This window comes from Lissotriton vulgaris, chromosome 3_1, assembly GCF_964263255.1.
Source record: "Lissotriton vulgaris chromosome 3_1, aLisVul1.2, whole genome shotgun sequence".
NCBI lineage: Eukaryota > Metazoa > Chordata > Amphibia > Caudata > Salamandridae > Lissotriton > Lissotriton vulgaris.
Window position 1 is genome coordinate 1997963172 of NC_141689.1, and position 72089 is coordinate 1998035260.

The window sequence follows — 72089 nt, forward strand, 5'->3', positions numbered from 1 at the left end:
ATATTTTCTTACAGAAATATTGTTTCAATTAAGACCAGGATATCGAGATTATCACAGGCTGATGACTTGTCATGAAGCACCAAAATATAAGGATCATAATTGTCAGTAATTTGTAGCATGTTGTCTGCTCTCTAGATTATGCAAATCTCTATGCTATTGGCCAGGGCACTGGTTAGTAGAGTTGGAGGAGATTAATGAGATTTGCATGCTTTATATTCAGTTAATTACTGCTGTTTCAAAATTTTTTTCCAAGGAATGGAAAGCCAGTAGCAGGTTTATAGTTGTGGCGCTGACCTTGGTCAGGGTCAGGTGATTTGGGAGGGGACTGGGGATTCTCCCGTCTTTGAGGATAATAGAAAGAGAAGTGAGGATAGAAGTTTATGAGTAGGCTGTTTTCTGGCAGTAGAGCTGCAGTTACGTCTAAGGGATCGCTTTCTCCCCCCATTCATCAGATTCATCTGGTTTTGGGAATAGAGGAAGGAGGTGTATTTATCTAGGTTCCAATGTCCTAGGTGGTCATTGGCACCCAGGCACATAGGACTCCACCATCTGGGGCAGTGTGCACATGTGGAGTCCAATAGACAACAGTGATGTGGGCCTGAACAATATATTACACAGGTAAGCCTACTTGTTGATCTGCCATAGGGATAAAAGTGAAAGGCCTTTCAACTGGTAAACTGGTTAGTAAAGTTATGAGTGCAGTGTCTCCACACTCGTGGTGGAATCCCTGCGCTCGGGCTGAATCGACACACGGTACACTGCAGAGAGTACACTGTGTGGAGATTTGTATTTGTATTTGTATTTGTATGTGGATTTGTAGAGCGCGATTGCTGCCCTGGGGCGTCCAAGCGCTAGGAACCAGCAGAGGTGATTGGCGGAAGCAGGAGGACTAGCTGAGAATTACTGTGGGGAGTTGAAGAGAAATGTTTTGAGCTGTTTTGAGATTCTCCCCCGAGTTCAGAGGTTTCGTTATGAGTGCGGAGATTCCTCTTTCGTAACTTTACTACACTTAAGTACCTTTGTGAATTGGGCCTTTTGAGGTTATCAACTCATAAAGATGCCAATTTTGAATTGCGAATTGAAAAGAAGAAATTAACCCTACTTTGAGTTGGATGCAATATATGCTTGTATTAGTATGTTCATTCACAGGGTTCTACATGGTTTAGTTGGAAATATTAGGAATTCCAAATTTACAAAAACAAAAATATGAGGTCACATAAATTAGTCAAACTCCAATTATAACTACTTTATAAAAACTGGTCAAATATATTCGAGGTTCGCTCAAATGCCTATAGGCAGTGATATGGCATGATTAAATGAATTTCTGCATTTGATCACAGTAACACTCTATTAAAATTAATCTCATTTTTGTACTGGCCTGACAGCACAGTTGTAATAGGCCTAATTCTGTAAAACATACATTAAGTGGGCTTTGCTCCTGCCCCATAGAACTATATATTCTTACATCATTCTATTGACTGGTATATGATTCCACCTCCTATGAAGTGCTTACATTGCAATGCAAGAGGGACTAAATTGAGATCTCAAAAGAGTACTAAATTATTAAAGATTACATTCTTTATTTCATGGATACATTCTATACAGAGAGCAATCGATTTGTGTCTTTTTTTCAGAGTAACAGAAGTTTAGATAATTTAGTCAGGACTCAAAATGCAAGCCAGATCTACTGGTATGACAAAGCTGATCTAAGTTATATTCATGAATGGCGTAAACGGTTACGTGATTTGACCTAACACGTTGTACTCATGTATTGTGCAAAACCATTGCCAATTGTTAACAGCTTAAATTAATTTGTTTACAAATGTCTTAAAGTCACTCAGCATAACTATAGCAGCAAATTATAAAGAAAATCTATGTCAGGTTGCTATGACAACTGTGTAGAAACAAGTCCAAGCATTGATACGTTGTAATTAATGGAAAAAAGCACACAAGTAAAATTACAACCTTCTCAAATTGTGCATTTTGACAACACGACTACAATTGCAACATTATTGTTGAAAAAAAGGATGTATGTGTTAGTTATAAGAATGACATTTGCCACAGCATCGTTTATGCACCTATTGTACTAGGACGATAATAATAACGTCAATCTGAATTATTTAATATTCATAATATTGGTGTTCAATTTAGAGCCAACCATTTTCGAAAATATCAACAGTGCTATTTAAAAGTCACCTCTGGGAGAGAAAGCAGTTTGTAATTTATGGGAGAAAGATGCTGTTTTGTACGGATTTATTTGCCTTTATGCAATTTAGAGCTAAACTCCTGACACAGCTGTGTACAAAGGGGTTTAAATCCAATGTCTCTGGAGGGCTGCTGACATCACACACCGAAGTTAATGGCGATTGGTATCTCAACACACCGCTTACACTTCTTTTGATAAGACTTTTTCTCCAAGAGGGCAGATCAGAAAGCGCCACATTAATTAAGGTCAAATCCCCCTGAAATAAGCAATTGCATTCTGTGAGCGAACGAGCGCCGAACTCGCTGCGTACTATTTACATACGGTACACAGTAAAAGTTATTTCAACATTTAATTAAGTTCAAAGACTAATTTCCGCCTTGTTTAAACATATCAAAACATTTAGCATTTTAAGGTTTATTCAAGCCTGCTGACGCATTCCTGGCATTTATCACTTAGTGAGCTGGTGTAATATCCAATCTCGATGAGCGGTCCCAGAAGGCCCCACAATCTGAGCAGACAATTCTGACATGAAAAAAACTGGCCTGATTCTTTAAAAATGTGTATTCTAACTAAGGGGCATATGTAACAAAAGTCAAGCAGTCCAGCGGAGCAAGCTACATAGCTTAGCTGCGTGACAGGGATAGGGTGAGAATGCGCAGTATTTAATATAATAAGGTGCATTCCTCTCTTTTCCCAGAGCTTGCGCATAATGTGCTGGATAGTGCCAATGCAGATACCCTTGCACCATGGTGCAAGGGTGTATGCGTTGTAAGCAGAATTGTTTTTGTGCAGGAAGGGACACCATCCTGCACAAAAGTAATCCTGAGAGACATTTTCCTCTTTCTTTGTGTGGTGGAGAATGCAGCCAAATAGAAAGTGGAAAAAACAAGAAGAAATAAAGATATTTCTCCTTGCCGCTGGCGATATTTATTTTTATAACTGTCAAATCAACAGTAAAAGCCAGCCCATTAAATCACAAAACAGGCCCGCACGCAGTCCAAAAAAATGGCCCCCACACTGAGATGTCAGACCAGCCTGTTGGGCACTGTCTGATGGCCTTATTGGCCAGAGCCTGGCGGTGGGATGAATTTGGGTCTTTCATTTGACTAACAGATGATGAAATTGAAGAACGTTTTTTTTAAACTATTTCTTCTAACACAGAGACAAGCAGAAAATGAAAGAGAAGTGACTCGTTCAAGGTGGGAAACAAGAGGTAAACTTTGTGATTAATACAAAAGGAGATAAAAAGCACTAAAGAAAACTCACCAGAGATTTAAGGATACAAAGTGTACACCCAGGAGTGATCTTTCTGGTGTCTATTATCTGAATTGTGAGCTTACTAGTGCTGGGTGAAATGTTATCGGCGTACCTTAAAATTGCTGCACTTAAAAAACAAGAGATATGTCATGAATAAACGTAACTACATCGATAATCATTTAAAAAACTATATTTAAAAAGTATTGCTATGTTTGATAATGTTCATGCCTTATAGATTTATATCTTGAAGGTATGTGTACCACCTACTAATGTAGCATTTTAAAACATGTCTCAGGCTGGCCCTGCAGCCTGTAGTGCAGTTTATGACTGCCATTTCAACCTGACAAAAGAAACCTTTTGCCAGGCTTAATCCTTCCTTTTTTGATTTTTATAAGTCACTCCTAAGGTAGGCCCTAAAAGCTCTTAAGGCAGGGTTCATATTATTTAAAAAGTAGGACCTATGTCCTTAAGTTTAACTGTCCTAAAAGTGGAAACCCCCTAATGTCGTGTTTTACTGTTTTAAGGCTATCTCTCCCACAGACTAACATTGGGTTACCTTATTACACTTAATATGTGCTAAATTCATATTGAGAGCATACAGAGAATTGGTTCTACATAGAGTAACATGCTATTACTGTGGAAATACATTTTGGTGCATTGTTAGGAGTGTGAACCACTGTTTAAATACAACTATAATTCAATGCAACAGACTCTAACCTTAAAACACCAGGAGGCCATAATAATTGCAAGACAGAGCTAGGCAAATCTTTAGTGACATACCTTATCCATGCCACCTATAAATTTACAGACTTTACTTAGACCACATTTTAAAGATCTGTTTGAAATTTTTACCCATGTACAAATGGATGTTTTCACACATATCAGAATTCTGAGTTGTGCACCAATTACCACACTTTGCAAATATCTCCTGGCAGATTTCGCCAAAAAAGGCTGAGAAAATATATCTGGATAAAATGCTAAGACATAAATGTCAAATATGGAGAATTGGTGTGGTAAACATTGATTCCTATTGTTGGGCTTCATTCTGAGGTGGGGATCTCAGGTGAATCCCACACCAGGGTAACAGTAATTACTGTGTACACAAACTATCACCTGAAATGTTCATAAATTGGAAGCTTGGTCTAGGTCTACTCTCCACATCAGTCTTTGAACTTCTATAAAGATGTTATCCTACTATGTACATTGCCTATAATGTATCAGTCTCAGTTTGGGGTCACCACAACCACTTAGTTTGCCCATTTCTGTCCCTGCTGTATTCCTATAGCCTGTAATAAATCTTCAACTCTGTCTTTGCCCTGACAATAAAATTACACATCATAAACAGAGGAGGGAGGATTTGAGAATGAGGTATGGGATGTTGTTGTATGAGTGTGGGCGTATATCTGTATGTGGGGGGACAGTGATAGGGCCCATCTATTCATTGAATTTTCCTGCAGTCGCCTGCGTTGTCTTTGCTTTTGCACTATGTCAAAGAGGATAGCTTATTAGATAAACAGGATCAGATATTGATGATACAAAAGGCCATCAGGATCACCTGATACCAAATTTCCTGCCTACAACAATCTTGTAGATCATGCTGACTGACATTTAGAACCTGCTGGACAGAGAGCAAATATGCCCCTGTCCACCACCACCCAGACAGAGGACTGTCTGCCACATTTAGAGATCCCCATCTGCCTGGCTGAGATTTCTGTACTGTTGTTGGAAATGGCCCTTTTTGCAGGGTTATCCCCAAACTTTTTGCTTCTTCCTCCTATTTTTTCCTGACCTGTTTGTGTTGGTTTTAAGACTCTGGGCACGTTATCACTGCTAATCAGTGCTAAACCAGAGCCTGTAAATCAAATGCTACTACGGGGCCTGCAGCACTGATTGTGCCACCCACGTGAGTAGCCCCAAAAAGGTAATTCAGATCTGCCATTGCAGAGTCTGCGCGTAGTTTGTAACTGCCATGTCGACTTGACCAGCGCACACACTTGCCAGTCCCTAACCTTCCTTTTTCTTACATGTCAGGCACCCCTAAGGAAGGCCCAAGGAACCCCTGTGGGCAGGGTGCAGTGTATGTGAAAGGCAGGACATGCCTTGATGTGTGTGGCATGTCCTGATAGTGAATTACAGCCCATTTCGTTTTTCACTATTGCAAGGCTACCTGTTCCCCATAGGACAGAATGGGAAATGTGTTTATAACATCTTATAAACATAACGGGCCCTGGTAACTAGGTAGGAAAATAAAGTTTAGTATGCCTGAACTCAAAATCTAAAGATGCATCTTTTAGTGAAGGTGATTTTTACATTCTGCATTTGAAAATACCACTTTTAGAAAGTAGGTATTTTTCTGCTCAGTCATCCTGTGTGCCTCTACTGGAATGTGGATTGCCTGTCTGGGTTTTGGATGACAGAAGGTGGGGGAGCAGGAGTGGCTCCAGATAGTCTAGGTAGGGTCAGAAAAGGGCTAAATAGACCTGGGCTGCAATGGGGAACTGGGAGATTTCCTTGCAACTCAAAGGGTCTGGTCTGCCTCTGACAATGCTGTCTCCATCTCCTGCCAGGAATTCACACCAGAGAAGGCAGAACTGGTTCTGGCTGTTCACAGACACTCTCTGCCTAAGAGATCAAAGGATATTGGGATATAAATATTGGGGCCCAGACCCCTGAAGTTTACAGCTCTTTTGGATCAAGAAGTCTGAACTTTCTGCAATCTACTTTTGTGTTTTTCTCCAAGGGCTTGAGGTAGAGTTTGCCTTCTGTTCAAAAAGTCTCAGGAACAGCAAAGACTTCAAGCTCTTCTGCCGATTCCGTGTCCTGAAGGCACTGCAGAGGGTACCACCGCAATGCCATACAGCGAAACTGGTCTCACCGACGATGCCTGCTGACGCCATCACTGAGCCTCTGCTCACACCGCCACCTGTGGGCACAGCACTCCGCACCGCCTCGCTTCACAACTATGTCTTGTCACCGTAGGTGGCACCGCCGCAATACCGTACTGTGACCCTGGTCTCACTGACGACGCCTGCTGATGCCGCCACTGAGCCGCTGCTCACACCGCAACCTGAGGGCACCGCACTTCGTACCGCCTCGCTTCACGACTACACCTTGGCCTCCCCGATGACTACACTCCACGCCAAAATCGACTCCCCTGCTTGCACCATGGTTCGAGGGCACCGCTCGTAAAGTTATATGACACACCGCCCTCATCCCGCACAGCAGCATTGGCCTACCGACGCCGGTGCCATCGACTCCAGTTCGTCAGCCGACAGCAGCGCTTCAGCTGCTTGCACCGTGACCTGCCAGCACCATGACAACTACAGCCATCATCTCGCCCCGCGACCCTGGTCTCACCGACAACACCATCTGACGCCGCCACGGAGCCGCTGCTCACAACGCAACCTGAGGGCACCGCACGCCACACTGCTGCAATTCGCAACGCAGTACATGACGCCTGCCGACACCAGCACTCCTGACTCCAACAGGGAAGAGATCGACCTGCAACGCGTGTGACTTTGTGGGCCCCGACTACTCCTGCACCGACCAATGGAACCGGCACCTGCGTTCGCCGTGTTTTTGGAAGCTCAATGAGAGGTCACCGACGACCTGCATTTCTAAAAGGTACCGTTTGCAGGTCTTCCCTACACCGTAGCTGGCCCGCGACGCAGTGGTCAGCCAGAACTGCTTGGATTTGTTTGCTCACGAAGCCGTGATAGCCCCAGACTGAGCTATCAACATCAAGGAACTAAACTGGTGTGGTGTCCTTTTGTATAGCTTACACTGCATTACTGTTCGCTATGTGCAAATGCTTTACACACTGCCTCTAAGATAAGCCTGACTGCTCCTGCCAAGCTACCAAGGGGGTGAGCCGGGGTTATTATAGGAGTGTAACTCCCTTATCCTGACTAGAGTGGTAGTTTCTGCCTTGCTTGGGCACATGCCCTAGCCTGCCAAAAATCCCATTTCTAACCTGTGTGATGGCAGCTGCCACTGTCAAACCCTTTAAGAGCATTGCAGGCGTGCTGAGCAGGCCCCATTTTGAATGAGCCCACTCAGCAAACTTATTTGTATCAAGAAAATGAACACTCAAAACGTTTGGTATGTTTTCTCAATGCAAAAATGATATGATGCACAGGAGAGCGTTCTTCCTGTGTGTGTGGGTCATTCTGATTGTCCCAGCTTGTATCCACTATACATTGCTTCCATTAGGTTGCTACTCTTTTTTTACTCATTCTATTTGAAAGCACTCTATCCTGGCCTCTGCAGATTAGAGGACCATCACATGTTTAGGAAGGCTCTTAAAATTCAATATTGTTATTAACTTATATCTTTTTGATGTTCTTAGTCAGTTCAATACCAAGAGGCCTTAGGGTGTACGTTGCACTTTCTAAATAACAAAACAGCCCAACTTATATCTTGCTTGTGTAGGATTTCAATATATTTACTTGGCTCCCTCAGTTATTAAAGGCAACAGTGGTGGCAATTTTAGAAATATTCAAACAGAAATAAAGGGTTGTGGCTTGTCCTTTGGTGATAAAGCATTGTCATCTGAGGGATTGCTCAGGTGTCTGATGTCTGTCCCATGGGAAGACAAGGTATAATAGGTTATCAATGCAAAAGCATTGCTCAATGAATACACTACTTTGTGCATTACTTGTTCTAGTGGTACAGTGACAAACTGGAACCATGTTGTCTGCCTACTGTGTCTTTTGAGCCCCCTTAAATGTTGTCCTGTTGCATAAACTGAGTGTCTGGCTCATCTCTACAAGGTTTGCTTTCCCACCCACAGGAGACATAAGAGAACATAATTCAATGTAACAATGCTTGAATGTGAAAGACAGGGACACCGTAGTGATCATAAACAATCTTTTTTCATTCTCTCTAATCACACACACATAAGATGGGCTACCGAAACTGCACTTTAATTATAATGCATATTTATTTCAATAGGTACACCTTTTTGTTCAACACATCAAACATCAAACATAACCACACAGAATATGATTAGAACAGCACAAATACATGTTGTGAACAACGAGAATAAAATTAACATTTCTAACATGGTTAAAAAGTCACCAAATACCTAGCACACTAAAACCTATTTTCATATGCTATGAGAATAAAATAAACATCTCTAACAAGAATAAAACGTCTATTAAAATAAACCCAAACCCCATTTCTGGCCAGGGATGCGTCGGAGGAAGAGCTTGGAGTGTCCCCGGAAGATGTGCAATGGGTCAGGTCCTGTTCTATGGTAAGGACTGCATTCTGGAATGCACAATTTAAACTGATCCATTTCAATTTCATACACCATAAGTATGTCACTGCTGTGCTGCTTCACAGAATAGACACAAGTACGCCTAGTGGTAGCCAAGAATATGTCTCATTACATCGCAATGCATTACATTGCGCGCTTCAAAAACGCAGACATTACAATGACCACCCTGTTAGTACGCAATGCATTTACATCGCAAGTCATTACAATGACTTGCACTAGGGGGTCGCAGGACTTAGGAATAGTATTAATTACTATTCCTACTTCAGTTTGCGCAACAGTAGGGAAGGTGTTGGAATTCATTTCTAATACCTCAACGCCCCCTAGTGCAAGTCATTGTAATGACTTGCAATATAAATGCATTGCGTACTAACAACGTGGTCGTTGTAAAGACTGTGTTGTAATAGTAGCGCAATGTAATGACAGTGTTGTAAACGCTCTTTCCCAGTAGCCACCAGTATCAGTCTCAGATAGGGTCTTTCTTGCACCTTGCCTGGTGCTGTCCCTGGGTCAGCTTCTTTTTTGGGAATCTGTAGTGAGACAGGTGAACACGGTCTTTGGAGCTGCAGTAGTGCTAGACCTGGTTGTTTGCCCATTGGAAGATGTCAAAAAGCGTAAAGGCAAAAAAGAATGATTTTAATTCTTGCACTTTATCTTGCTGCTGGCAAAGTGGAGAGCCACAATAACCTGAATGAGGTGGATTGAGACTAGTGTGGATGCTTGGGTTAGGGAAGTGAGAAATTGGGCAGTGGCTGAAGAAGTACGCTCCCGGAAATGCAAGCATACATATAAAGTCGAGGACGACCTGCAGTCTTGGAGGGCCCTGCTGAATAAACTTGTGGGACCTGGGCGCAGAACGTGTCGTCTGAGGATGAGGTGCAGGCTCCTCCTGTCACAGATGTTGTGATGCTTGTGGTACCATGAGAGAAATGCGCTGGGACAAAATGCATATGATTTCTTCCTTCTATTGGCTTCTAGCTAAGATAACCTAGTACTGCATGTCAAATGTTTCAGAATGGCTGCAGTTTATGTGTCTTTTTCATTTGTGTTGCTCTTTGAGCTGTAAACAATAAAAGATGTCTTTAAAAATCATCTAAAAGCCTAGCACCCTAAAACCTACTTCTATACTAGGAGAGTATGGAAAGTAGAATAACTTGCAGGTAGATTTTCTTAAGGAGGATGAGTGCATTGCATACCTTATTTACAGCAAAACGCTGTAACTATCAGGAGCCAAGGAGATTGTGTGTCCCTGCAAAATGCAAACATGCATTCACTATCAGCATCAACTCCTCCTGGCCTCAGGCTTGATATCCGAGTTCACTTGAAAGTGTGATACGGTGGCAGCATGTCTGGCAGGAAGGGTCATCTTCTGGTCTGGCAGTATCTTACTTGTGAATAATGTGGGGCGAAGGACCGCTCATAACAGGTTGCGGTAGTATATTATGTTGTATCTTATCTGAAATGGAATTTGCAATGCCAATTTAGGAATATTTGATTTATCCAAAAAGCATCAAGATGCTAGTCTAAGATGCATTCCTTTAAACATATCTGGTAAAAGTACAACAATTCAGACTACACTATTTTGTCTACTATTCTTTCTTTGACCTTGAAATTACAATAACAAGGCACATGTTGGAAACTGATGCCACGTCAGGTGTTTTGTTTATCTGAATTGCTTGATACTTTCACAGTTCCTGGAAAGATAAGGACATATGACATCTGTGTCAAAGGCAAACATGTTGATGATTCTGCATCCTACTTATAATGAAGTCGGGTCATATGTCTTTATGTCACTCCCTTTCTCAACCTGGGTGAGGCTAATTGCTATAAAAAGTATACCCATTCAGGTGCAATCAATGAATGAATCAATTAGGATTTGTTAAGTGTGGCTAATCACCCATGAGGGTATCCAGGCTCTAGGTGGGGGAAGGAAAGTTGCTACTGAGATGAATATGTTGAAGAGCCCGATCTTCAGGTCCTTCTTAAACTTCTGCAGGGTGGGGGATGTGTGGAGGTAGAGGGGAGGCGTTCCAGCAGCTGGCTGCCAGGTGTGAGAAGGCACAGCCACTGCTCCTGCTTCTGTAGATGCTGGTGTGTGGGCCAAGGAGAGGGCTGAGGAGCAAAGTATGCAGGTTGATTGTTGGAAGTTCACCCATTGGTTGTGGTAGGCTGATTCCTTGTTGTGAAGGGCTTTCTAGGTAAGCAGCTTGAACTGGTGTCATTTGCTGACAGGAAACAAGAGTAGAGAGTAGAGCTTTGAGGTGGGGGAGATGTGGGTCTGCCTCAGTATGTTACGATTGGGTCTGCTGCTGAATTTTGGATGGTATCGAGTCTATTAAGTAGTGACTTAGTGATTACCATGTTGGGGTAGTTTAGGCGACTGGTGACTGGTGACTGGCTGATGAGGTCCTGGCGGTATGTCAGACTTTGAAGATCTGAAGATTTCTTTAAGCAAACGAAGGGTGAAGAATAAGGAGAATGAGACCGAGATTATCTGCTTCCTCATCAAGAACTTGCTGTGGAGTATTATTCTGAGGTTACTTGCGTCCTTTCTAATTATGCGTGTGGGACTAAGCTACCAGGAGTTGTCCCACAGGGAGGTGCAGCATGCTCTAACAGCGGAGGGGCCAAAACCCCCACCTTTTTGAAAGCATGAAGAGTGTTTGTCAGGCTGAGCAAAGGTCAGCCTGACAGACACTCTTCATGCTCATATGCTAAATGTGCAGGAGCCTGGCTAATGAGCTACACTTTGCCTGATTTATGATTTCACAGCCCGTGTGTGTGACCTCTTCTACCTGGCAAAGCGATTCGAGGTCCTGCCCCTCAAGACGGGGGGGAGCATCACTGATAGACTCTAATCTTTAGTAATCTTTAGTTTTAAGTCCTGAAATGCCCAGGGCTGACTGTCCATCAGTGACACTCATCACAGAGTGGGTGGGGTCAGCAGTCTAACTGATCAAGGACAGAATACGGTACTGCCACTTCCAAGGTCAGCAAATGAGGAGGCCGCAGTACGGAACCTCGAGGACCATCAAGACTTCGCTCCCGCCACATGAGATCACTGCTGTTGCCCAGAAGGCTGATTATTTGTTTAATGTTTGGTGCATGCATAGGTGTGTGCATGTATGAATTAGTGTGTGCTGTGAAAGAGTGTATTTGTGTACGAGCTTGTGGGAAAGAGTCCGAACTCCTCAACCTCAGGTATGTGTGTTCCACATCGCTAGCGTAACCACGCTTGCCTTAACAACACATATACCTTAACCACGCATATGCTTGACTAAGGCAGTGCGTGGTCTAGCTGTTGGCTGCTGCAAGGACGGAAGCAGGAAGCCCTCACCAGGAAGAGAGCCGCTGTGAGGTAAGTGGGGCTTGTGAGGGTGATTTCTTGGATGGGGGTGTTCTGGGGTAATTTTCTAGGCTGGGTTCAGGGGTAGTTTTCTGGGCTGGGGGTCGGGTTAGTTTTCTGGGCTGGGGGTTTGGGAGTAGTTTGCAGGGCTGGAAGTTCAGTTTGTGTTCAGAACTGGAGGGTCGGGGTAGTTTACAGTGGCAGGGTCAGGGTAGTTTTTTTAAATTGGAGGGTAAGGTATTAGGCATAAGGGCAGTGGAAATGGTTGGGGTTGTTTTGGGACAGTGCGGAGGGTGAGAGGGGGTCGGAGTTGTGCATGCTAAGGGACAGGGTTTTAGGCCTCAGGGTAGGGGAGGGGAGGGGAATGGGTAGTGGGGTCGTTTTTAGGGCTTAGGAGAGAGCGGGTCATTTTTTGGGCTACGTGGGGGCAGGGTAGTTTTAAAAAATAGAGGTTTGGCTTTTAGGCCTAAGGGCTGTGGAAGGGGTTGTGGTAGTTTTAGGGGCAGCGCAGGGGGGGGGGTGTTGGGGTAGTGTTTGTTGAGGGTAAATGACAGCCTACAGGTGGGGAGGGGGTCAGGTGTTTGGACCTCTGGGGAAGGTAGGGGGCTTGTAGCTTAGGGTGGAGGAGGATAGCCACAACATAAGCCAAGCATACCTCATTACCATTCATAACTTAACAACAAAATTATGTGTTAAAGGCATACGTGGTAAAGGAATGTGCGGTTAAGATGCAGTTGTGGTTTAGGTTGCGTGGAAGAGGCACACATGGTTTAGCCATGTGTGCCTGTATCATACAACCTGTGCTTGTGCATGGTGAGTGTATGTGGGCATGCCAGTGAACGCATAGGTGTGAGTGTGTGTGCATGTAGATGGGTATGTGTTTGTGTGTGTGTGTGTATGTGGGTGTGTGTGTGTGTGGGTGTGTGTGTGCATGCATGGGTGTGAGTGTGTGAAGCCTTCCAATCCCGCCTGCTCAAATTACCGGCCACCACTCCAACCATTATAGAGAATGTAATAATTTTTTTTAAACAAATTTCAGAGAAATTCTTAGTAAATTTTGCATTTTATAATGTACAGTGCCCCTGCAGGATTTTATTACATACATTACTATTTTTGTGAATTTTACTCTTTATGTACAGAATGCATCAGAAGAGAATTGCTACTAAAAGGCCCAATTTCTTTTTCAGTTAGAGTGCCCTCTTTGCAGCATTCTTTTCATCACCCACACAATCTAGGTGTTCTGGAGCTTGATGAAATACTTGTATACTCTGCATGCTAGGACTCATTTTTTGAAAAGTTATTTCAAGGAATCTAGGTTTTTTTCCAGTGCTTTAGCCTTGGTGGTCTCCTGCATGGATGTTGCTTGGTTGCTTCATATAACAAGCATTGGCATAGCCAATAGGTCTCGCCTTTGGGACCTTATGAGTGTTTAGCCATGCAACACTTGGTGTTGTTGCACCAAGGATATTGTGCTGGGTAACTAAACACTTATAAGGTCCAAAAGGCGAGACTTATTGGCTATGCCAATGCTTGTTATATATTGAAATAAGAATGTGTACATATATTTTTTAGTACGTTTAATTAATTCCACAATTATTGTTGACATTGTGACAGGAAACAGATCTATAGCACAGTGTCAGGTTGTTTAATAGGGAATAGGATCACAAAAGTGTAAACATCATGTATTTTTGTTCATGGAGGGCATCAATTTCTCAGTATGTACCTTTTAAATTGTACAGACATTTAATGAATATAAAATATTAAGAAATAAAAAATATTTTTGTCTACATTGAAGTTGACAGGGTGTATTTATATTATATTGTGTATGTTGTTTTAGGTCCAGAACTCATTTGCCAATGTTTGTTTCATCATCCTTTGCTCCCACTAGCCTAAATTGCTTTAACCTTCTTCCCTCACCTCAACAACTGATGTAACGTTTGATATCACTTTGTCCTGTACCTGCGTCTAACAGATGATGTCAGATGAGGCCATTGACATCACTGATGGGTTTGGAAGAGGGTGACAACACAGTTAAGTGTTCAAATGTTGAAATACGAACATGTTAAAAAAAATCAAAAGCAGTTGTTCCGGTGAAGTTGTATGCCAATTATCAACAAGGAAAGAGTGACTATAGTAGAACTAGGGGATTCCCGGTTAAACAAGACAAAACTTAACAGCCAAGGACAAAAAAAACAGTGTTTGTGAAAGAACCCTCAATCACCGGCCTGGTCGGTGACATGCTTCCTCATAGGGTTCCACCAGAGGGGCCTAATGCCTCCCTGGTGTGCTTCCATGCCTGGTTTACAGCGGAGCAGGAAAAATCACGTAAGTATGTGCGTGAAGTGAAGATGGAATGTGAAGTTAAAAGGTAACTGGGTCTAGCCGATCAACTAGTTTATTCAAGGCTGTCCAATAACCATTCAAAAAGGGGTGGAACGGACGTGTGCTGGTTCTATAAAGTAGCCAGTGACATCCGATTTAAATGTAAAAACTTGGTCGACATGTTTCAGCTTATATATGCAATTGGCTAAGCATTCTTCAGGACCTAGTGTCGGTTCCATGACGGTATGTGCACCCTATGGCGCACCCTAACCTGAGGAACATTTAGTGTAGTATAACTCACGGTTATACCAGTGTGGTCTCTCGTAGATTCGTAGACCATTAGCGCCTGCAATTAAAAAGTCAGAAAAACAATTGATCAACATAATTTAAATGCAAACCAAAAAGCAGGCAAGTCGTTAACAGAAATACAGATAATAGCGTCCTGAGCTCTAATTATGCAAAAAAAACTATGATGCGTTGGTAAGGCACAAATAATTAAGTGTCTCAAAAGGGTATCACAAACCGCTTAAAACAGCGCGTTTCATTTGGGCTTGTTTCAAAAGTTTTGAGCCTATATTTGGCTTGCTAGTACAGTAAAATGTATGTATAGCACAATGGGTCAAACATCCCATTGGGATATGCAGGTCATTCTCACAAAAGCTCAAACTTTAAAAAGCGACAAAACACTTTCCGAAATGCTCGTTTTTTAAGTAAAGAATCACTATAACCCCATTTTGTAAATAGGGTTCAAAAACGTGCATAAACAAGCACAACACTATGTGGGAAAAAAAGGCTGACATTGAGTTGTGGAGTTGGTTACTTCATGGGTCCAACAGGGAGGGGAAAGCAGACACCCGGGTATCTAAGAGACAAGAAACATCAGATTTAGAAACCCGTCAGGGTCCCAATAACGGAGGCAAAAGAAAATGCCCTCCTTTGAAGTACTTACTTCCCAACTAATGCGCTCCCGTAGTGGACCTGCGTCGGTCCTCCCTGATCCGAATATTAGTGATTGTAGTTGCTTCCTGTCACTAATACAAAAGCGCTGTCACATGGTTGCATAAAAAAACGTGTGACACGCTCCCTCCAGATCAGGAGTTGCTAAAAAAAGACATTGTGGTCTCAGGAGATTCCACTTACCTTGTAAACTAGATATAGAGAGTCTCTATACCTGTATCCCTCAGGACTCTAATTGGAAAGAAGTATCGAACTAAACGACACTTGTCCGAAATGGCACTCCTGATGAGACAAAGTCTCCTTAAAGGTCCATCTGATGGGAGTATCCAAAGTAAATAGCAAAAACAAGTTTCTTCAGGGTTCAGTGAGATAGATTAATCATAAATCTCAATCATAGCAATTCCATCCAATGGAAATGTACTTTTCTTCATTACAACTTCCAAATCGTCCAATTGCCATAAATGTGTCCCTATGCATTTCGGGACTCATGCCCTTCTTGAGGGGACTTAATCGCAATCTGTGAAATAAGGATATGTACATTCAGGAAGGGGGTTCAACCTCACAAGCGTATGAAACAAAAATGCAAATTCCTAAGGGGGTGCACATAAACCAGTAAAGGTCCTCATGCTTCACCATGATATCAATAATGACTATGTAGTCTGGCCATTATAGTGATCTCAAAAACGGTGCATTTTAAACCATAAATGTGGCTGAATGTTAATAATTTGGCAGAAAAAGACGTAATGTAAAGTGAACCGGTGAGTGTAACGTGCCAGTCAAATCATAAACCGGGGTATGGGCGTGCTGAATTAGAGCCGCTACATGGATAACTAACCAGAACTGTGAGTGTGCGAAGATCGTGAGAATTATGTGAAACGAAAACCGGGCAGTCTAATCACGGGTGAAAGTAAATGACAAGGCGTAAACGAACCTTATAAGTGGTACAAAGTGTGCCAAGGCTTAGCGGAAAGTTGTGTAGCCGAGCAAGGCTCTTAGTCGCAGTCGTGCACAGGCAATGGAGAGTGAATGCGGAAGTAAATAGATGGCGTGGGGACGTATGAATCACAAAAAATAAAAAACGGACTGGAGAAAAGCCGGTGATAAAGTTAGTCCTAGTCGTGCGAAAAAAATAAATGAAAGGTGGTGTATGTATAAGGGATCGGGAACGTGTAAAAAAATGTGATGAAAAAATTTATTAACAACATATAAACAGGATGACCTGGGGACGTGAGGGTAAAGGTGGTAGAGAACAACAAGCTCACCGGGGCGGCCATATTAGAGAAGGTTAAACGCGATAAAACTCACAGCTGTCTGGGAGTAAACAAGGAGCAAAGATGTACGAAATGAGGTGAAAAATGTAAGAAATGATGAAGATAATGAACGTGATGTCGAATAGTTAACTATAAATGCCAAACGTGTATCTTAAAACATGATATCATTAAACCACGGTAGACAGGAATCGAGTGTACACAGAATTCCTTAGGGGTAATGAAAGGAAGGGAAAAAAGGGAAGAAAACAGTAGAAAAGAAGTATGGATGTAGAAAGAGTAAGAACGAGAGTGGAAAGTGGAGGAAAAGATTCAAGAGGGGAGTTTAAAGATAACAACTGTATTCAATCCAGTTGTTAAGTCCTTTCGGTTGACAGGCGTCGAGTCTCTTTAATCAAACGATTTCACGCTGTAGGAGTCTTTTTCTATTGTCAATACCCTGTCTCACAGGAACAGTTTCCAAGACAAGGAACCTCAATTGACTGACGTTGTGGTGGTGTGAAGTGAAATGTGCAGCAAGGGGTGACTTCAGTGTTTTGTTCCTGATGGTGCTTTTATGCTCAGTTAAACAAACTTTTATTTACCTCTCAGTTTTCCCACGTAGGGTAGACCACATGGGCATTTCAGCAGGTACACCACATTCATGGAGTCGCACGTTGCATTCGTCATGAGTTTAATGATTCTTCCAGACGTGGGGTGGTTCACAGTATTGCCCTTAATGATGTTATGACAATGGCTGCAGTTAAGGCAGGGTCTGGTGCCTGTGAAATTGATGGTTGGTGATGTTGGTTGGGTTTCCAAAACATTCTTGATGTTTTTAGATCTTTGATATGCAAACAATGGTGTGTGATTGAAAATTCCACAAAAGTCGGGTTCATATTGAATCATTTGTCAATTTTTCAAGATGATATTCTTAATGGTCGGACTCCTGGTCGAGTATTTGGACACGGACACGAGTCTTTGAGTGCTGGCTTGATCGGTCCGTGGAACTAATAGTTCATCTCGATTCTTCAATGTAATACGCTCCTTGGCTGTTTGCAAGACTGATTCCGGATATTTTCTGTCTCTATACTTTTGTAGGGTAATGGTTTCAGTATGCTGATAGGTCTCAGGTTCCGAGCAAATTCTTTTGGCCCTCAACAACTGAGAGTAAGGTAAATGTTTTTTCAGGGATGTGGGGTAACAGCTGGTAAAGTATAGAGCGTTATTCCTGTCGGTAGGTTTGACGAACAGTTCCATGACTATTTTATTGTTCTTTATGGTAACCATGACGTCCAGGAAAGGCAAACCCTGGGTGCTGACTGTATGTTTAAACTGTATGCGATCATCAACGTTGTTAATGTGAGTGATGAATTGCGATATTTGTTCAGGTGGACCAGCCCAAATGAGGAAGATGTCGTCAATATAACGCCAAAAGGTTTGAATCCTCTTTGACCATTTTTGATTGTTCAAAATGTGGTCCAATTCTAACCGGTGCATGAAAAGGTTCGCATAGCTGGGAGCTGCACAATTTCCCATGGATGTACCAACTAGTTGCATGCAATGTTCATTGTTCCACGAAAAGTAGCTGTGATAGAGCGTGAATTGTATAAGCTCTAGTAATAAAAGTAAGGAAAGTAGAAATGATTCAACAGCTTCAATACCTCTGTTGTGAGGTATGGAGGTATACAAAGCGCAAACGTCAATCGTAACCAGAGTGTTAGTAATGTCTGGATCCAGGATCACTTGTTGTAGTCTATTTAAGAAATCAGTGGTGTCGCGTAGGTAAGTTGACATGCCCTTCACGATGGGCTGAAGGTACATGTCAATGTATTTGCCCGTGGGTTCATGGATGGAGTTCTTAGTCAATACAATTGGGAGGAAAGGCGGTTGGTACAAATTCTTATGTATCTTACGCAGCATGTGTATGCTAGGACATTTAGGGTTGGGGTGAATGAGATATTTTCTGTCTTTCTCGGTGATGGTTCCCACCAGGAACAAAACACTGAAGTCATCCCTTGCTGCACATTTCACTTCACACCACCACAACGTCAGTCAATTGAGGTTCCTTGTCATGGAGACTGTTCCTGTGAGACACGTTTGGAATTTATAGTTAACTATTGGACAGCACATTCATTACCTTTGTCATTTAATATCAGGACTTCTTCATCATTTCTTACATTTTTCACCTCATTTCGTACATCTTTGCTCCTTGTTTACTCCCAGACAGCTGTGCGTTTTATCGTGTGTAACCTTGTCTCATATATCCACCCCGGTGAGCTTGTTGTTCTCTACCACCTTTACCCTCACGTCCCACGGTCATCCTGTTTATATGTTGCTTATACATTTTTTTCATCACATTTTTTTACACGTTCCCGATCACTTATACATACACCACCTTCCATTTATTTTTCACACGACTAGGACTAACTTTAGCACCGGCTTTTTTCCAGTCCGTTTTTTATTTTTTGTGATTCATACGTCCCCACGCCATCTATTTACTTACGCATTCACTCTCCATTGCCTGTGCACGACTGCGACTAAGAGCCTTGCGCGGCTACACGACTCTCCGGTAAGCCTTGGCACACTTTGTACCACTTATAAGGTTCGTTTACGCCTTTTCATTTACTTTCACCCGTGATTAGACTGCCCAGTTTTCGTTTCACATAATTCTCACGATCTTCGCACACTCACAGTTCTGGTTAGTTACCCACGTAGCGGCTCTAATTCACCACGCCCATACCCCAGTTTATGATTTGACTGGCCACGTTACACTCACCGGTTCACACCATTTACATTACGTCTTTTTCTGCCAAATTATTAACATTCCGCCACCTTTATGGTTTAAAATGCACCGTTTTTGAGATCACTATAACGGCCAGACTACACAGTCATTATTGATATCATGGTGAAGCATGAGGACCTTTACTGGTTTATGTGCACCCCCTTAGGTATTTGCATTTTTGTTTCATACGCTTGTGAGGTTGAACCCCCTTCCTGAATGTACATATCATTATTTCACAGATTGCTTTTAAGGACCCTGAAGAAGGGCACGAGTCCCGAAATGTATAGGGACACATTTATTGCAATTGGATGATTTGGAAGTTGTAATGAAGAAAAGTACATTTCCATTGGATGAAATTGCAATGATTGAGATTTATGATTAATCCAATAAATCTATATCACTGAACCCTGAAGAAACTTTTTTTGGCTATTTACTTTGGATACTCCCATCAGATGGACCTTTAAGGAGACTTTGTCTCATCAGGAGTGCCATTTCGGACAAGTGTCGTTTAGTTCAATACTTCTTTCCAATTTTTGGTCAAATGCCAAGTCTCCTGAGGCCAGGAGGGACTTTTCCTGTGGCACCCAGAAGTTGAATACCCTACATGACCCAAGATTACCGTTTATACACGTACAAAAAAGGTGTGCCGCATACTATCCTCATTGCTCCCTCAGGACTCTACCATCAGAGTGATTGAGGCCACTCTGGAGAACAGCACTTGGTAGTATACTACGCCCAGAAAGTTTGTCGGTGATAGTGCCACCCTGGCACTCAAAAAAAACTTTTTGGAATATCGAGGTGCCCTGTACCTTCAATCAACTGGCACTTCAATGGGCAGTACTTTTGCCACTAGTGTGGCCGGGTTATATGTATATGACTTCAAATGCAGGCACATACTATCTGACCTTAACCCTTTTCTTCCCTATATATCCTTCTGGCGAAGATACATAGATGACGGTGTTAATCATGTGGCAAGGCCCTGAAAATATTCTCCTTGATTTTTTCACCTGGATTAATACATGTGATGCCAATTTGAAATTCATCCATTCTTATCACCAGAATAATATGGTGTTTCTTGATGTAGTGACCTCTAAAGTTGGCAATAGACTTCAAACTAGAACACATCACAAACCAACAGCCAAGAACAATCTGCTACATTTCTCGAGCTACCACCCTCGCCCTTTCAGGGAAAATCTCCCTTTTGGTCAGTTTTTATGACTAAGAAGAAATTGTAGCGAGGTCTCAGTCTTTAAAAGTCAAGCAGACGAACTAACCAAAAAACTTCAGAATCTAGGCTATCCCGATAGGATTCTCAAGAAAAGTTGCAAAAGAGCTCGCAATCAAAACAGAGAAGCTCTCTTGGATGAGAATAGCAGCAGAGGTTCAGAACCCCCGCCATTAACGTGTGTGACCACCTACAATGCTGTGTCAAACGCCATCAGCAATCAATCTGCAAACATTGGAGGATTCTAGAGAGTAATAATCACCATTGTGAAAAACCTCTCTTTTCATACAAACGGGCTCAGAGCCTAAAGGACACTCTGTTCCATACGCGGCCCAGGAGTGAAACCACTGACCAACAATCAACTGTTCTGAATGCATGGAGTCTGCCACCAGTGGTGGGTCAGTTTCCTTGCGGTTCATAGAGCGTGTGCCATTTGACAACTACATCAAAACATCTAGACCTGGAACAAGGAAAGCAATGGCTGCAAAAATCCCACACAAACTGTAACTCCACCAATGTGGTTTACTTAATTCCCTGCCCGTGCAGGTTAAGATATGTGGGTATGACCTCGAGAAAAATTAAGCAAAGGATTTGTGAGCATCGTAGCTACATTTGTTGCAAGAAAAACAGCAAGAAATTGACAGAACATTTTCTCCAACTGAATCACACTACTAATGATCTGCATTGGACAGTGATAGAGCATTTACCATCTGGAGCAACCCCGCAGCAGTCTCTATTTGAAAAAGAGCAGAGGTGGATTTATCGTTTATCCACCCACCAAATGGGACTAAATGACAATATCCCCTGGGGCTCTGTTCTGAAACGTTGATACCTCCTAAGTTAGCAGACAGTATTTGTGGTTCTTTAAATGTGCGCTCTGAATATTTGTAATAGGAAATGGGCGTGTCTTCTGAATACTCCAGGTACGCATCAGTCTCCCCCTTTTTACAAATATGAAGGTGGGTGATCGCTTTCCAGCTGACTACTTTCACGCAACTATATAAAAAATGCTGTCCCAGTCACCTTTGGCAGGCACGTTTCCGCTCTTTTACAAAGCACTAAGCTGGATCTTTTTCCATTAAGACACCAAAACTGGTTTCTGGGTTATACTATCCCAGTTATCGTTTTTGCTTTGTTACTGTTTTGATTCCTAAGCAAACAGCAATACTGGTCCGCCTTTTAGTCACATTAAATAACGTTAAAAATCGTTCCACTTTAAGCGAAGATGTTACTTTAGATTATGGCTAACTTGGTTTTCTCGTTATCTGAGCACAATGTTAATTAAACATATATCCAGACATACAGCTTTATTAAAAACTTCCAATGCTTTGAAATAGCTTGTGTGCATGATATTAATAAAGTTTTCAACTGTTGCTACGAGCGGCACAGCGTTCTAGTTTTTTTAGCAACTCCTGTTCTGGAGGGACCGCGTCACACGTTGTTTTACGCAACCACTTGACAGCGCTTTTGTATTAGTAGCAGGTTGTAACTACCATCGCTAATTTTCGGGCCAGGGAGGACCGACGCAGGTCCACTACGGGAGCTCACTAGTTGGGAAGTAAGTACTTCAAAGGAGGGCATTTTCTTTTGCCTCCATTATTGGGACCCTGACGTGTTTCTAAATCGGATGTGTCTTGTCTCTTAGATACCCGGGTGTCCGCTTTCCCCTCCCTGTTGGACCCATGAAGTAACTAACTCCACAATTCAATGTAAGCCTTTTTCTCCCACATAGTGTTGTGTTTGTTTCTGCACGTTTTTGATCCCTATTTACAGAATGGGGTTATAGTGATATTTTACTTAAAAAACAAGCATTTTGGAAAGTGTTTTGTCGCTTTGTAAAGTTTGAGCTTTTGTGAGAATGGCCTGCATATCCCAATGGAATGTTTGACCCATTGTGCTATACATACATTTTACTGTACTGGAAAGCCAAATATAGGCTCAAAACTTCTGAAACAAGCCCAAATGAAATGCGCTGTTTTAAGAGGTTTGTGATACCCTTTTGAGACACTTAATTGTTTGTGCCTGACCAATGCATCATGTTTTTTTTTTTTTGCATAATTAGAGCTCAGGACGCTATTATCTGTATTTCTGTTAACGACTTGCCTGCTTTTTGGTTTGCATTTAAATTATGTTGATCAATTGTTTTTCTGACTTTTTATTTGCAGGTGCTAATGGTCTACGAATCTACGAGAGACCACACTGGTATAACCGTGAGTTGTACTACACTAAATGTTAGAGGGGTAGAAATAACAAGAATTTGCAAAATGTGACACACGATAGCGTGTAAAGTCAGAAAAGAATTAAACAGGAATGTAAAACCAGCCCTCATGAAACAGGTGCGAGCTGTAGTGTGCTACCGGAGTGATGGACTTATGCTAATGTCGTTCACTTCTGCAGCTTCTGATATCCCTGGCCCTGTGGGCCACAGCCTTTCTGTTACTTCGCACAGCTTTCTGTTACTTCTGGGGCTATTTGATCGATGTGCAGAGACTGGATGAGATCCCAGTGTTTCCCATGTTAGCGGGAAACGACCTCCAGTTCTGTTTTCTTTTAATTCTGGGACTTCAAGTTTTTCACTTGTTTGAGATAAACTAGCACTATAAGTACGAAAATACAAGTGTGGTAGGTGTGTGATCCCCTCTACCTAGCATAGAACCTTCTGTGTCAGGTTGTCGCCAGCGTGGCTGGTTGTTGCGGTGTAGTTAGGATGTGTTTTATTTCTGACATTCTGTGTGTCTGGACTGTTGAAGAAAACAATGTTTCAGGCTGTGGGGTTAGGATGTGTTTAATTTCCGACATTCTGTGTGCCTGGACTGTTGAAGAAAACAATGTTTCAGGTTTTGGGAGAGAGGCGTAATGACAACACCACCCAGCACCTCGGCATTCCACTTTACAAGGGAACAGGTAGGCCCATCGCGATATGCTCAAAATAATCTAGAAGGAGTGGAGTTGATGTTGGCAGGAGAGGGAGACCCTTCCAGGGGGTGCCCAATTCACTTTCCCAGCATGTTCCTAAAGTGATCCAAGTGAAGTGACGCAGCGTGGGATGCGCCACGGTTACTGCAGTGTCACGGAACAGGTGGTGGTCAATTTAACTCCTGTGGATTTGAGGCATAAGTCCACAGATTGGCAATAGACAGAAGGGGAATCTTTATGATAAGAATTTGTCTGAGTGATCCCCTGAATAGTCCAATAATAAGACTTCATGCAAGTTTACTTTTTATGGGCACTCCACGATACACTGACTCAGAAGTTACATTATTGTCTTTGAAGATAGTCGGGTGGTGACTAAAGCTCACCCTGTTCCCACAAGTATTTCAAGCTTCAAAAGCATCACGTTCTCTACACTCAGCAAGAGGGGTCAGTTGCGCAGACTTTGCTCAGTGAGACGGAGAAGGACGGATGACGAAATAGATAGCGCCGAAGACTTGCCCGCAAGCTGGTCCCTTCGTCTTATTGCCTGAGTAGACTTAACTCCCCCCACTGTTATTTTGTTTTACTTTGAGGCTCGTGCACAGCAAGCGAGCGACTGAATGCCCTGAGCTGCGCCTGTGGCTCGGAGCTCGAGATAGCTGTAAACTCGACCGAATGTCCTGAGTTGCGCCTGTGGCTTGGAGCTCGGGATGGCTGTAAACTCTTAAAACAACAAGCAAGAGATAAAAAAGGCAGATGGCAGCTGTGCAGCGATGCAGAGGAAGAGATAAAAAAAGGCAGATGGTGGCTGCTCGCATGCACGCAAGCATAAGGCAAGGAAAAGCTTGTGACTAGCACTTTGAAAACCCCCTTACTAAAAGTCGAGCAAGCAGCGCATGGGCTGCTCTAGGCTCGATCTAAATAAAAAACTGTTCAATGTTGGGGCTAACAGCAGCCATTTTATTTTGATTTAGGATTACAGATGCTCCTGGCAGAGTATGATAATATTGCCAATTGTTGGGCCTGCACTTATTCAATCTGTCAAGTGCTTGAGTGTTTTTTACTTGTCAAATCACCTATTCCCCTTTTTAAAGATCTCTGTCAGTAGCATATAAACATTGCCAAATCCAGTAACAAATGTTTGTTGTAATCATGCGTGGTTTGCCCATTCGTATAGAATGCACAATTCATCACAGCATGTTTTTGTATTGACTCTGAGGATCGCTCCACCTCATTATTTAAAGTGCTAACACTGCCTTTGTTAGTTTAACCTGTTATTCCCCGTAACCCCTATCCCTGTACCCACTCCCGCTGTTTCTAGTTGCACCTCAGGATCTGTATGAATCGAAAATAACTATACTTTGATTAAACCTCCGTACATATTGGAGTGTTGCATCTCATTAACGTGAAACTTGTTAGAAGATTATTTCTAATTGCTCAATCATCATATAGTGCTCCCCGAGGCTCCTCAAGGTTTGTTACGTCTGCAATAATCATGGTCAAAGGGAAGCCCACCCACCGAAGAGAGAGCATGGACAGGGTCTTTCAAGCTTGCTAATGGTAACACCTTGCGAGTCAAGGTATGAACTCTATCACTGTGATCCAGCCCAAGGGTGCAAGGGCTCACAGGGAAAGGGCAGTGTGAAGCCACAGAGCAGTTGTGTGATTCAAATTAGGCATCTGTGTATGTAACCAATTACCCATGGGCGCAAACTATCCTCAAATAATTGGAACATCTGTTCACGGTGCTTAGAAAGAACTGATTCATGCTACAGTGTTAGCTTTTTATCTCCATCCGCGGAACGCAGAGCAGCAGCGCAGGTCGCGGGCGGGCAGATTACTGAAACAATCCCGGCTGCCAGGGGGAGGTCGTCTTTGGTCATTTTCTTAACACTTTGTGTCCATAAGCTTAGACAGATGGCACGGACTTTTCGTTCAGTGATAAAATACGGAGTGCATGTTTTAAAGGGAGATGGTGACCAGTAGCCGCCGGCGCACTCTTTTCTTGGCTGCACTTCAAAGCCTCCGCGGGCATGCCATTAGGCGCGGATTCTTACGTGGAGGTGAGGTTAGTCTCTCCGGCGCAGGCTGCCCACTCTACTTGCTCCTTAAAAAAGTCAAAGATTGTTGCCAGATTGGAAGAACGCAGAGCAAACACCTCCAGCTGCTCTGACGGTATGATTATAATATCAATAAATGATTGTTGTACAGCGATCTGAAAATTGGTTCTGGCGGAGTTCGCCCTGCATGAGGCAATACATTAATAAATAATTGAATAGGTACTGGGAAGAGCGTGCAGCAAGGTTTAATTTTGATTTGAATAATTCCTATTCCCCGCACTGGCAAAAAGTAGTTAAAAGAATAGTAAGGTTCCCGTACTTTCAGAGTAGCAGAATTGTAAATGTTTCGCATTTGTAGTGCATGAACATGTTTAACTCTGTTGTAAATAGAAAAACACCCCTTATCTATGTTAGCATTTAATTTAGAACACATTTAAATGCTAATTATCTCCTTATCAATTCTTCATTCTTACATCATGAGGTGTGTACACCCCTTACTGCAAACCTAAAGAACAAGCATTTGCAATGCAATAGGTTTTGCATTTACATGAGTTTCGTAGATGCGACAGCCATTGCATTACAAATGCTAGTTTGTAAAAACTCCCATGCGGTCCGTTAATTTTATTATCGGCCACAGCCCTTTCTTTAGACGAGCCATCCCTAAAGAATGGGGCTGTGACCGCATTTAAAGTGAAAAAGCGGTATGGGCGCTTTTACAAATAAAACCCATTTGTTTGTCAAGTTCCCAGACAAATGTTTTTTTTGTGTAAGCGTACCCCATTCCGCGCTTTTACTTCAATGTCAGCCACCCCCCATTCCTTAGACCCGGCTCATTTAAGGAAAGGGGCACTGCCAACATTAAATTGTAAGTGTGGCAAGGGGCAAGTTAAGAGAGAGCATGCAACAGCAGGCCTGCGAAAACCATTAAAAGAGATAGTGCTTGGAAGCTGTAATTAAAGCCTACCGAGCAACAGCACATTTAAAAGGGGGTGTCCTCATGGGAGATTCCAATTGAAGACAAGGTGGTACTAAGTACGGACTAACAAGCCTATTTACAAATCAGAAGCCAGCATTTACGAAGAACAATGACACAAGCCAATGAGAAATGTGGGCAGAGAGTGGGTGGAGCTTCAAGTGCACCCTCCAATACAATACTCCAATACAGTATGCCTTGCAGAGTAGCACATGTGCTACCCAGGCTCGACCTAAAAACAAGGATCGGCCAAGGCAATAGATCACGCCTATGCAAGATCTATTCAATCAATCAATCAATCAATCAGTGACACTTATAGAGCGCGCTACATACCCGTAGGGTCTCAAGGCGCTGGGGAGGGGGGGTGCCGCTACTGCTCGAACAGCCAGGTCTTCAGCTTCTTCCTGAAGGAGAGGTGGTCTTGGGTCAGGCGCAGGTCGGACGGGAGGGAGTTCCAGGTCTTGGCGGCCAGGTAGGAGAAGGACCTTCCTCCTGTAGTCGCTCTTCGGATGCGGGGGACGGCGGCGAGGGCGTGGTTGGCTGATCGGAGGTGGCGTTTGGGAGCGTAGAAGTTGACTCGGCTGTTGAGGTAGCTCGGGCCTTGGTCGTGTAGGGCTTTGTGTGCGTGGGTGAGGAGGCGGAAGGTGATTCTCTTGTTGATGGGAAGCCAGTGAAGGTCTCTCAGATGTCCGGAGATGTGGCTGGATCGTGGGATGTCGAGGATGAGTCTGGCTGAGGCGTTTTGGATCCGCTGGAGTCTCTTCTGGAGCTTGGCGGTGGTCCCGGCGTAGAGGGCGTTGCCGTAGTCCAGTCGGCTGGTGACGAGGGCCTGGGTGACGGTCTTCCTGGTCTCTGAGGGGATCCACCAGAAGATCTTCCGTAGCATGCGTAGGATGTTGAAGCACGCCGAGGAGACGCTGTTGACTTGCCTGGTCATGGAGAGGGAGGAGTCCAGGATGAAGCCCAGGTTTCGTGCATGGTCTGTCGGTTTGGGTGCGGTGCCCAGGGCGGGAGGCCACCAGGAGTCGTCCCAGGCGGAGGGTGAAGAGCCCAGGATGAGGACCTCCGTCTTGTCCGAGTTCAGTTTCAGGCGGCTGGTCGTCATCCACTCGGCTACCTCTTTCATCCCTTCGTGCAGGTTGGCTCTGGCGGCGGCGGGGTTGTTGGTCAGGGAGAGGATCAGCTGGGTGTCGTCGGCGTATGAGATGATGCTGAGGTGGTGTTTGCGTACGATGGCCGCGAGGGGGCTCATGTAGACGTTGAAGAGGGTGGGGCTCAGTGATGATCCTTGGGGGACGCCGCAGATGACTTCGGAGGCCTCTGACTTGTACGGTGGTAGGCGGACTCGCTGTGTTCTTCCGTCGAGGAAGGAGATGATCCATTCCAGCGCCTTGTCCTGGATTCCGATGTTGCTGAGGCGCCGTATTAGGGTGCGGTGGCAGACCGTGTCGAATGCTGCGGAGAGGTCTAGGAGGATGAGGGCCGCTGTTTCTCCTTTGTCCATCAGGGCTCGGATGTCATCGGTGGCGGCGATGAGGGCGGTCTCGGTGCTGTGGTTGGCTCGGAAGCCGGACTGTGAGGGGTCGAGGGATCCGTTCGTCTCGAGGAAGGCGGCCATCTGCTTGTTGACGGTCTTCTCGATGACTTTGGCTGGAAACGGGAGAAGCGAGATGGGGCGGTAGTTCTTGAGGTCGGTGGGGTCCGCTGTTGGTTTCTTGAGTAGAGCGCTGAGTTCGGCGTGTTTCCAGCTTTCGGGGAAGATGGCGGTGTCGAAGGATGTGTTGATGATGTCTCGCAGGTGGGGTGCGATGACAGCGTCGGCCTTGTTGAAGACGTGGTGAGGGCAGGGGTCGGTTGGTGATCCGGAGTGGATGGAGTTCATCGTGCGGATGGTGTCTTCTGTGCTGATCGGGGTCCAGACGTGGAGGGTGGTGGTGGGGGGGGGTGGCAGGTCGGCCGTGGTGTGCGTTGGTTGGTTGTTGAAGCTGCTGTGTATGTCCGTGATCTTGTTGTGGAAGTATGAGGCGAGGGAGTTGCAGAGGTCTTGTGATGGGGTGATGTCGTTATTTCCTGCGCTGGGGTTGGAAAGCTCTTTCACGATGCTGAAGAGTTCCTTGCTGTTGTGTGCGTTGTTGTCCAACCGGTCCTTGAATGCTGTTCTCTTGGCGGCGCGGATCAGCTGGTGGTGTTTCCGGGTGGCCAGTTTGTAGGAGGTCCTGTTGTCCGGTGTTGGGTCCCTTTTCCAGACTTTCTCGAGGGCTCGGCAGTTCTTCTTGGAGCTCTTGAGTTCGTCGGTGAACCATGGGGCCTTCTTGCTGCCGGGTCTGCTGGGCGGGGTCCTCAGCGGGGCGAGTTCGTCCGCGCAGTTGCAGATCCACTTCGTGATGTTATCGGCGGCCTGGCTGGGGTTCGCTGAGCTGGCAGGAGGGTGTTGGCTCAGGGAGGTGGCGAGCTGGTCTGCTGTGATCTTGTTCCAGCTTCTGCGGGCGGTGTGTTGCTGGTGTTGGTGGGTCGTCGTTCTCTTGAAGGTGGCTTTGTCAATGTGTTTTTTTAGCCATACTACAGAGCAGCTCGGCTACTGTACAGCATACTGAATGATCGTTAAAAGGACAAAAAGAAAAAAGCTATGATGTCCTGAAAGCAAACTGCGTCAAAGAGTTTTTTTAATTTCAACTATGCTGCACAGCATATCTTTAAAAAATTGACAACGCCAGATAATAGTGCCATTTGTACTGTTCCATTTTCTTGTCATATTTTCCAGCAGCTGCTGTGCAGCATGTTTGAAGTAAAAAAAAAGGTAGCATGGTTCAATGTAAAAAAGTAAAGAAAAGAAGCCATGGTGCAGGCAACGTTGACTGTGTCAAAGAGCATTTCTTTTACTTTCAGCCATGCTATACAGTAGCCATGCTACTGTACAACATGGCTAAAAAACATTGACAAAGCCAACAGATCTTGCATAGGTGAGACCTTTTGGATTTGCCAATCCGTTTACTAAGAAATTCTGTTTCTAAGCATGTGGGGCATGCTCTGTGTATGAAGAAGCACACACAGACAGAGTCAAGTCCTCTTGGCTTTGTCAAGGCTTGAAGTCCTCTTGGCTTTGTCTCGGCCTGTTGTAATATTTTACTCAGATCACCACAGATCACCCTTGCAGTCAGTTCCTGCTGAGTCCGCAGCCTCTAAAATAATAAAAGCAATTTTATTAAAGAATGGACTCTGAATAACTGGGTCGAATCCCAGCCCAGCCCTCAGTTTGGGGTGGACGCATGGACCTCTGCAGGAGGGGGTAAGTGGGGTTGCTTGCACCCCCCCAGATCGCTGGTCTGTCCTGTGCTGGCCCAGTGACAATGTGGTAATTACAGCAGGCTGTGCTGTTCCTGTGCGACAAATCCCAAAGTTGAGAAGTTCTCTCACTTGGGGCCTCTCGCACTTCTCTCTAAACTCTAGAGGCTGCAGCAGCCTCACTCCCAAATCTCGTGCAGACTGTGGCGTGGCCCATTGTCATTCTGTCTGCTGTTGATCATCATATAAAGAATGACAATGGGCCGTCTGCCTTTAAGGTGCCTTGCAGACATCTTACCTGTGTTTTATTTTTTTATTAAATTGTGTCAGCAAACACCAATGCAGCAGTGCGGCAGACACTCTGCTCTATGCGGGCCGGGCGATTCACAACATAGTCTCATTAACAAGAAAACGGTATTTTAAAGACTCCCTGTCTGTCTGTCTCCCTCCCTATCTCTTTATGATCTGTCGGGCCAGGTGCCGCAAAGGCAGTGTTATGGGTTGAAAGGCACGAGCCAGGGGTCGCAGCCGCGGCCCCTGGTGACCCCTAAATGACGTCCATGGTGCTGTGGCAGGATGCAGTGTGCAGAAACACAGACCTGATGGAACAAGGGAACGCTGCAGACTAGTCTTGAAGTGGCCATGTTACGTGCCTGCAGCAAGCGTGGGGGGAGGGGGATTCACTGGCATCCTTCACTGCAATGGCAGCATCCACATAGGTTCAGGGTGTGGGCAATGCACAGACCGCACAGCATCCTTACACAGAAGCAGGCCGGAGCCTGCCAAGTCACCTTCCTTTTGTTGTTTCGGGCCGTTTTCACGAATTAAAAAGACCAATTCGTTGATCAGATCTGCTCTTCTTTTATAGGTGAAGGATTATGAAAAATGCATACAGTGATTTATTAATGTACTAGGATCATGTTTTATGAAAAGATCCTGAAATAAATGGCTTCTGTGTAATGATTGATTGGGCTTCAGAGCTGCAGTTGATTTACTGGGAGACAGAGGGCGACAGACAGAGGGAGGGGGGCAACAGAGGAAGGGAGACAGCCAGGGAGACAGATAGAGGGAGACAGAGGGAGAGAGACACATAGAGGGAGGGTGACAGAGAGAGAGGAAAAGAGAGGAAGATGGAGAGAGAGGGAGACAGAGAAGGAGGCAGGGAGGAAGACAGGGGAGAGAGACAGACAGAGGGAGGCAGAGGGAGGAAGACAGACAGAGGAAGAGAGAGGGAGGAAGACAGAGAGGGAGACAGAGAGAGAGGGAGACTGACAGAGTGAGTGAGACAGAGGGAGAGAGAGGGAGACAAAGGGAGGGAGACAGAGAGAGGGAGGGAGGGAGACAGATAGAGATAGAGACAGATAGAGAGAGATGGAGGCATAGACAGGGGCAGACAGGGAGAGAGACTGAGAGGGAGACAGAGGGAGGGAAACAGGGACAGACAGGGACAGGGACAGACAGATAGAGGAAGGGACTAAGACAGACAGAGAGGGAGACAGAGATGGAGGGATAATTAGAGAGGGAGGGAGACAGAGGGTGATAGAGGGAGGGAGAGGGAGGGAGACAGAGCGAGAGAGCGAGACAGAGAGACACAGAGAGACAGAGGGAGACAGAGAGACAGAGGGAGACAGAGAGAGGGAGGGAGACAGAGAGAGCGGGAGACAGAGGGAGGGAGACAGAGGAAGGGAGACGGAGACAGACAAAGAGGGAGACAACGAGGGAGACAGAGAGAGAGGGAGGGAGACAGAGAGAGAGAGGGGGGAGACAGAGATAGATAGAGGGAGATAAGAGAGATAGATAGAGGGAGGGAGACAGAGAGAGAGGGGGGAGGGAGAGAAGAGAGATAGAGGGAGACAGAGAGAGAGCGAGGGAGGGCGACAGAGAGGAAGAGGGAGAGAGAGAGATAGAGGGAGGGAGAGGGAGGAGAGAGAAAGGGAGGAGAGAGAGGGAGAGGAGAGTGAGAGGGAGGAGAGAGAGAGAGAGAGAGAGAGAGAGAGACATGTGTGTATGCTGGGTCTGGTGTCTCAGTGGATGAAGGCGTCTGCTGCAGTGGCATGTGTTCAACCTCATGGGCATCGTTTTTTGTTGCTCTAGCCCCAACCCCCTCCCCCACAGACCCCGCCTCCATCGGTGCGGCCCTCGGCCACAAACCATACTGTAAATTTGCCCCCTCGAGAGAAAGTTTGTTAGTATCCATGCTCTATAACCACATGAACCTGATATAGAATTTGTATGTTTTTTCTGGCCATTTTTAGTTTTTCCCTCTGTTTTATTGTAGTTGCCAGGTCGTCTGCTGTGGCGCCTCACAAGATGTTTCTGTTCCCCCTATGGATTTTTTTGTTTATTTAAGCTCTTTGTCTTATTAGATTTTTATTAAATGTATTTAATACTTGTGCTCAATCATGTCGGAGGATGGTGATGAAGTTAACATTTTGCCCCCCCCGGAAACATTTCTGCGGATGCCTGGGTGGACATTTTAAAACTTGATCAATGCAAAGAAAGGAATATGTTGTAACCTTCTAACACAAAAGGGAATTGTCTTTGCTCTCCACACATGCACAGTGGGGGATGGGGGGTGGAGGGGCAGACACACTCTCATGAGTTTCTATTTATTTTAATATTTTGTGAATAATGTTGGGGTTTGAGTTTTAGTAACTTTGTGAGATATGAGGGTCTCCGTGCAGGAACTGAGATACATCAGAAAAGCTGTGCGCAATGTAGGTCTTAGTGGTGGAATATCAGAGAGTGTCGTCGAACATTAGAAATGAGGTGCATCGGAAGAACTCTTTGTGGACCTTAATGCTGGAGTTGCACGGAGTTCTAAAATCTGAATTGAGGTGCATTGACAGAGGTTTGTGTGGGACTTTGTGTTTCCAATGCACCTCATTCTGACATGCACCGCTTTGTTATTCCAATTGTGCATGTCGTGGTGAATGGCGGAATGAGGTGCATTTGAAGAGCTGTTTGGGGGTCTTTATGGTGAGCTGTGAGTATTGCACATCAAAAATTAGGTGCATCAGAAGAGCTCTAAGTGAGCCTTAGTGTTTCAGTAGAAGAGAGTGATGCATATTAGAAGTGATGTGCACACATAGAGATGTGCCTGAATTTCAATGTCAGAATAGCAGCAGAGAAGGCACATTAGGATTGAGGTCCAGTGGTAGAGCCATTGTGGGTTTTAGTGTTAGAATGCCAGTGAATGCTGTGCTTCAGAGATGAGATGCATTGGGTGGGATGCACTGAGGCTCAGCGTTGGGACAGCAGATGTGCTACAGATCACAAATGAGCATCGTCAGAGTTGTATGAGAGTCTCCGCACTGGAACAAAAGAAGAGCTACACACCACACGAGGCGCCTCGGTAGATCTGTGTGAGAGTCTCAGCACTGGAACAGAAGATGTACTACACATAGCACATGAGGTGCATTGGCAGAGCTTTGAGAGAGTCTCAATGCTGGAACTATCTCTTGGTGCGCACCGCTGTAAAGTTTGAATTATTGGATTATGGCTTGTTGCTAACTACGAGTTGAATTTCCCAACTACAATTAGTAGAATGAATGAAAGCTTGCTGGAGGACTAGTAACCAATGATGTTCCTTGTATGAAGGTAATAGACTGGCTTCTGTTCCGCACTGCTGAGGGTCGGCGTGGTGATTACAGATAACCGTGCCTCACCTTCTCGGCAGTGGTAGATGGCAAAAAAGCATTGGCAAAGATAGTAGTTTCACATGGGTAAGACCTGTTATCTTTCCCAATGAATCTAATGATTTGTGTTGAATCTAAACAGGGTGAAACCAAAATCTTCCCAATGCTGTCTGCAGCAGCAATACTGGCGAATTGAAATCAGCTGCTGCTGATCAATTAAAACAAGAGAAATGGAAAGGGGCGACCACTCGGTCCCCCCGAACGTATGGTTGGGTGCCCCGATCCTCCCGGGAAACCATTTTGGGCGGGGGCGTGTCTCGGCTGGTATGCCCGAAGCGGCGTAGCCGGGGCGCGCCTTTTCCCGCCCAAGAGGGGTTGTCCTAGACACCTACACTGTGGTAGGTGTACCAGAGGAGGGTACACGCCCTCCCGCAGAAGAATAAATAGAGCGGGAATCCGAAGAAGCGTCCTCTTGTTCCTGTGCTCTGAAGGCTGCACCCACTCGATTGCTCGTGAGCCCTCGACGGAACAAGCAGCAATTTTGAGAACTTTTAATTCTTGTATTTTTCTTTCAGTTACTAGAAAGGCGAAGATCCAGGACCTTGTTGATCGTCTAGGAGCGGATAATCGAAACCATGGCTGGCAAGAAAGCAGGAAAGTGTTCCGAGACGGATAAGGTGCTACGCATGTTGGTGAACCGGATGGCTGGCATGGAGCGGAAACTCGGTCAAGTCCCATCGATCGGTCGAGGTTTGGCGGAGGTCAAACAACAACTGGCTGCGCTGAGCAATCCTGGTAACCCTAAGAAGGTAATAGGCCCGGCCTTGCCGGGAATTGTCCCCGAGGGTAGAGGGAAGCGGGTCAAGAGGAGGGCGTTTTCAGGGGAGGTTCCGATCCCAGAGGTTCCGGTCCCAGAGGTACCCACGGCCACCCCTGTCACGCCGGCAGTCAACCCGGCACCAATCCCAGATGCGGGTCAACCGATCCCGGTAGTGATTACCCCCGCTAGCGATGAAGATATGCCTCCTGAATTGGCCACCCAGTTGGCCGCATGGCTCAATAGTAAGGCAGGGGGTGTCAAGGCACCCGAAGACACGGCCGAAGAGGCCAAGCTACTAATCCATCAATTGCGGCAGTCGCGAGATGCCGCAAAGGTGAATCTTCCTCTTGTTTCCCCGCAGGTGACACCGGTAGGACCTGCAGTTGGTCTCGAGAAAACGGCGGGAACAACGACCGAACCGGGGAAGCTCGCTTTGCCAGTGGCTGGGGAGGGCTCATTACCCTCAAGGCGGGAGAGGGTGGCACAGCACATCCCTATGGCCACAAAAGAGTTAATATGGGGAGACAAATATATCAATATGTTTTCATTATTAACTGACCATCGCGAGATGGAATATGCTAAAACCCAGAAAGATTTGTGGTACCCGAGCGTGTGGCGCGCCAAGATGGCGGAATTCAGGGTGGATGAAACGATAACGAATTGGGCGAAGGCCTTTGCAATGTTTTCTGCAGTTATGGGGGAACGTAAACCCGAGGTGTTAACTGAACTGTCTTGCTATCAAACTCGTATTATGGATTTTTATGCAATGTATGAGGGAGAGGAATGGAAAGGTTATGACATGAAATTCAGAAAAGCGAAAGAATATGATGCCTCTCTGACATGGGACTGCCTCGACTCGGTTTCCTGGCATAAGCAGCTCCTGCCGGGGGCGGCAGGTACATCCTCGCCGAGCGGGAGCGGGTCGGGGGCCTCCCGCCAAAAGCCCGTGGTGCCCTTTCGAGCAGGCGCTGGTATCGATCACCAGCCGAAAACCGGCGGGAATGGCGGCAAGAAGGGGGTCTGTTGGGGCTTCAATCGAGGCAACTGTAACAGACCGCAAGGAACATGTAGGTTCAAGCATGTGTGTACAGGCTGTGGGAATTCCTCGCACCCGGAGAGTTCATGTAGGTCAAAAAATAACGGGGCGGGAGGAAAAGGAGGGTCCAAGCAGGAGTCAGGTAGAACGTTGTGACCAACTGCCTACACCCGTTGATCTCATGGCTATGACTCCTTGGTTAAACGAATACCCTGATCATGTCTCCGCTGGGGTGTTGAGGAAGGGATTCTTGTACGGCTTCCACATCCCGGCGGGGGATTTTCGAGGGAACTCCTTTTGTAAAAACCAGTTATCGGCGCAACATAATCCAAGTGTGGTAGAGAGAAAAATTGCAAAGGAAGTCAGCTTAGGGCGAGTGGCAGGGCCTTTTCATCGCCCACCGGTGGCGGATTTCATCTGTTCCCCGTTAGGGGTTGTCCCGAAGAAAGACCCGGGGGAGTTTAGACTTATTCATAACCTGTCTGCTCCAAGGGGTTCCTCGGTGAACGAGGCCATTGACCCAGAAGTCTGTTCGGTGCGGTACGCATCGTTCGATGAGGCCGTGGCCATGTTGAATCGCCTGGGCCCCGGGGCGCTGATGGCGAAATCAGATATCGAGTCGGCGTTCCGGTTGCTCCCGGTACACCCGCAGGATCAGCGTTTGCTGGGTTTTGCATTCCAGGGGAGTTATTACATGGATAAATATATGCCTATGGGTTGCTCCATTTCTTGTGCCTATTTTGAAATGTTCAGTAGTTTTTTAGAGTGGGCATTCACCGAGGCCACAGGGCATAGGCATGTTATGCATTATCTCGATGACTTCCTGTTTTTGGGGGCAGCCGGCGATTCGAAATGTGCGCAGGCGCTGCACGACTTCTGCATCCTCATGAGGGAGTTTGGAGTCCCATTGGCTCCAGGTAAGACGGTTGGACCATCTACTTCACTGGAGTTTCTGGGAATTGAGCTCGATTCTGTGGAGGGATGTTTCCGTTTGCCATTGGGAAAGGTGGCCAAATTTAGGGCTTCCTTGAAGCTATGCCTCAGTAAGGAGAAAGTGACCCTGCACCAGTTGCAGAAAACAGTGGGTCAGCTTAACTTTGCCTTGAGAGTGATGCCTATGGCCCGCCCCTTCTCACGCTCTATTGCACAAGCTATGGTTGGTCTCAGAGAAGGACACCACCGTACGAGATTGTCTGCAGAGGTTCGCCAGGATATGCGCATTTGGTTAGCATTTCTGGCGGACTTCAACGGTCGAGTAGTGTGGAACAAGCCGCCAGCGTCTTCAGATGAGCTAGGTCTGTGGACTGACTCGGCGGGGAGCGTGGGATTTGGCGCCATTTTTGGTAATCGATGATCGGCGCAAACATGGCCGGCGTGGTGGCACTCCAGCGGTCTCACAAGTAACATTGGGTTCCTGGAGCTATTCCCCATTTTGGTTGCTCTGATGGCATGGCCAGACGATTTCAGAGACCGCTCTGTGGTGTTTGGTCTGATAATATGACTGTTGTCGAATGCATTAACCAACAGGCAGCACGCTGCAAATGGATCTTGAGATTGTTGAAAGAGGTTGTGCTGCTTTGCATGAGACTGAATGTACAGTTCAGGGCGAAACACGTGCCGGGTGTACTGAATCATGCGGCTGATGCACTCTCTTGTTCACATATGCAGGCGTTCAGGGGTTATCTACCTACAGCGGACCTAGTGGCGGCACCATTCCCCGAAGCACTTTGGCTAATCGGTGCCCCGGATTACAAGACCTCGTGGCAGCAAGCTTAGCCCCCAGGACAAGAAAGGCAGACGAAGGAGCGTTTCGTTCCTATTGCACATTTTTGGGTCCGGCAGGGAATCAGAGCTGGGGTCAGGAGGAATCCTTCCTGGGGTTCCTGGTAGCATTGCACAGGGAAGGCCGATCAGCGGCAACGGCCAATAGGCATAGGGCGGCCATTTCATTCATGGCGCAGGTGCATGGTATAAAAGACACAACGGGTTCCTTTTTGGTGAAAAAAGCCCTTCGCGGCTGTCAGCGCCTCGAGGGTCGCAAGCAAGATGAAAGGCGCCCGATTGGCTTACATAGGTTGTCCTTACTCATAGCGAAATTAGACGAGACATGCTCCTCCCAATTCAAAGCAGTTCTGTTCCGGGCAGCTTTCGCATTAGCGTTCCACGGGGCTATGCGGGTGAGCGAACTGGTCGCAAGGAACAAGAAAGATGTGGAGGGAGGCTTGTGCAGGGATCACGTCCAAATTAGGGGTTATTCGATGGTGGTCACGATAGCCAGGTCCAAGACCGACCAAGGGGCTATGGGAAATAGTGTTGTTGTGCAGCGCGCGCGAGGGTCCCCCACGTGCCCGATAATGTGTATAGAGGAATACTTGGCACTGAGGGCGGCTACATGGGGAGGGAGTTTGCTGAGGCACAAGGATGGCACCCCACTGACGAGGTTTCAGTTCCAGAAGGTGCTAGCACTGACAATCGCTGCGGCGGGCATGGACCCGTGCGATTTTGGGACCCACTCCTTTAGGTTAGGGGCTGCTACTGAGGCTACAGCCAGGGGTCAGAGTGGGGACAAAGTAAAACAGTTGGGGCGATGGTCCTCGAATTGCTTCAAAAGGTATGTGCGATTGCACATGTTGTAAAGATCAATTGGCATGTCATGCACTCACGCTTCTTGTCTTTTGTTTGAATTACAGTGGTATGGGTCATGGGCCACTCATACGTGAGGCGCGCCGGGGACGTATTCAAAGCAGGTGACGCGACTCGCGCAGCTGGGGAATACAGGTACAGAGTGGCCTTCCATGGGAATGGCGGGCTCTGTTTTGACCAATTCGAGTCATTTGTTGAGGGTCTCTTAGGGCGGCAAAAGTCACCGCCGTCTGTAGTCATAGTACACCTGGGGGCAATGACTTGGTGACACTGGGTAGACGAGTGTTGTTTGAACAAGTTTTGTCTGCTGTTAGCTGGTTGGCGAAAAGAGTCCCGGGGTGCACGATTGCCTGGTCCCACATTATTCCCAGGAAGGTATGGCGGGGGGGCCTTTCGGTGTCAGCACTGAACCATTCGGTAAAGAGGGTAAACAATAAAATTGGTAGATTGTTTCGTTCTGCGCAGTTGCATAGCATTCCTCATGGGTGTATTCGGGGTGATCACATGTATCTGAATGATGGGGTTCACCTGTCCCGGGAGGGGAATGAGTTACTCATATGAGACTTCATAGCATGGCTAAGGGGTTTGAGGAAGCATGACCTTTAGGAGGAGTTTGGGGGGGCCGGATAGTCGGTCAACTATCCGGCCTGTGGCGGTAAGGTCATGATCAGTGAGCAGTAATTTCAAGGTCCCTAGAGGGGGGCGCCACCCAGACTGGGTAAGAGTGGTCTGTTTAACTCAGACACTCTGTTCATCACCACCCCCTTTTCTAAATCGTTTTTGGCCACTATAGGTGTGGCAGGGTATACTCAGACATGAGTCCCTTTCTCACTGCTCCATCAGGATTCAAGCAAGCCGGGCCGAAGAAGGCTGAAATGCCAGAAACCGGTCCCCGGTAGCTTGTCTCCTTTCTGGTGAAGAATTGGCTTGGTAGTTTAGTCTGCCCTGTTCCCATGATGCACTGGGCCAGGGACAGACTGATTTGCATATAGCCAGGTTCTGAGCTGGGATGGGGCAGTGAGATAAATAACGGTGATGGATCAAGCCCTGATCTTTGGACTGGGTAAGAGTGGTCTGTTTAACTCAGACACTCTGTTCATCACCACCCCCTTTTCTAAATCGTTTTTGGCCACTATAGGTGTGGCAGGGTATACTCAGACATGAGTCCCTTTCTCACTGCTCCATCAGGATTCAAGCAAGCTGGGCCGAAGAAGGCTGAAATGCCAGAAACCGGTCCCCGGTAGCTTGTCTCCTTTCTGGTGAAGAATTGGCTTGGTAGTTTAGTCTGCCCTGTTCCCATGATGCACTGGGCCAGGGACAGACTGATTTGCATATAGCCAGGTTCTGAGCTGGGATGGGGCAGTGAGATAAATAACGGTGATGGATCAAGCCCTGATCTTTGGACTGGGTAAGAGTGGTCTGTTTAACTCAGACACTCTGTTCATCACCACCCCCTTTTCTAAATCGTTTTTGGCCACTATAGGTGTGGCAGGGTATACTCAGACATGAGTCCCTTTCTCACTGCTCCATCAGGATTCAAGCAAGCCGGGCCGAAGAAGGCTGAAATGCCAGAAACCGGTCCCCGGTAGCTTGTCTCCTTTCTGGTGAAGAATTGGCTTGGTAGTTTAGTCTGCCCTGTTCCCATGATGCACTGGGCCAGGGACAGGCTGATTTGCATATAGCCAGGTTCTGAGCTGGGATGGGGCAGTGAGATAAATAACGGTGATGGATCAAGCCCTGATCTTTGGACTCGGTAAGAGTGGTCTGTTTAACTCAGACACTCTGTTCATCACCACCCCCTTTTCTAAATCGTTTTTGGCCACTATAGGTGTGGCAGGGTATACTCAGACATGAGTCCCTTTCTCACTGCTCCATCAGGATTCAAGCAAGCCGGGCCGAAGAAGGCTGAAATGCCAGAAACCGGTCCCCGGTAGCTTGTCTCCTTTCTGGTGAAGAATTGGCTTGGTAGTTTAGTCTGCCCTGTTCCCATGATGCACTGGGCCAGGGACAGACTGATTTGCATATAGCCAGGTTCTGAGCTGGGATGGGGCAGTGAGATAAATAACGGTGATGGATCAAGTCCTGATATCTCTGGCAGGGTGTAGAGGCAAAGCTGTCACCTATCACACTTGTAGGTCAATGTGGCTGCCTCAGCACACACACAAATAACTTCACGCTAGACTGTTGTGCCCCCAGATGGACTGGGACCAAGGTAGTGAGGCAACAAATTCCAAATCCCTCTGTAAGGGGAAACTCCAGGAACTTCTCCCACAAGTGAGTGTTAGGTATTAAAAGGGGGTGCTCGGTTCTTCAGTACACTTGTGGACCTGTGGATTCTTCAGAAGAAGGACACCCTGTTGCTCTGCTGCTTGAGGCCTGCCTGGTTGCTGAGAAGGAAGACTGGCCCTGCTCCTTCATCCTAGGCTGAGTGACTGACTCCACTGGCCAGCTTATTGACTTCCTGTTCTGAGCTACTGAAACACAATAAGCTCCAGAGGCCTCCCTGCAACTGCCCATCCGACCTGCTGGACCTGTCCCTGAGACCTGCTTGCCTCTGCAGGAGTGAGTTCCTGATCCTCAAATGGTGCACCCCCTTATCATGGGCCCTTGGCTTGCATCAGCGAGAGCTTCTCCTGGCCTGACTAAAGGTTCCACCAAATCTAGCACAAAGCAATTCGAAGCCCCGTAAAGTCTTTGTTGTACAGCTGCAAGCTTCATCGGAACTGAAACAGAGCGATAAGAAGCCCTGCAAAATCTTGTTGTTCAGCTGCTAGCCTCATTATAATCGATGCACAGAAAAGAAAAACCTGTAAATATTCACTGCACAGCTGCCAGTTTCATCGGAACAGATGTTGAGTGAAACAAAGCCCTGCAAAGCCTTGCTGCACAGCTCAACGGAACAGGTGCCAGAGGACGCAAATCCTTGCAAAGCAGGGTCATTAGGTACAATCTCCAGCAGGCCAAACTTTGTCCTGTGCCTGGCCCATGCTCCATTGCAGTCACTCTGAACTTGTGACTTTGTCCTGATACAGCGCACCCAGATACCCTCAGTTGGCGCTTGTTTGCCTTTTGGCGCTACTTTTATCTAAATCTTAAAACTTGTATATATACAGTTCTATTCAATGGATTTTTGTTGTTTTGGTGTCAAATAATTTATTAAATTTGACTCTATTTTTCTAAGTTGCTGTGGGATTTGTCTTGTGTTGTTTTTTCACTTCACTATTGTTTGTGTGCTTCATAAATACTTTACACGTTGCTTCTAAGTTAAGCCTGATTACTTTTGTGCGAAACTACCAGAGGGTTAAACACAGGTTAAGTCAAGTCAAATAAGTCTTTATGTCGGCACATGTCATAAAAGACTGGACAATTTAAAAAAAAATACACTTCTTAAAAGCCACGGACAACCTGTGTAACACTTTGGTATCAAAAACACATTATTCCTACCAAGTAAACATGTCTTCTAGTTATTCCATTACAATCAATTACAATCAATTATCGTCATTATATTAAAAAGAAAGATGTACAAAATGTAAGACCTTGTCAATAATTTAAATTTAAAAAGAAGTATGAGGTCATTAAACCATTCGCACCACAGTGGTAGTAGTGCTTAAAAAAATAAAAAAGAATATACTCTATTTATTTAAACATAACTTTCTCCTTCGTATAGCCCACATCCAGTGCAAAAATTTAGAAACGGCAATTATAATACTTTCGGAACAATCCGTTTTAAAAATGCTTAATGCCTCTGTCCCGTTAGTAATGCCCTTCAGCAAACAAACAAACATATAGACTTTAACCACTTGTGGCGTGGGTGTTTGTACTCTGGGCGAATAAAAAAGATGTGGGCTAAGCTCTCCGGTTGGGTATTACAGAATGGGCACGATGCACTGTTTCCGGCCAACCATTTGCCAGTAAAAGAATTAACGAGAAGGGTACCCACCTTGTACTGGTGAAACCGTTTCCTATTCTCGGTATTGAAATGATGTCCCAATAACCTTCAAAAACTGGTTCATGCTTGAGCTCTAAAAAGTCTTGTGTCAATGATGGACCATTGCATGTTTGAAAGTCTCGTATTGACACCATTGACCAGTAGAGCTCCTTTCGAACCTTTCGAGGTGGAAAGGGGTTGTCTGCAGGACTCTCCCAAAATATGCCCAGGCCCATAGCGATATAAACCGCCTTGACCTCTCTAAACCATGGAATTCTATTTGCTGAATCCATGTCCCGGACTCCGAGGAGGGCCAGGGCATACTGAGAGAGTTCTGGTGTTACCCAGAGCCTCCTCCAATATGCCACGGGTCTGTACCGTGCCACATCCTCAATTCGCTGACAGCCCAAGTCTAAGTAGAGAGGCAAGAGTGGCGTAGATGGCTAAAGATCAACTAATCCCCTCACAAACTTGTTTTGGGAAATAACTAATAGTGTGGTGTTGCTAGGCCCCCATAGTTCAGCTCCATACAGTATAGAAGCACGTATTTTGGTATCATAAATTTTAAGTGCTGGGGCAATGTGTTTAGGAGCCGAGCAGCACAGTTCCCTTAAAAGTACCCCCGCCAATTAGGCGTGTCTAGATGGTTGATGTGAGGTTTCCATTCAAGCCTTGAACCCAGTGTAATTCCAAGATAAGTGAAGGATTGGGTCTGTTCAAGTAGTTCACCATTCATGGTGGCCCTCCCTTTTACGAACTTATGTTTGTGCATGACCATAAATTTGGTCTTAGACACGTTAATGGTTAGGCCATAATCTTTGCAGAATATTTCAAAGCGCCCGATATCCTTCTGAAGCCCTTGTTGCATCTTAGAAATGAAAAGAGTGTCATCTGCAAACATTAGCAGGGGTATCGACATTCCATTCAGCTTAGGGGCATCCATTGGATAGTCCTTGTAATAGTCGATAACCCAGTTAAAGTATAATGAAAACAGTGTTGGCGCCAGGACGCAACCTTGCCTTACTCGTCTGAGGGTCGGGAACCTATCTGTGACCTGACCTTGTTCTCCCCACCGGACCTGAGCAAAGTTGTTATCATGGAGTTTAATTTAAAAAAAAGAGTATTTCAAGTGGCATGCCTTGTTCTTGGAAGACACTCCACTTCTTGAGGCGCGGTACACTGGTTAAGTTAGTCACTTTGTGTGGTGCACCATGAAAATGATTTTGGTTAATGCTTCGGTAGGCTCCCAGCCCCTTCCCCTCTTCAAACAACAAACCAATTTCTCACAGTCTGCCTATATTACCTGTACCCAGAAACCCCCTGTTTTGACTGTCTCCTTTGAAAGGCCAACACCTCATGCTCCATTTCTCTTTATGGTTGTTCTTTATCCCTTTTTTGGGCCTCTTCTGCTTGATGTTTTTGTTTTTTTGTGAAAAGCATTCCTACTTTTTCTGGCTTTATGGATCTCTGCTGGCTTTGCGGTTTGGATCATTTAGCACTGTGTCCACCCCTCTCTCCCTTTTGAGATTGTTCAAGGCTGCTCATTGCTGTATATGGACATTCTTAAACCAGACTCCAGTGGAAACGGGGCAAGACGCTTGATTAGGATCCGCCGTACATGGGGACCTGCCTTGCAATATTGACCCTCTGAGTTTGAAGCACCCTCGGTAAAAGAATTACGGGCTACGAACCTCCGAATTGTCGCATTTTTGTATATCTCAGGACAAAGCTTGATAGATAGCAGTCTGAGGATCGAATAAAGGATTCATAATCTACAAGAGGCACTTGACGGAGCACATTGGGCATTTTAATCAAGGGGGTGACAAACTCTAGGCCGCCCTTCCCCTCGAGGCTCCACCCGTGGGTTTGGATGAAAGCTACCATGTTGAAATTTACTGCATCCACGGACGCATACAAAGTCCTGGAACAGTAGATAATTTTAAACTTGTTCGAATAAGAAAGAAACAAAACTGTGGTCTTGAAAAAGGTGTTTTTATGAGACAATACACCGAAACGCGTCGATGCATTTGTTATATATGTCAAATTCACGGAACCAGATCCTAGAACTGATCGATTGGATTATGGACATGTTGTGATTCCCTTGGATTGACACACCAATGATTATTGATTGAAATCACGGAACTTGGTGTCTCTTTCTGGTTTTTTAAAATATCTTTTTCATTCTGACAATTTGTGATATTATTGTTTATGTATTTATGTCAATGTGATATTTTATGTTTTTTAATTAAATTGCTGATATCAATAAAACGTATAGATTGTAACAACATCCTGCTTAGGTGCCTTTATAAGTCCCAAGATTGGGAGGTTGGTAATCCAACACTACGCACAGATTTAGAAAGCACAGTAGTATTGTCAAAGTGAGTGGTGAATGCATGGACGGATGTATGAAATTAACCTTTTATCCCAAGGGATTTTGTATTTTACTTGTATATGGACATTGGCCAGCCCTTTTAGATATACTTAGTTTGGGTTTGTGGCTACTTTCCTTGCTATAATAGCCTCCATTGATGTATATGGACTCCCAGATATAAGCTATCCGGTGTGTTTGCCTTTTTGTGTGCTTCTTGGTGGCCTTTTGGCTTTGGGCTACGGCTTGATAGGGAGGTGGTAACTAACTTTTCTGTCTGGGATGCAGTCTGGGCTTGGGCGTACCACTATGCCTCTTGCAAGTACTGGAGCTTTTGGACTGTTACCCTGTTTTCATGTATTGCTGGCTCTTTGGCTTTTATGTGCAGAGGCTACTCTGATTGCCTGCGTTTCCCTGGATTCCTGTTGTTGCCTTGTCCTTCCCCTGGGATAGTGGAATTGGGTGTGAGCTTTCTCATATGCACATTGCAGGAGAGACAGAAGCCCTCTTTTTTTACCTCGGGTATAGGTTGGGCTTGGCTTCACACTCCTATCCCTGCTTGACTTGAGGTTTTAGTATTTTCCTTGTCTCCTCATCTCTTGGAAGATATTTTGTGCTTGAAGCCCACCAATTAGCTTGTTGAGAGCTGTGAGGTGTTTTTCTGATGTTTGGCATGCTCTATGTTGACTCTGAAAACAGGTTGGGGCCGGTGTAGAGTTCATTCTACCTGACAATACTCCTAACCTCTACAATGGCATTGCTGCCCCCCAGGGTTGGGGGTTCCTGATGCAGGCCCTTAAATGTGTGGTCCTTGCTGGACATCAGGCTGTGCTGTTCCTAACATTTGTGTACACTGGAGCACCTTCACTGGTTGAGAGGAAAGTGTCCCTCCTTGTCCAGGAATGTGTGCTTGTCTGGTGATTACCCCTATGTATTTTGCTTTGCTTGGGAATTGTGGTATGTGTCCACCATCACTGTTCTATGGCTGTCTGTGTTTCTCTTCCTCCCTGCAAGGCCTGCTGTGGGGTTTTGGTATTGGTATGCTCTTTGGTCTGCCCTTCTATGGCTCCTAACTATTCATGTGGTTAGAGTGTGCCTACTCAGTTTAAAGCAGTAGAGCCTTCTTCACTTGTCAGATGAGTGAACCCTTTTATTTTGCAGGTATAAGGGCTGGACTTGTGCTTCCTCGTGTGATCCCTGCTGGGCTTGTTTTTTGTGAGTTACATGCCCTTTTCTCCACTACTCTGCTGGTATCTCAATGCTGCAATTGCCGGGGAACTGTGCTGTTTAAATTCTGATGTTTGGCATGCACTTCACTGACTCTATTGAAATTTCGACTCAGATTAAGTTTTCACACTTTGCGGTCCATGCTGGGCTTGATGTTCCGTTTGTGATTCCACTGGTCTTGTAACTTGTGAGATGAGGGACCCAGCTCCATCTACACCTGTCTCACTTATCTATCCTCCTCCTTTTCTTGCTCAGAGGTCTCAAGCTTTATCATGTGCTTATCAATTGTGCCTTTCAGCTGTGGTCCTATCTGATCTGTGTGCACTGCATTGCATCCTAGTGCTTATGGCATAGGGTTTTACTTCCCTGGTCTGCCCTGAATCTCTGCCTGATTTATTTCCTTTTGCTTGTTGTCAAGGTTCTTGGCGGACTGACTCAGGTGCTCTGCTCTCTAATGGGTATGGGTTTAGCATCCTCTCCATACTCTGCACCTCTGCGCTTTTGCTCCTTTGGTCTGCAGGCAAATGTATACAGTAACTGCCCAATTCTCTCTGTGAAGTTGCTTCCTTCTGGTTTCGATTTTCTATCCCTCTTTTTCTGTTATGTGGTTATTGGTGCTGGGAGCTTTCCTGTGATGTCTGTTGGGCAAAGCTGTCCAGGGCCTGGGTGCTTGTGTCTGGTGTGGGGGAGTGTGCAGTTTGGCTTTGAACTGGGGTGGCCACTGCCACCCTGTGGGACCTGGTGCTTGTGGGTTGGTCCTTTGATTTTCTCCGGATACATTCTAATTTGGAATTGGATTACCCCACCCCCCCACTGCTCGGGGACTAGTTCTTCAATCTTGGTATGTGTTCTCTTCCACCCTTCAGCCTTTCAAATGTTTACCGCTTTGGGGTGGACTAACTTGCTTCCCTCAATCTTCACATATTTTACAAAGGCATTTGCATTTGTGCTCCATTGCTGGTTGAGCTAGGGCCAGCCTGCTCCTCTGCTGGAGGGTTTACATACTACTGCCTCTTGATTCCTTCTGTCCCCCCCCCACCCGCTTCGCTGCAATTTTGTTCCTTGACTGGTGGTTTCCTTGGGTTTCCAGGGCTCTCCTTTTGCCCCTTGGGGGTCGTTATTACAGGCCCGATCTTCATTGTGCACTTGCGCCTTTTGCTTTATGGGCTTTTAGTGCTTGTTGGTTTGATTTGGCACAGGCACTAGGTGCTTTGTTGGTTATTACAGTCCCTTCCATTCCCCTCTGTATCTGGGAGTTGCCCTTTCTGGCTGTGACTGGCTTTAGTAATGTCCTGTTGTACTGTATTGATATGCAACTCAGGAGATTTTGGCGACCGATATTGTTCTTTTGTTAGAGACCCATCTGAAGGGAGGGTGCTTTTTTATTTTTTATTGATGTAGAAGGGTCGAGGGTGTGGACACACCTTTTGATGTAGGGAGGGGGACAAAAATGTAGAACAAGCAGATTCCTTGCTCTGAGCTCTTTATGGGGAAAGGACAACTGACATGTCGACTTTGCATACCTTCTGACAATTATTCCTCAGCAAGAACATACTAATCGAGTCACTACAGACACTGTCTGTCATTCGCGATGCAGCTCCAGCAATCCCTGATTATTTCTTCATTTCTTTCTGAAAGGTGATACTATGTTGCACTTCATACAAATGAACATCCACCTCTACCTTTCAATGGCTCATCAAGGGATCAGTAAAATAATACATCCAGTGAAGAAGCAAGGGAGTCAAGGGCCCTAATGCAAGCAACAGAAATGGCCCCCATTTGGGGAGTAACATTTATCAATAATTGGGCTTCTCAAGACCTCTGACGCACTTAAATCTTGGCGCTGTACCCGCTATAACACTGATAGCTGTGACCTCTAGTGCATCTGCTGAATTAGCAACATAAATGCCCCATAGTTAGGGATTAAAATAGATCAATAATTGGGCTTGTTAAGGCCTCTGACGCACCCATATCTTGGCGCTACTGTACACTTTCAACACAAATTATTTTTCAACCCAATGCATTTCAGGTCCTTGTTGACCCCTTTTCAGCAGTCTCATCATAATATTCTGAAAATATGAAATGACAAATGAAACATCTCTTTCCTTCAGATAAATATAAGAATTAATCATGTTACTAATGCCATGCATAAACCCCACCAAATCACACCGAGTTAAGTCTATCATCATTAAACATTGGTTAGTTATTCAAATGGAACCGGATTAACAACATCTTTTTGAGCAACCACCCACTTTTGCATTTCAATGATCGAATAATTTAAAAGAACTTTTAACCAAAAAGAAAGAAATCGACACTAGAGTATTCAAAGGGATGCAAAGGTGCATGAATTGTGTACATTGTACCAATGCAATGATTGGAAATCAGTTTATCCATCCCCCAAAAGGTGTCACCATGAAGTTACAACATTCTAGCACGTGTGACACCTCTAATGTTATTTATGCTTTAAAATGTCGCTATGGAAAAATGACTGTGGGGAGAACAGAACGTAAAATCAAAGTTCGTATTACAAAATACAAAAGCAACATCAGTAACCAGAATATGAAATCTACAATAGCCATTCATTGGAAGGAAGCAAGACATAACATCTTACATTATGCTTTACTATTTTAGAGGCTTTTAACCCTAAACTGGCTACTCATCATCAGAAGCTGTTAGCTAGATCCGAGTTTTTCTCGATCAAAACACAGCACACCATGCAGCCACATGGGATGAATGACAAGCTGGAATACAATTGTTTTTTTTATAGCTATGTAGGATGTTTTTCTGTAAATGATATCGAGCATTTGATGTTTTTTGCAGTTTATTTTTTCACTTAACTCACGTCACGACCTTTACGTTAACTTGCATGTTAGAATCCTGGTTGTTTTTTATGTTTTTATTATATTACATTTTATTCCTGGTCCATGTTAAAAAAAATCACTTTTGGTGATAGCTATCTCTTTAAACACATTTTTGCATGTCTGCTTCTTTTAAATATAGAAAGGTGCACTCGGTCGTTAACGTTTCCTGTTTCTGGAGCGAGAACTTTTCTCATACCGTCTCGGTAAGCCCTGAATCCTTCTTTTTTATAAAAGCGAGTCTTTGTTGTATGCCGAGCACCTCACAGGTTTTAACTAGTAGGAAACATGTTCGCCCGATAACGGTTCAAAACTCCGGCTTCTGATTTCCGCTCACGCCGGTTCAGTAAGTACCAATGCTTGCCTACAAAGCACTAGAGTCACTCACTGCATATCAAGGCTGTTTGAACTACTGACGCGAAAGCCTGCCTTAAATTGTTTTCCATTACTAATTGAGCATATTATACATGATCGCATAGAAGAGGTTTTTCGAAGCATGTGAGTCACCATTTACGGTTTGTTTGTTCTTCATGCATTTGCTTTCTTGTGAACATGCGAGTACTGAGCACTATTCATGGGTGATTTCATAATCATGGCTCATTTTATGGAGGCATGTATCTGTGATCCAATACGCTGGTCTAGAGGCATGTTTCTATATATCACATCAAACTTGTTATCATGTTACCAGTAATGGAGCTGGAACATTGTTAGGATTGTATGGGGTGCATATATTGGTTTATGCATGGAGTTAGTAACATGATTAATTCTTATGTTTATCTGAAACTCAAGGACCGGATTGAGGAGTGTCTTTTGTCATTTCATATTTTCCGATAATTATGATGAGACCCCTGAAGAAGGGTCATCAATGACCCAAAATGCATTGGGTTGAAAAATAATTTGTGTTGAAAGTGTAACTACTACCAAGAAGTGATTGGTTTATCAGAATTTTCCTATTCAAAAAATTAAAAGGAAAAAACATGAACCTTGCATGATGTGGTAATAATTTGAAAAAAAGTGTTGTTTAATCTTTTGGAATTCTGTGAAGAAAACAGACAAGTTTTCAAGATAAGTGCTCCCGTTAGACAGGCAGCGGCTTTCCTTACTTGGCACACCTGTATCCAAAGCAAGAAAATACCCACTTTCTAAAAGTGGCATTCTAAAATGCACACTTTAAAAATCACCTTTACTACAAAGGTGTGTTATTAAATTCTAAGTTCAGAGAGACTAAACTCCATTTCTCAGTCCTGTCCCAATTGAAAGTGACACATGTACAATGTTACAGTGCTGCTCTAATGATAGCCTATGGGACAGACAGCCTTTAAATAGTGAACATCTTTCACTATCGGGACATGTAAAACTCACCAACACATGTCCTTCCTTTCACATGCATTGCACACTGCCCATGGGGGTACTTTGAGTCTACCTTAGGAGTGTGTTATTTGTAAGAAAAGGGAAGGTTAGGACCTGGCAATTGGGTGCACTTGACAGGTGAACATGGCAGTTGCAAACTGTGTGCACAGGCACTACAGTGGGAGGTCTGAGACACATTTACAGGGGTACTCATGTGGGTGGCACAACCAGTGCTACAAGCTCACTAGTAGAATTTGATATACAGGCCATGGCACACTCTGTGCACTATACTAGGGACTTACAAGTAAATCAAATATGCCAATCATGGATAACCAATCATAATCACAATTTACACACAGACCATATGCACTTTAGCACTGATCAGCCATGGTAATGTGCCCAGAGTCCTAACACAAACAAAAATAGGGTAAGAAAAATAGGAGGCAAACGGCAATAATCTGGGGATAAACTCGCAAAAAGGGCCCGGTCTAACATGATGTGATTAATCTTTAGCAATACTTATGGGTTTTTTTGAAAAAACAATTAAGCAGAGGGAGGTGTTATGTTTCTGTAATATGTAGCTATCTCTAAAGCTGGGCTGATCTCCTGAATTGCATGTAAAATTATAAAATACTTTATATGCCTTGAAGATTTCTTCCAAATGTGCTGAATATTTTATCTCATCAAATGGTACGCTTCTCTTTTGGAAGCTAAGTTTAAATAAAAATCTGTGGTCAACAGCCGGTTGTTAAAGTTGAGAAGGCGCGCCACATGGTTATGTTTGCCACCTTCCATCTGTCCTGTCCGTGATACATCACCCCTCAAACATATGATTAGTACAACACTGTTTTTTTTAAACTAACTCTTTTCAGAATTTGGTTTCTGGAACTGCCAATGAGACACATTTCTAGATTGCAAAATGCTTCCTTGTTTATTAGCTACGATATAAAATGTGATCATCACCATCTTCTTACTCTGACAATATTGTCCTGCATGCAATCATATTCAAAAAGAATATTATGATAATTCAACATTTGTTAATAATGTTTATTGCCTTCTGTTTGGACAGCTTACTTTGAGATTCATTGTGCTGTTGATTACCCTTTAGTTAACCCTCCTGCACCCTTCTTTGATTCTAGGCAAAACTCATTAACCATCAGCTTGCCCCTGTTCAGCGCCCCATTTATGCTTGGGCTGCAAGTGGTGTTTCTACTTCAGGAGATAACCCACCATTTTCTCTTCCATTTGGTCCTGCCCTTTGATATCCCCAAATCAGATATGACAGCGGATGTCCTCTCTCGAGTCAATTTGTGACTGAGAGGGTCTCATTTCTGAAGCATCTGGTTGTTCTTGACGCTGCTCTCCTGTGACTTACAACCTTGTTGAACATGCAATGTATCTACATTGCTTTTGGTACAGGTGGTTGTGAACTTCCGTTGCAGCAAAGCAGATAATTCCTTCATGCCTGGCAGAGGTGGCCCTTTTAACTGTAAATTTCCTTCGTTGCTGTTGGTTGATTGCCCCTTTAGATCCAAGCTGGCAAATCCCTAAGGTCTTAGTCTTTTTGGTGGCTTTCCATCATGGCACCCCAGTGCCCTCCTTTCACATTCCAGTTCGCCCTTTTCACAAATTCTGCCATCCTGCACTCTTCTTTTGGACCCCTTTATGCTCATTTATTGTCGCAGAGTGTAAAGGCCACTTTGTACACCTTTGCTGCCGGCCCTTCGGTCAAGTTACCCCGTAGAAGTTAAAACAAAACTAACCCCTATCGCAGGTTTTTTACTAGCATAGAAAATAAGTCCTGCTTTATGAGCTGCAAAAAAAAGCAGTTGCTAAGCAGTATTTCATGGCACTTTTGAAAACTCATAACATTATTCAAAGTTCTGAAAACGGCTTTAAGTACTGTTTAGTATTTTTAATCGAACAGATATTTGACAATAGCGCTGCTTTTTTATATTTCTGAGAAATTAATAAAAATGGAAATCGGTGTTATTTAGCTGGGGTTAGAATCGGTAAAAGACAACACGTTTCACTGCCGGGTGCTAAAGAAGACAGAAGAGTAGAGCGTGATGTTTAACAACAGGCTGGTCGTTTCACATTTCTGGTCATTACCTGTGACAAAGCTCTCTTCTGTGATGACCACTGAAAGGCCAAGTGCTATAATGTCAAACGTGTGACTGCAGCTTCAATGGAGCTTGAAACACTTGCTGCAGTGCATGCGGCATCTTAAGTGGCAAGTAATGGTATGTAAAAAGAATTGCCCAAGATTTCATGTTTGAGTGGGCTTTTAAATACCTGTCGGGCTATTAAAGACACGCCATTCCAAATGGAATGAACCAATCAGCAATATTGCTGTAGCAACTCTTCCCAGTCAGGACATTCATTGCATGCATAAGCCCAGCATCAGTGATTTATGATCCATACAAATTCAGTGCAAGAGATCACCTAGCAAACATGATTACACATTTATGATTCATCCTTCTTGGCTCTGTACATCCCTGTTAGGGTTGTCATGTTTGAATGCGTTTGACTCGTCTTTATCAGTCCCCTTGCCTTTAGGAAGATTTGCGTTTATTGTGTCTGATCTCTCCCGTGCAGAGCAGGGATAGGGCATTGGAAGTGTTTTTTTGCCTTTTGAGGGAGGCGTTATATTTTCAGTAATTGTATCATTGCTTGTTGTGTTTGCTTTTCTCTTGTTTCTGACAATTCTTAATGGGGTTTTCTAGCAGCTCATGCTCTTTTCATTATTAACAAAGTTGGCTCTTTAGGGTGGAGAGTGTATCTTAATTACGTTTTATTTCGTTCTTTCTCTTTTGGAGGGCAAATAAAATGTGTTTGCATTAACATATTAGTGTACTAACATGACGCTAATAAAATGTAGCTCTTCCGAATTATGAGAAAGTATAATAGCTGGATCACAGTGCAAACTGTGAATCAAGGTTGCATATAAAATATACAGTTATACAATTAGCCTTCTTAAGCAATGATGCCTGAGGCCTGTATCCAGAAGCCATTTGTCTTCTGAGTTGATTTCTATTTCCAGGAACAGCGATAAACTGTTCAACAAGCGTTTGTAATGTAATTGGTCTCGCCTTTGGGATCTTATAGGTTTTTAGCTATGCAGCACATTAGCCTGGGTGCTGAAACATCTACTGTTCTTTAACATGGAGGGAAAGTAAGCACCAAACTCTGTGACATGACAGGTATGGGAATACATGGAGAGAAATATTGCCTTTCAGAGGGAAAGGGTATAGTCCAAAGCTCTGTTTTAATATATAATCAGGGGCTTCTGTGGTCATAAGACTGAACATACAAGATTTAAAAAAATATCATTGTCTACGGGTGCTCCTGGAGGACAATTTCTATAGACTAGAATATAGAGAATGCTAAAGTGATTCTTGCATTTTACTGAACTCTGCTGGTTGTTTTCTATCAAGAAAGTTAAATAGAGGCAGTTGCCAGAAAAATAAAAAAAGAAAGTCTCTCAGCAGAAAGCAATTCTGGTATTTTACTGACCTCAACTGGTTGTTTTCTATCAAGACAGTTAAATAGAGGTAGTTGAACAAAAACAAAAGTCCCAAAGTGGAAGCAGACAAGTCCTAGGGCTGATCTCCAGAGCCCACAAAGTACATACACATATAAGTATATAATTAGTTATATAAGTATATACTAAAGTATATACAAGAGGTCCTGAATGCTCGACATAAAAACCTGCATGTATTAAAAAGTAGCATGGCCACGACAGTGTGTTACATTGAGCTTAGTGCCTTGACAGTTTCAGAAGTTGGGCTTGGTAACATCTAAAATGGAAAACATCAGTTACCTGTGTACGTCTATCCAAATGTGAATATAGTCCTCTGTGTCCGTAGCTCCATCTTTTCAAACTTTTATCCAGACAATTTAGACCCAAAAACTGACCTTCAAAAACTAAGCATAAACATTTGCACACGATTTTCGATTACGAGGTCAGCTGTAACTTTCTTCTGACTTCCAGCACAGCGAGTGGAAAAATAATGTTGAGAATTTTTTTAAAGTTATTTCCTCCCCATATTGACTCTTGCAATAATGCCATAAATGCCAACATTTTCTGGCTTTACTAATAAGGATATTTTGAACATCAAATCAGGGGAATTGATTTGCGCCATCGACCTTCATTAAAGCTGAGGAAATGTTAGGCAGGAGACACCAAAAAAATTAAGATATTTAGAGGTTACAAATAGCGAGTCTCTCACCTGAATCAATTCTGTTGGCATGAATGATTTAACATGATGTAAAACTGCATCAGCCCTTAAGTCCCATTCCGACATGGAAAACATTTCTCTATGGAAAATCTGCAATGTTTTAGTAGCATATTTTACCCATTGAATTTTATCACTCAGTATGTCAACTCAGGCTAGAACTTGGCACTTAGTGTCAAACATGCCTCCTTTTTCTGAAAGAGACAGGCAAAATACCATTGGTCTTTACTTTTAACATTAATTCTTGCCAAAGTATTTACCTGTTTGATTTTTCATTTTTATTTCCAAGTACTTGAAAACCATTATTCCATCTATTAAATCTAATATGGATTTCAAGGAGGCAGATCTTGTCATAACCATGTTCCCAAAAATCTTATCAGAATTGGAATACGCTAATGGCCTATACCATTACTCACCACTCCCACCATGAGAAGGTTTTTGCAAATGGCGATGCTCCAATTAACATACAGAGAGAAGCTTAATTTCATTAAAGACAATGGAGGCTAACATTATGCATAAACCTTTTATTGCTGCCCCAACATGCAGCCCTTTAAAGAACATTGAATACAGCATAGACAAACATTCCAAGTTGGAATCTTCAGCAGAATATATAACTCTGTGTCACATAAGCACATTCCTCTGGAAGCTGCGATGAAACATAAGATGTTCCTCAGGCTTGACAGGAAAAAAGGTCTTACTGCAAAGAATTACCTGAAAGAAAGGTATCAAAGTGAAATGTATGTCCTATTGAAAAACCAATTACAATCTGTAAAGTACACATAGTAGTAATAGAGTAGAACAAGCCAAAGTCAATACATTTCAAATATACGTATACAATGTATGCATTAATTTTAAAAATACAAGCCAATATAAATGTATATATATATATATATTCAATAGGTTAGGTGAGGTGGGATAACGTTAGCCTCCATTGCTTTTAATAAAATCAAGAGTCTTTTGTTTGTTAATTGGAGAATCCCCTTTTCATTACATGACCAGAGGCTACCCTTATGCATGATTAAACTCTCCAGCGCAAGACTTAACACATGCTCCACCAGTTTTAGATAAAAGGTTGCAAAAGTGCTAGCACTTGACAAGTCTGCCTTCAGAATGTCAGCAAGTGCACTGCTTCAGGGAGATTTTAAAAATCATAATACACAACACTTTTAAACACAGTGAAAAGACGAAAGGTTGAAAGTACACATTGCAAACAATAGACACAGTGATATATGTAAAAGAAACAAGTGTAGTAGAAGCAGCATAAAAGTGTGCTTTAAAACATGAGATGAAGAAAACACAACCATAAGGTAATATCAATATATATAAATAAAGTTGAACTAATGATTTACTTATGCACATGTTGCTTATTAACCTAAATGGATTACGTTTTGATGCTATGTAAAGTGGCCTAGTGTTCTGATGATCTTTGCTAATTTGCACCAGTTAGAAAAGTCGGTGCAAAATTGTGTAAGCAATAAAGTACAAGCTTGCAATTTTACTTACTGATACTAGAGACAATATAGTTTATGAAAACCTTCAAACAATATTAGAAATATGATTTTTGAAAAACATGCATTTATATTAAGAATGTGAAAATGTGTGGTACTATGGTATTTCTAACATTAGTTATTTCCATGTAATAAATAATATTTTGTGAAAGTTTATACATTCTTTATTTTAATTTATTATGTTTGAAGTAAAGGCAAAGCTTATTTCATTTAAATATGCAATCTTAACTTAAAGGCCTTTTTCAAAATGCTTTTCCCTGGTGTTGACCTTTCCCCTGATTTAATACAATGGATAGTTCTTTGCAAGTGAAATGTAACTTTTTTGTCCTGTACACTTCTATCCCCTGAAATATTTTAAATGCTTTTTCAAAGTCCGCAGCCAAAAATCCCTGTGGGATTAGAATTTCAGCTATGGCTAAAAGTTGCAACTTTGTATTTCTTCTCTGCCAACATTTGTCTTGTGTGGACTCCGAAAGTTTTATTTCTCATGATTAGCATGAGAAACCAGCTTGATGTTTCAATCATCTCAGGTGACATGATGTGACCATACCAGAAATAGAATCCTAATTAGACACTTGCACTGGCTGTGCTTCCAGAATCCAAGTGAACATTAACTTGTATATTCAGTTTAATGTGAGGTTGGCGATCCTCACTCGTTAGCACGCAGATTAGAGAACTGGCTTGAGTCTATTGTTTATATGTTGACTAACTTAAAGGTGTGCACAAGCCACATTAACTCATGATGTGACCATAGCCATGTGATTGTCTTTTGATGGTGATGTGGTGCCACGCCACTGGACTTTACCAAAGAACTTCTAAAAGAAGAAATCCCATAGGTGGGACACTTATTATTAACTCATGATACCCATTCTGATTTTCCCTACTTGAGCCCCAGATGCTATGCTGTTTGATTTTTTTTTAACTCTTTCTAACTTTGGACTGCCTGGTCTATGCTACAGTATGTAGCAGATTGACTGAGTCTTTTCTGCCGAACATTTCCCCATTTCTTTATTTCTGCCATGTTAATTGACTTGCCCTTGATAGACTCTAAACTGAACCCTTCCCATCCTCTTAGAATCTAAGCTGTTAGACAACACACTATCTTTCTGCCTATCTGTAACTTTGTGGCTAATATTGATTTAAATGTCTGCTTAAATGCTTGGCACTGTTTTGAAAGCTGTTATATGTTCACCTGAACTTCTTAATCAATTGCTGGGTATGATACATTTTACATTTCTTATATAATAACCAAATTATGTAACTTTCTATCTGACTCTAATATTGAGTCCTGTTGTTTCATTAATTTGACTGTGACTAATGATTTAAATGTGTTGTAGGGAGAATCTGCGAGCTCTGACAGAACACCAGGTGTTACTTCTCCTGTTCTGTGTAGCAATCTCAGAGCTATTGGTTTGTATAATCCTTACTCGTCTTAACTTCTTTAGGAGGTTTAGACTTCCTGTTGCTATTCCTTATTTCTACAGTATGGTCTTAAGAGAGGTGTACTTAAATCTTATTTTTAACTTGTGAGTTGGCTATCAATTAATGGTCCTCATTGGACAGCTAATTTTGAGTTTGGTCACCCTAATTCACACCTCTCCTATAGGCAAAGAAAGATTCATCAGAGGATCATTGCCTCTGTAGTAAATTAAATTGACTTAGATGTCTAAGCGTAAAGGGCCCGGTACGGTTAGAGAAATAAACAAGTGTATGCGAATAAAATAATTTGTTACCATGCTTACGCTGCATCAGTACCACCCGCCCAAAAGACCTCACTAGCCATCGCACCTCTAGAGGAGTGAGCTTCAAATCTGGGCAAGTCAATTCCAACTACAAGTATATCTGCTCCTACCCACAGTGAAATTGTAGTCTTTGATACTGCCTTATATTCTCATTGAAACTGTTTTTCTTGCCTTGTGGAGTCCTGCAGGGTTCTTCACTCAGCCCACTTTTTTTAACATTTATGTTGCAGAACTAGCCCCACTCATCCAATCTTTCAGTTTCTCGTTCACTTGATATATCCGGACGACATGCACATTTTTCTCTCTACCTCAAATAAACTCCAAGGATACTAGCAATCGAATCCAGACCTGCATGAGACACGTCAACTCTTTGATGATTAAGTACTGTCTCAAGCTCAATGCTGGGAAAATCAAGGTGATCCTGTTTGGAAACAATCCCAACTTCTGGTCAGCACCTTCCGTGCCTGCAGAAATTGGACTACTTCCTGCCCCTGCAAACAAAGGCAATATTCTTGGTGTCATTATAGATGACAGTGTAAATCTAGGTAAGCAAATGATTGCTATGGTCTCTTCACCCATTAACACCTTAAGAATCCTCAGGAAAATACTAAAGTTTCTCCCCATCAGTGCCAGGTAGACAGTCATCTCCACCTTAATACTCGCCAAAATAGATTATTGCAATGGCCTTTACAATTGTCTGCAGGCTCAATGCGTTAATTAACTTCAAGTGCTTCAGAATTCAGCAGCTAGACTTCTACTGGGATTGTCAAGGCATCACTCTGTCTCTCTCGCTTTGAAAGATCTTCATTGGCTGAAGGTAAAGAACAGAATTCATTTTAAATCTCTCTGTCTTACCTACAAGGCCCTTTATGACTCTGGACCTCTCTTCCTGAAGAAAGCCTTCTCTTGGTACACTCCCACTAGAAACCTATGATCATCAAGTTCTTTCGAGTAAATACCATTAGATATAAAAAATCGAAATGGGGAGGAAGCAGCTTCCTGGCAGGAGCTTCCAAACAATGGAATCTCTGCCCTTTGTATATCAGGTCAGCGCCATCTCTTCTTCAATTGAGGAAGCACCTGAAAACTTGGCTATTCAACAGTAGTTTTTTTTCCTTCTTTCCCTCACCTCTGCACGCTGAACAGCACCTAGACACCTCTGGGTATATGATGCGCTTTACAAGTTTTGTTAACAAACATAACATAACATATATGGTTATTAATAGCTGATCTTCCCCACCTGCTCTGAATTTCAACATTCTTTGCTGATAAGCACTCATGCAACCTCACAACGCAAAATTTCTTGCAGTTCTTAAAAAAAGGTAGAACATGTTTTCAGACATTGTCCAAAGAGTGTAATCAGTGGAGCTCTCAATTGAAAAGATGAAGAACTAGGTGGGTAAGAATCCATAAATGACCCATCACTGATAACATCTGGTTAAAAATAACATAGGCAATGAAATGTAAAAATCAAAAACCCTTTTGGAAAATTATATGAGAGAATAGCAGCTCTTACTCTAAACACAAGATCAATAATATTACTATCATGGAATGGCAAAAATATATAACTTCTCTGTATGTTTTGAAAAATCACATGTATAGCAACAGTATAACGGATCCCCTAGGTGAAATATACATTGGGAGATATTCTCACCTTCCCCTTCCTTCTAGACATGAAGTGTTGAATTATCTTAAGAATAACAGGATCACAGGTGCAAGAGGCCCAGATCAATTACCCATTACTATCATAAAATTGGGTCTGGACCTATAGGCCTGCTACATAGTGGCGCTCTTCCACTGCTGTTATAACACAGGAGTGGTCCTTAGCTCTTGGAGGGGTAGCGTTATCTTGCTGCTATATTAAAAAGGACCCTTACAAAAAACATAGCAATTATAGGCAGATTCTCCTGTTGGACCCCACAAGAAAGATTTTTTCTAAATGTGTATTATCTAACCTACTTGAATGTACAGAGAAAAAACTATTATACCATTTGAACACGCAGGGTTTAGAGCTGTCCACTCGACTTTGGATAATGTAACATGTTGGAGACATGTGTGAAACTAAGGGAGATGCCTGTCTATGTGCCATATATTGACTATTGAACAGCCTTTGATCGCATGGACAGGCAGACCCTTTTCAAGAAGTTGAGCGCCATGAGATAAATAGGGAGTCTTTTTAAGCTCATTTTGCTCCTCACAAAGCTACCTGGTGTCATGTTATGTTAGGAGGCAGTTGGGGTATGACTTTGAAAATCTTCAACAAGAAATGGCTTGAAACGGGACGCCTGTTCGCTATATATGGTGGATTTGCCCTATTTGTTTAATAAGGTAGCTGGTGATGCCCCTAAATTAAATTAGGCTCTTATCCTTTAGGCATACTTCTTTATGCAGATGATATTGTCCGGCTAGACCTGACTCCTAAAGCTCTTCAGAGATGTCTTGATACCCTCTCATCATACTCAGGCGCTCACTTCCTGATGGTAAATATAAATAAAACTAAGATCATGAGGAATCGTCCGAATGGGCGCCAGATAAATACAAAGTATAAGTGGACCTATAATAATTCTGCCTTAGTAGTAGTAAAATCCTACACTTATCTTGGAAGAATTATGTGCGCAAACTTGGTTGGCAACGTACGTATTGCACATATATTAAATGAGGCGTTTGCCTATGGAAAATCACTAAAGGCATTTATGGAACACTTATTGTGCAACAGGTCACAGGCACTTTAATCATCTCTCAACAGTATATAAAATGAAGATCCCACCGAGACTTTTATATGCTACAGAGACAATAAATACTAATCTATGGCACTTTACGCATAAGCTGGAGGAGAACATTCTTTTCCCCAATCTACACTTTAAGTTCTATGGTCTGAATAAAAGCCCTAAGGTTGGAATTAGGATTGGTGAGCTCGTTCATCAGTGGACTGGCTGCTCATTGTACAATGGTATAATTGTCTACATGCTAGGCTGCTAATTGTACAATGGTATCATTGTCTTCCACATGCTAAAGAAAAGTCCTTAAAGAGTATCATGGCTTCAGAGTGTGTTGCTCCTACTATCGAGACTGGATCATTTTAACTTATATATTAACGGCACTTTGGCACTTTTCGTCAAGTAGATTAAATATCCAGAATATGAACTATGTTCACCTTAAAAACAATCTAAAATATACTATTTAAAACGGCTCCATGGAAAATGATATAGACATATGTAGTGCAAAATGTCATTTCCATAGTATTATTCAATCATGTCAGGCAGCAGTTCCTTAAGTGTATATGAATTGGAATATGGAACATAGAGTGTGAAGATGCATAATGCTATGTAGATGAAAATGTTTACCATTAAAAACTGGGCTGGATGCATGACAGAATGGAATCTGGGAAAAGAGAATATGTACCTTATGTGACAATGATGTACAGACCATTGAAAAAGTTATATTTGCCTGTTCTGGCTTAAAACTTTATTAACAGAGATATTTAAACCACTTTTTAAAAAAATATGGTATTTCAAGGACAAGAGCTTCAATAGAGATGATAAATTGCTGAGATAATGAATTAATGTGTTGTAAATATTAAGCTCATTTTTAAAGTTGTATTGGTGGATGTAACTTTGTATATTGAAGATCTCGTTGAAAGATCTAAATCTGTAATAAAAACCTTGCATTTTATGAACCAACCTATTTGTACGTTGGTCGGTTCCCTAAATACCATTCCATTTGCAAAAAATCGATGCACAATTTGGGAGCACTTTTTGTGAATAGAAGCCCGTAGTTCCTTTCCTAGAATGGCATAAATATTCAGAATCGTGCATCCACTCTGTTAGGGTACATTTATCCACATGGTATGAGCATGCATTCATATTGAAGATTTTCACCAAAAAGAGTGTGCATGACAAAATTTGAACTGGCGTCATACATGTCAACATTTTAAAACTGGACAGTGAGAGATTCTGAAAATCAAATTGGGGAAATGCGCCTTCCCCATTGATGTATACATTGAAGCAGAGGCAATCGTAGACAGGCGACAGATACAATAAAGCCATTTTTACTTTAAAGAAAATCCAGAGTCTCCTGTCAGAAACGGGTCTGATGACATGCATGTGTTATACAGATTGAATGTATTTTTGCTAAATGATAGTGGCAACTTTTGCCAAAGTGCATAAGAGGTAGCCCGATTTGGTAGATCCTGCAGACTGCCTTCCTGTTAACACAAAAGATGCCATAGCTGTAATGCATGAGAAAGGAAGTATCAAATATATTGCTGTGACAGATACACATTGTAGTTTGTGCTGGGGTAAATAGCAGTATTAACAGAAAGACCATAGTGCAGACGAAAGGAAGAGCCAACTATTTAGCAATTTAATGAGCAAAATGGCTCTGGTGTCAAATGGCATAATAATTGCATTTTATAGACTGTCACAGTAAATCAATATTAATAGTTACTTTAAACAATTACAACTAGGGGAGGGCACAACATGTGTAATTCAGTGTAGCGTAATCACATGGAATTGCCAAGGAAGTTCCCATGATTGTGCAGAATTACTCAACAAGAATAATCAGGCAACTATCGCTAATTCCTCATCAAAGAGTTAGGCAGAATTACCAATCTTACTCCGATTACTCCAGGGTAAATGAAGTTCTACCCAGGGCTAATTACAACCATCATATAATGAGGAAGAACACAGTGATTACATTTTCTATAAAAATAATAAATATATTTCTCAACCAAATGGCCTTTTGGGCCTTTCAACCAAAAATAAAATGTTGTTAGACACCAAACAAGCCAGGGATGTTTAAAAACACATCTCACGAAAACTAAAATATGTAAATCATTCAACTGGGGAAGGTAGGCATTTAAATATTATCTTTCCACTCCAAGTAACCACATGAAATCACGCTACTAGCTTCCATCAGCTTACACTTCTCAGTTTTCTAAGGCCAGCTTTTTTGTTTACATTTTCTTTTTCAGTATTAGTATACACAATACTATAAGAAATATTCACACATTTACATTTTTGGTAGGCAACAGAACCGATAATAATATGGATAAAACTTTTCTCAAGCTCATGCAGACACTACATTGTCAAGTTAGGTTCTGCAGGGGACATATTGGACCCTTCACTTAACACCCATTGGAATGTAGTGTTCCCATGAAGATGGAGGCCCAATGTACATCCGCCAGGTCAGTCTTCCCTACTAGAATGATAAACATACTTACTGCATTCCTCACATTTACCACCCTCCTGTTTGTGTTCCTGAAATCATATTCCCTAAACATTTGTATCCCCACTTGGATTATATTCAGTCCATCAACCAATACCACGGGTCTACTTATATGCACTTGTCAGACATTATTCACTTTAAGTATTGTGTTACAGCTTGCACTATGCCAAATGTATTGGTCAGCTGTTAGTCACTCCTCCCAGCTATCACCTTTTACTAGGGGCCTGTCACTTGGGGAGTGTTACAAATAAGGTTTCTGGTTGACTAGTGTATGCACCAAAGCTACGCTGATCCCACCACTCTAGTCAGGGCAAGTAAGTTACACACCAAAGATAACCTGTGCTCACTCACTGGAAGCTTGGCACAGAGCTGTCTGGCTTACCCCAGAGGTAATGTGTAAATCGTTTGCACAACAGTCACACCAGTGAAACAATAAATTCACCCCAAGAGACTTCACACGTGATTATATAAAATATGGTTATAAAAATGTATATATCTTAGAACCAAAGCAACATAAATCATAAGTATTTTGTGTAATATGTCATTACTGGCATGTTACTTGCTATCCTGAAAATGCAAGATTCAAAACATCATACCTGATAGCATCAGGGCAGGAGATGCAGCATAAAAACATATGAATTACCACTTTTCACAAGCAATGTATGGATCACCAAAGTAACATAACCTGGTGTAGAGACCAGACTCCTGACACATTAGTCGTCACCACCATTACAGACCAATAACAGTAGATGCATAGGCCATGAAATGCAGCAGGTTAGGTAGTGCAGACCCAGTGATCGTCAAGCTAAAGTAAGGCACAGGGCATTTTAGATTCTATTAGCCAGATTATGATAGCTTTTGGAGCCCAACCTGAGACAAGTGTAAGTAGGTGTCCATTGTAGGCCGCAGGACCACCTTCACACCTACTACAGGTATTGTGTTACTCCTAGGTCAGTTAGGCTGCTAATGGCGGTAGGTAGCCTTTGTCAAAACCTCACACTATACTGCTGCTAAAGAACAACTGCTCCAGAGGTAGGTCCTTCTGAGAGGGAGGAAAGGCACAGCTATGAAGAACCCCGCAGTCAGGATACCCAGGCAGGGCTGCCCGTGAGCATGCGGTGCAGCCATCACTGTAAAGGTAAACTCACACAGTCCCTTGTAGTCTGGGTGCCCCAGAGTCACTTCTGATCCGGGGCACCAGCCTTAAAGAGGAGCTCTTCGGGCCACGAAATCCTTCTGCTGGGTGCGCTTAATAACAATGGGCCTCGGAAGCGGGAACCACCACATTGGATCTCAGGCTTCCACAAGAATAGGTCACAGCCACACTGACATTACAGGACGTCTCTTCTGTGATGTTACTCCCGACAAGGGTGGCTCATCAGTGCATGTTGTCGTGTCTATGTGGCCCAAGTTGCACACAAAATAACTGTGGATCCTTCCTGAGTCCCTTGTCATGGCAAAAGCGCTGGATCTCAGAGGCAAGCCAGGAGTAAGGGGCATCACTAACCATGCACAGCTTCAGGATATCAGAAGCACAACACAGCTCTCAACAAATGCTAGTGACACTTAATGAAGTTAGGTGTGTATGGCGTTCACCATGCACTCTAAGTGTGGGGGCTAGAGGCAACAGCCAACGCTCACCACAAGCTTGGTCCCTGGGAGAACACTTGGGGGCAGGTTAACAGCAGTGGGCAGGCAGACTAGCAGTGGGCAGGCAGACTAGCACATCCAGACCGCAGTCCTAAGGGTGATCTTTCCTTGCAGTACCACAGTGTCCTTGCAGAACAGAGTCAGGAAGCAGCTGACAGGAGGTCAGCAAATAGAAAAGTAGGGCAAATTCAGAAGAGCAGTCCAGCTGAGTCCTTTGTGCAGCACAGCAGTCCTTCTGACAGAGGTTTGGTTCCAGATCCAAAGTTGCTCTGAAAACATGAGGTCAGAACCCCTGCACTTTAATTCAAAGTTGTCTTTGTTCAATGGGGAACCCTCAAAGGAAAACCTTTAAGTGCAAACACTCCTTTTCAACCCTGGCTCCAGACATCAGTAGGAGGTATATCGGGAAGACAATTAATATGCAGATGTAACCCTGTCACACCCAACCCTTCGTTTGAGATGGCATCTGGAAAGTATGTATAAAGTGTAGCTGTCAAACATGCCCATGCATGGATTGGAGACAGACGGCAAAGCACACAGCGGTGTTAGCACAGAGAAATGCCCACTTTCTAATGTGAAATCCACCTACACCAGCAGGCAGGATTTATCACTACCATTCTAAACATACCAAACATGGCAATACTACTCCTTTCAGATCAGGAATTTCCACGTGAGCACATATAAGGGAATTTCCCAGCTGCTAGATTTATAGAGGAGTAGGCCTCACATTTCTGAGGCACAAAATAGGCTGTTTGTCACCACCAGTACATGGCACACAATAAAATCACATGTCCTACCATTTACATTCACAGCACTCTGCCCAAGGGCTACCTAAGGCTCACCTTAGGGGTGACCTATATGTTAAAAGGGAGCTTAAAACTTGGCAAGTACTTTTACATGCCTAGTCAATGTGGGAGTAAACTGCGCACACAGGGCTGAGACAGGTTTGAAAGGTTATTCCTGTGGGGGGCACAAGCAGTGCTGCTGACCCAGAGGTACTAGAGAGCTTTACAGAATCGAGAGCAAGGCAATAAACAGTCACTGAGCTTATGACGTGCAACAATCATCTGTTCAAGTACACATAACATACATACACAGGGAAAAAATTGGCTATGCGGGAGGAGTAAACAAAGTTCTATATACAGAAAAATATTTGGCAATGAGGGTGGATTGCTGAAATTGTGATCAGTTCTAAACATTTAGAGTCCATAGAGCAAAAGACATCCAAGAAAATAGAGGCAAAACACATAGAGAAGAAAAGCAGCCAACTGATCAACGGAGTCTGAAATGAGCAAGAGAGCCTGTTTGAACCAAGTTTTGTTCGCTCATAAGTTCCAGTATTTGTTGAGGAGATGGCATTTCAGGTCTCTTTTGAAGCCGGGGAAGGAGGCGTTGCATTGATATATTATGCAAGGATATTTTCGGGCTAGTTGATCACCCAACCAAATAAATGGATGATAAAGCTGCACAGCCTTACATTATAGTTCTGGATCCTGCAACCCTAACCCTCTCCTTCCACGGGAAGATTCATGATATCGAGCTTGATCCTGCTTTGCTTACTGGCCCATATAAGTTGGCACAACGGGTTGTTTAATTTCCTAAGTAAAGACACTGGCAGTGGATGCATTACCCCCTGAAGTGAGTATGAGCAGCATGACAGAAGAGCCGTCCTGGCCACTGACACCCTACTCAAAACTGACATTGACAAATTGTTCCAGAAAGCCATGCGCTTCTCAAACCCTCCTCACATAACCTAGTTATGCTTTTACTGTTCCGCTACCACGTGCGCAATCTGTGTACTCAGATATCTGATATCAGTTTGCTCCCATGGATTCCTGATTCAGATATCCCTCTTTATTCCAATCTACTCATCCTACATTAGGGGAACTGCCTGGACTTAGTCTGATGGACATGCAGCTCTGAGATTTTGCCACAATACGTCAATTATTGCAGAAGAATTAGCTCTGACACCACTAGTGTTGTCTGCATTAGCTATATCACCCACTCGCATACCTCAGCTTTCTAGCTACAGCGGAGAACAAGTATTAATGTTTTAATTGCCAAGGCAAGTAAGAGTGGGGATAGAAGACAACACAGCCTGGTTCCTCTCTTGTGGATCATATCTCATATATCCCTTGGCTGAAGTTCACTCTGGCATGGAGATCAGTATATAGTAAGGCTAAACTTCATATGTTGTAGCATGAGTAGCATGCAGGCCCAGCTAAGTGTATCAAGCACCTTTTCAATATCTAGTATAGCTAGCCCATGTGAATGGTCATCTCCTCCAGACTATGCATTCTATGGGGCAGATTTACAAGCTCCTTGTGACACTTTTGCACCGCTGTTGCATCACTTTTGTGATGCAGCAGTAGCATAAACAATGGAGCCAATTTACAACGTGACACATCTAGAGAGATGCATCATGTTGTAAAGCCCTGCGCCACATTATACCTGCGTCAGGTATAATGCATGCAGGGTGGTGGCTTCCATGCAGGAAAGCCTTGTAAAAGTCATGCAGTGAAATCTACAAGATTTCACGGAGCCACTTCTAGGATGCCACTGCGCCAAAACCTTATGCCTGCTTAAAGTAGGCATAAGGAGATATGCAGCACAATAAGTATAGGCCTCAACATACATTGCTTGAGTTGGATCGGGCTTGCAACTCGACTCCAGTAATGCGTGGCTTTTGGGGCAACAGATCTGTCAATCTTTGTGCCATGGTTGGCTGTAGGATAATACGACGTATCCATGGTGGAGCAAGGATATCGCAGGTTGGCGCAGGGAAACACACATCTCCACAGATTCTTCAATTTCTTGTAAATCTGCCCCTATGTGTGAGTCTATATAGATTTAGCAGTTTACTCCTGTGTGTAACCAAAACAAATCATTTGCTAGGAATCTGTACACCCCCTACTCCACAACTGTGTTAGTCATTATCTTACTCAACATGATATCATTGCTGTTTAGCATCATTAGGGCCGGTAGTAGCTCATCTCCAGCTGATTTTGCTCTGGTTTTAGTGTATTTACTATGATTGCCTACTTCATGCAGGATATTAATAACCGCATAGTCTATGATTCTTGAAATTCTTCTAATTCTTTATCCACCCACAACAGGAAAAATGTTTTATTTAGGTTTTACTAATAAATAGGTCCTTCTAGGTTTTTCCCCTTTTGCAAATCATGCATTTCTTTGAGGATGCTTTATTTCGTTAGGAGGAGTTCAGGAAGGTAAAACTGTGCGGTAAATTAAATTCTTACATCCAATCAACTAACAGATCTATGTTTTCTTTGTGTGGCTGCCTAATACAAGTCACAGCATTTCTTGAAAGTTTTCATTACACCCTTCTGTCTGTACATGTCATTTCCGTTTTGCTTTGCTAGGCTCAGTATGGCAAATAACTGCCCCACTCAAACCTGTTCTGTTGTTACAATTGTCTAGTATATCTAAAGTGTGTCCAACATTCCTATTGAGTGCCACAATTTTGATCCTTCTTGCATCGTTATATTCAGTTCCCTTTTCACTGTCTTCGAGGCCCCACTCTAGTTTATCTAATTCTGTCTCTAGTTGTTGTTTTGTTCCATACATCTTGACCATAGAATCTCTCTTCTAAACTCCTTTGAAGGCTTTCTACTCAGATGCCCAACTGGATACAGTTTCCCAATGATCTCAAAGAACCGATCGATGACTTCCCCAAAGTGAGCTTTCAATGCTCTCAGTTGCAAGGTTGGTCTTCAGTCTCTGCCATCTGTACCAACATTCTTGCCTGCATCAGGGTGCTTTCTCAAGAGAAATTCACTATGATGTTCTGCTTGTTCATATTTTAGCAATCTCCTCGTGTGACTGAAATGTAACCCAACTGACAAATGCCTGGGTAGCTAGAGTATTCCTTTTTATCAGCTTGGTGGTCTCTCTAATAATCTACTAACTCTGCAGCTCATTTGACTGCATTCAGTAGTTCAGCCATGCATGGTTAGGCACTACTTGACTAGGCTAGGGAGGTGCCAGTCCCAGGTTCCACTCAACATATCATATATCTCCCCTGGGGCAAGCAAACATTAAAAAAAGGGAAATACTGTTTATCCTCTACAGTTGGGGCAGTCGTGCTGACTTTGCACACTTCCCTCACATTTACTAGTCCATGTAGTAGTAAGCACTTTTGTTCTCTATCTGACACCTCACAGTGTACCTGGAGCAGCATATCCAGGGCTACCCATTTTGCAACACCCCTATTTATATAATATAAACAGAGTAATACATACCTGTCTTCCATTTGTTATGCAACTTCTCTGCTTCCCTTACTGTCAGGTGCATTTCCTGGACTGGAGCTATATCAACTTTGTGAGTCTTGAGTTAAGAAAGCGCATAATGTTTTTTGGAGTAGTTGTTAATGTCTTTTTGCATGACAGAAAATTGAGTGGGAAACTTCACTCACTGTTAGGTGGACCTGGGCCAGTAGTTATGTGCCATCTTGCATGTCTCAATCAAACCTTTTCTTTGTGAATGGTCTGCTTAAATTTGCCTGCTTAAGGGTGTTCAAAAACCCAGAGTACCCTCACTTCTCAGGCAGTTACCTAAGCATCATGACTAAAATATACTGTTCACCATTTCCAGTATGACCTTTCAAACCTCTCCGCCCATTCAATCAAATTGTTTCAATCAACAGACTCATTAATACACAGAAACCCAAGTTTTATTTAGCTATGTATCAGTGTTCACTCCGAAGTGCAGGGGATTTCCTTTTCAGCCTCAGAGATTAGACCAGGCACTGCACAAACAGACCTGCTTGAGTCGGTGATGTGCACCCTGCAGCAACTCAGTCCACATTCATTCTTGCTACTGCTGCCTTAATCCTCTTGTAACTCTTTGCTTTCTCCAAGTCCCCCACTCTATAAGAAGAGGCATGGGGAGGGTGCAGCTACCCACCGTGCACCTCTGATTATCACCCTATGTGTGTGACAACATTTCAATGCATCCTAATTCCGATTAATCAGTCTTGGTGGCTGTGAGATGTTATTCACCTCTTCAATATGGCACAGTAGGCTTCTGGCTTGCCTCTTCCTCTGCAGTTATCTCTTCTGCCCATCATTCAGTCCCTCAATGCAGCAATGTTGTTTGTGATGGTTCATGTTCTCTATCTGCCTGCAGGATTTCTGACATGCTCCTAAGCCTCTGTGCAACCCTGGTATGCTATAGAGTCTTTTCCCTCTCAATATTTCTCGGGCCTCAACACTGGAGCCATATCACCCAATGCAGGGCACAGGAAAGCACACCCTCAGCATTCTGTCCCACACGTTTTGCCACTTCAATGCAGTGTCCCTAAACTCTAACAACCCTTGCCACCAAAAAACCCATTACCACCCTAAACCCTAAATTACCCTTACCACCCAATACAGAAACCCACCTAAACTGTAAAAATTCAGATGCCACCCAAAACCCCAAGCCCACCATAAAACCTAAATATTTCCTTACCACCCAAAAACCCATACCCACCGTAAGCACAAACAATTCCCTTGCTCCACAAAAACTCATACCCACCCTCAGCCCCTAAAATTCACTTACCATCCAAAACCCCAAACCATAAACCCTAAAAGTTTCTACAGCGTAAAAACACTTGAAGCAAAAAATACTTTCATATAGTTACCTTTAATACTTTTGCAATGAATATGCCTTTACCGTTCATGGATTTACACTAAATTCATTGTAAAGAAATGAGTGGTAAAGGCACATTTGGTGTGAAATCCTGTGTGGTAAAGACTTGCGTGGTAGTGTTGAATGCATGATAAAGCCAGCATGGTAAAGGCATTTGGGGTTCCGGCTTTGCTGCAAAGGCTGCTTCCCGTTTTTCCTATTTGCTCCCAAACTTAGATTATAAATTATTAAGTCTAATAAGGTAAGGTAAGGTGTCCTATGGTAGAAGTAGGCCTTGCAGTAGGGAAAAACGATGTTAGGAGTACTGTAGGCCCAATAGTAGCATTTAATTTACAGTCCCTGGGTACATTTAGTACCATATACTAAGGACTTACAAGTAAATTAAATGTGCAAATCAGGTGTAGGCCAATTTTATTATGTTTTAGGGAGTTAGCCTAAGAGTTTGCCTTATTCAGACTTACAAAAAGATGTCTGTTGAAGAGGAATAGCGTCTTTCCTCTCTAGGAACCTTAAAATGTGGAGACTGTTCCTCCTTGGCCTGTCTTAAGCATCTTCTACTCTGTACTTCAGGGTGTGGATAAAGGTTTCACATTTATGAACCTAGGCTTGTTTTTCCACAACATCTCCCTCAAAGTGGCCTAAAGCTTCCTCAGTTTCCCAAGACCAAGAATTTGCCAAAGCTATCCCCCAGCTTAACACTTGCACTATTTATACTTTGGGCTTCGAAATTATTGCATGTTGGAAGGAAGTTTTGCTTAAATAATATAGGCCTAACCAATATAGGCAAAAGATGGATGGATACATCCAGATCAAAACGTGATAAGTCTTTCTTGTACTGCCAACACAGTGTGCAAGCAATCAATGTTCCCTTCCTGTTTATCCAGGATTTCCTGAGGTCTCATATCGGTAGGAGTTAAAATATGGCTCACATAATGACATGTCATAACTGTCTTGAAAGTAGGATCAATAAATAGATTTAGGGTGAACATCATTTTGTATTAAAACTCCCATACCTTCCAACATTTTTACACTGTAATTCTGGAACATCTGTTTTGTAGGAGCTCACTTTTAAATAGTAGAGACAAGTCAAGACTAGTTCTTAAATTTCCTTGTCAAGTTCTCCCACGTATTGCTGTAAATAATATGTATGATACTGGGTTATACAGAACAATATCATCTAAAAAGGAATGCCTCTTAGTATTGAATTTTGGAACCCCTGATCTGACAGTTGATGACTAAAGAACCAAAGCATGAATTGTGTCATCAAAGACATAGATTGTCCATTAAAAAATACAGATTCTAACCGTATACGAGTTTGAACAGTGGAAACAATTATATGAAATATGTGCCTCAATATTATGTGCCAGAAAAAAGGTTATTCATTTGGGAGAGGGGGCATCCCTATCAACCTAATAAACCCACTCTGATTAGATTAAAACGTAGTTGAGAGAGATTCTCTGTTTCTCTATTCGACCACTGGTAGCTGTGGCACAAGCAGCAGGTGATCACCTAAGATGTGCACGCTAAGTTCAAACCTTACCAACAATTTCAAAACAAATATCATGCCTGTCAGATCATAGCCGTTATTATGGACACCTTCAGTCCTGTTATAGGTGAATTTGCTGCCCCTTTTGAAGACGAAGGGCACTGCATACACTTGAGGAACCCTGGTAATGTGGAGGAAAAATGAGCACTACCATGTTTATAGGACCAGCTTCAAATACAATTGTTGAGATCCAAATATGCAGAGATTGAAGCCTGCTTAGCTATGAGAAAAAGTCATTCTATCTACGCATCGTGGATAAGGTAATGACATGTGCAGACATTTTTGTTTTTGGAGGTTTCTTCGAATGATAGCAGAAAACATAGTCAACTGACTACGCTCATTATGTTTTTAGGAGTTAAAATTAACCCCGGGACAATGAGTGAAGATATTCCACTTGGTCAATTTATCTTTCCCTACCATAGGGTAAGCATCTTTTTTACCCTTTTCCTTGCGAGATTGATACTGGCCGCAATTTTAATGCAACAGCCTGATTTACATTCTTACTCCATTCAGGGCCTACAGTACTCCTTGGTTTGCCCATTGTATTAGTCCTGATGAAGACTCGCACAGCCACGGTCTAACTCACCTTTAGGCCATTAGACGAGTCGAAACGTCAACGCTCTTTCCCTTTTTGACCTGGACCCTGAGACACCTTTTCTGGTGCAAAAATTCTATGCAAGTTATGTTTCCTTCGATTGAAAAATGTGTATAAAATGTACATTGAAGGCCAGGTTATTGTAGGACGGTGAACTGTGTAACCGTTCCTTGTGTGTAAATACTAATTGTGAATATTTCTATGCCCTTAGCT